Genomic DNA, 59,290 nt, shown 5'->3' with positions numbered 1-59,290 from the left:
GACAAGGTAGAAACTTTTCCCATCCTTGTCGCCATGGCCTGAGATATACTAACACCTCTGGTGTCAACTGTAGCATCAGAATCTGTTTTTAGTATAAGTGGATGCATGCTAGAGGATAGGTGATCTAATTTACACCCAAACATGGTCGAGATAATCATGTTTATAAAGGATTGAGTCAAAATTGATTATATTTAGAATATTGTCCTCGATTTTAATAATTGAAAATTAATTTATATGTAAATTTTTTAATTAAATTTGTTTAAATGGGTTGACCCGATTAAGGCCCAACCTTGCTTGACCCTATATATGGGGTTGGGTCTTAGACCTTAAAAATTCCATGGGTCGGCCTAGCTTAAAGGTCTATCATTGTGTTGGCCTAAAGTCTGACCCATGGACACCTCTACCCTAGGCGATTGGTACTCATTCTTCACTCAATCAAAGCACTCAAAAATAAAGGAAATATCAAGATTCAATCAACCATAATGAGAGATCATTCCTATGCTAGAATGTTTGCGATAGTCATTTTCTTTATTTCTCACTCACTAAAATCATTACGATGTCAAGAATCATTGTTATGTTGTCTAGACATTCCCCTTTTTTCAAAAATTATTTTTAACTCTCTGGGTGCGTTTGGTTACGGGTATGTAAGATTACCTTGGTAATCTATCTTTTATTCCTTTGTTTGGTTTATCAGTAATAAAATATTACAGTAATCTTCTATTACCAATGCTGACGTGGCAGGTAATATAGGTGGTAATCTAATTACCACCTTTACCTTAGGTATTTAAAGATTACTGGGGTAATCTTTAGTTTATTATAGAAAAATTATTATTTATTAATTTTTTAAGATAAAAATAAATTTATTTTTAATTAATATGACAAATAATATAAAAATAATTTAAAAATAATTATATTCAAGGGCATTTAAGTAAAATAATTTACTAGTAATCTTTTATTACATTTAACCAAACACAATAATTATTTATACCTATAAAATTTTATCAAACATAGTAATCATTTATACCCAGTAATCTTCTAAGTAATCTATCTTCAAGGTAATCTTTCTATTTTAGTAATCAAACATTACCCAAACCAAACGCCCCCTCTATGATATCCTAAGAAAAGAGCTAAGGCAATATACACAAACACACACACATGGATGTATGTTGTTTTGGTTCCTCCTTGACCGTTTGAATCCTCTAAAGGACTTTAACGAAAGGGTATCTACTTGTTTTGGAGCACTTTCACCTTTTTGTCTAGAATCTTCACTAGTCACTCCTCATACACATGGTCTTGGACAATTTCAACTCGTCAGTCCTTAAAACGTGGCTTAGATCTCCCATGTACTTACGAAACAATGAGACAGAATATATTATGAATGCAATTCATGCTCACCAGCAAGGCAAATCTATAGGCTACTTAATTGATCCTCTCCAAGATTTCAAATGGACTAATAAATCTGAGTCAACTTTCATTTCCTTATAAATCTCATCAGTTATCCATATATGGAGCTACTTTATGAAAACTATATTTCCCACGGTAAACTTTAATTAAAAATGAGAATTTTTTTAATATTTTAATTAGGATATTAATAATGATATTTATTATGTAATTATCTATTCTTTTGTACACAAACTGATATTTTTTACAAGTTCACATGGTTATATTTTTTTTCAGACAACAAATTCACAATATAAAATAACATATTCGGAATATTGAGATAAATATACCAAATATATTTTTATATTTCACAATTTTCAATCATTTTAATTATTTTTAAAATTATGAATGCACAAAATTCATTTAAAAAAAACTCTAAGGGGGTGTTTGGTTTGAATAATATTTTATTATCAAAATAAGGAAATTATCTTGAAGATAAATTATTTAGAAGATCACTGAGTATAAATAATTATTATATTTGATAAAATTTAATAGGTATAAATAATTATTGTATTTGGTTAAAAGTAATAAAAGAATACTAGTAAATTATTTTAATTAAATACTCTTGAATATAATTAATTTTTAAATATTTTTATATTATTTGTTATACTAATTAAAAATAAATTTATTTTTGTCTCAAAAAATTAATAAATAATAATATAATTATATTAAATTTAATATTACATTAGTAATTTTTTATTACCTAATGTGAATTTGGTAATTCAATTATCACCTATATTACCTGTCATGTCAACATTGGTAATAGTAGAGTATCTTAATATTTTATAACTGACAAACCAAATAAGGTAATGTAAATAATAAAATATAGATTATCAAGGTAATGTTTAAATTTTTGGAACCAAATAGTCCTAATTATCTTATAAGATATTTTATTTACAACATTAAATAGAATCCCAGTTACCAATACTAGGGCTGGACTCGAACCGAGCCAGCTCAAGCTCGGTCGAGCTCGAGCTACTCACCAGATTTTCTAATTAAAAATTTTAATACAAAACAACGTCGTTTTGATACGATGTCGTTTTAATAACGAAAAATAAGTTAAGCCGAATTCAATCCGAGTTTGAGTTTGGCTTTCACGAGCTCGAACTCAAACTCAACTATATATGAATCGAATCGAACTCAAATTTGATTCAGTTCGAATCTAACCCTAACCAATACGAAATATTATGTATCTCCTAATTCTTATAAAAGAATTTACATTACAATATTTTAAGCCCCAGACTAGAACTGACGCTTAACTTTTCTCTCAACAAATGATATTTTTCAGCTTTCAAATCATCTAATTATTGAAAATACTCTTAAATCTAGCAACATAAACCATTTTTTCCTACACTCATCCCTATGTTCACTATATCTTCACATTTTCCCATCATCTCTTGCTCTCTCCATCTCTACCCAATTTTTCTATCATGGGTTTATTTGAAGAGACCAAGATGACATGACATAAAATTAATGTTGATATGTGGAAATGTGGTTGAATGGCCCTTTAAGTGAAGATGGAGTTGACAGACTGCAAATTAGAGACAATATTCTAACATTATCTCAACTTGTCATCTCAGTGGCCTATTCCATGAAACAAAAATGTTGGTATGTTTCCATAAGTTTTGACATAGAAAAGTTTTCCTAATCCTATATTTCTGTTCGATACAACCAAAAAAGTTACTCAAATCCTCTGTTTTGACAAGATATGTTAACAAGAATATGATCAAAATCCAGACTTAATCCTATTTGGTCAAATAAGCAGAATTAACCAATAGGAAGAATGAAATACTTTTTTGGCTAAAAGGGATTTGTAATTTTATCTAAATAATATTTTTATTTAAAAAAAAATGTCTCCTAATTTTAATTGGTTGACCCTCTATTTTTCATATAAAATTACTTTATCCCCATCAAAAATTAATTAAATTCATCCCATTCATAGGCCTACGTATTGTAAAAATCATTAAAATCCATCAATTTTCAAAATCGTCGTCTAGAAGTTAATCTTAATAAGCTATGTTATCATTAATGCACATAAATATCATTAGAACTTGTATTTCTGGAGAATGAGTTGGATATGTTTCTAACTGTAGAGGTGATATAAGAGGTGATTTTGGTGTGTATGAAGATGAAGAAGATGAGACTGATACTGATACCGAAGAAGAAGAGTTGAAGGAGATAAGTGGATCATCTTCTGATTTGCCAGAGAGATGGGATGTTTTGGGACTCGGTCAAGCCATGGTAATTTCATTTCCTTATTTTGTTTTCTGTTTCATAGGGAGAAAAGCTTCAAACTTTGAGGTTTTGTTTGAAAAGATAAGAAAATTTGATCCATTCTATCTTTTGGTTAAGAGGTTACGTTTCGGAGATTTTATGTTATACGTGTGATTCTTCAGAAATTGTGGGAAAATGCTAGAAAATGTAGAGAACTCGAAACTTTTGTTCTAGTGTTGTATTTTGGATGTCATTTATTTTTCTGTCAGATAATCAGATTCCTTGAAGAAATTTTGGTGCAAAAGTTTTGAAATTGCTTAAAATTCTGTACGGCTATCACGTGTATTGTGTTCTGGAAATTTTTTTAAGCTAAGAATTGGGATATCCGAGGGCTTGGATGAAGAATATATGTAGGAAAAGAGCATGTTTTGTCATTATAATTTTATGATTTTTTTTTTTGTTTTATTAAGATGTCTTTAAATCTTTCAGTCATTTTGTGAATTAACTTGCTACTTTTGGAATTTAGCTTCAGTTTTCGTATATAGAGTAACTGGTATAAAATAACTTATGAATCTTGGTATTGCATCTTTATATTGGCGTTTTAGGTAGATTTTTCTGGTATGGTTGATGATGAATTTTTGGAGAGACTGGAATCAGAAAAGGGAACAAGGAAGGTTGTAAATCATGAAGAGAGAGCTAGGATTTTACGTGCAATGGATGGTTGCAGTTATAAGGCTGCTGCTGGTGGATCTCTTTCCAACAGCCTGGTGGCCTTGGCAAGGCTTGGTGGTAAGCCCATTGGAGACCCTGCTTTAAATGTAGCTATGGCAGGCAGTGTGGGAAGTGATCCGTCAGGTGGCTTCTACAGGTTGAGCTTGGTTTGACTATACTTAATTATTAAATTTTCTACTTGCTAGAGAGATTGTGAAATTTCATTGCTCATTTGGTTTAATTGAATTCATATTTGATATTTTAAGGGTTACCAAGTCACTATTATAATATCGTTTATAGGGCAAAACTGTGTCAGGCAAATTTGAGATTTTGCACTGCACCCATCAAGGATAGGACAACAGGAACAGTGATAGTTCTCACCACTCCTGTTGCCTAGCACACCATGTTTGCATATCAGGTCAGATATCTAGTCATGCTTGAAGGTTATAATATTTCAATATTATTTTACTGGGAGATAAAATTCTTGAATTTAGCTGTCTATTTAAGCTTTTCAGCTGTGAACTTGTGATTGTATGATTGGTTATAAGTTGCAGAGTCCTCAGCTTGATCCTTTGCGCAATTTTAAATTATTTTTAATTCTATCTGGATTATCTTTTTTGTTAATGCATATCCTTTTGAATCTTACATAGTTACATTTTTGTGGAATTATATTTATTGATTTAAGGTTTATGTTCACATCATTTCTAATGACAATAGAGTCAGACGCTTTTGCGCACAAAATATATAATTTTTCTTCCACGTTGCAGTTCTTGTAGTGAGTTTCCGTGTGGTCTATAAGCCAACATTTTTCCCATTGTTATATCATCAGGTGTAGAGACTATGCAACAAAAATCAAATCTAGTAATATCCGGACAGAGATGTTTCTTGCCTAACTTAATTGTAGACCTCACATAGTATTTGCTTTGTTATATATTGAGGACATCTTCATGGATACTATTTCACAAATTTTTCATAATCTTTGCTAACAGCATGGTGAACTGTACCTGTTAGGTACCTCATTACTGTCTTGCCAGAACTCACTCCTCCAGTTCCCTGCCTGAATTAGTTCCTGCACTTTCTACCAACTAAACAAACTCTCCACAGCAAACTGATTTCTAGTCCAACAACACACATCAATTTAATAGCATATATAAAAGGAGCTATCAGAAATATATAACTTGTATTGCATACTGAATATAACAGTCTGAAATTCATCAGAATCAGAATTAGAATTCATCCACCATCAATAAGATTCCAGTCACAGATTACATCAAAGTTCATAACATAAATTCTAGAGTTGTTTGGCTTTCGAGAGGTCAGCTCTCCCCTTCAGTCACTCCAACTTTTCTGAAATTACCGGCTGCCTTTCTCTTTTTCTATTCTCTGCTTTTATCTCCTATAACAGCCAAGCCTGCATTGCCATGTCCCTTCACCAATTCTGGTGGTCTTTGCACCTGTGGAGTTGCCATCTGTTCCAATCTGATGCTGTCTTGAGTCTTTAAGACAATTCCCTTCTTTTGGTCCTTCTTGCAGGAAATATATATGTGAGTTCTAACAGTACCAAATCTCAGTCATTTGAAATTTCTGGGGGCATTTGAATAAGAAGACAAGCAGGCTTGGAGAGTTTCTTACCCTATGAGGATAGTGCAACAATCAGTCAGTGATTAAATAAGTCATCTTTATTTGGCTACCCACTATTCAAGAGTTGAGGATCCAAGTTCAAATTGGAAACGGAAGTATTATCTAACTTGGCCATAATGCTATGTTGAAAATTTTATTAAAATCTCTGAGTTGCTATTTTTTCAAGTTGTTAATAATTTAAACAACAGTGTCAACAAGGAAATAATAAATTTTGGCAGCGTTTGAAAGTTGTTAATTGTTTTGTCCTGTGCTAAGGCACTTAATTTTTCTGTTTAAGTTCTATTCTGGAGAAAATTTTCTGTAGCCTCATTTTATGTAGCTAAGCGAATAAAAATTTGGTTAGTCAAATAAAATCCTCATATTTTACCTTCTCTATTTCAGGGTGCATCATCAACTGTCAATTATGATCCTTCCTTGGCTAGTGTAATTTCCAAGACAAATATTCTTCTTGTTGAAGGCTATTTATTTGAACTTCCTGATACTGTCAAAACAATCACAAAAGCTTGTGAAGAGGCTCACAGGATGGGTGCTCTTGTTGCAGTAACAGCATCAGAAGTGACTGCATTGAGAGACACTATGATGATTTCTGGTTAGACTTTTATACCATTTGTTAATTATCTGTATGTCTTTTATGGTGTTTGACAGTTTGTTTACTTCTCAAGATTCATTAGGGAATAAATTTGGAGTTCATCTCTAGGTGGAAGTGGAAACAATTTTTTATTCTTACCATGCTATCAGATAGACAATGAGATTAATTATGAATAAAGTGCAAACATTTCAATTAATATGTTTCTCATATATTGGATGAGAATGTAGAACTTTATTTATAACTTTAAAAGGGTAAAGCCTTGATAAATAATATTAGAATAATAGAAAATCTGGAAATGTTAGAAACATTCCAAATTTGGTTATTATTTATTTAACTTTGGCTGTGAGTATAGAGTTATGTTGTAATTAATATATGGGTAGAGGTTGTGTTCCTACGACGAAGCTGCTTTCTCTTGGATTCAAATTAGTAGCTTTAGTCCTGTTTTTCTTCTCTTTGCTCAGGGAAATAGTTGGAAACTATGCAGATATCATATTTGCTAACAATGACGAAGCAAGAGCTTTCTGCCATTTTTCCTCAAAAGAAAGCCCTGACTCAGCTGCCAGGCATCTAAGCCACTTTGTTCCCCTAGTTTCAGTTACAGATGGGGCAACAGGCTTCTACATTGATGTGAAAGGAGAAGTTGTATATATTCCTCCTTCACCATGTGTTCCGGTCAACACTTGTGGTGCCAGCAATGCATATGCATCTGGTATTTTATATAGTATGTTACGAGGCGTTTCAGACTAATGGGTACATTAGCAGCTAGAATTGCAGCCACAGTTGTAGGGCAACAAGGGACTCTGACTTAGTGTCGGACATGCAAGTGAGCTTGTAGAGACATATGCATACCATCTTGAGTGTTCTTCTGTAACATCAGACGTTAGTTCTGATCACATTTCCAGCTTGTAATGGGGAGCTTCTTCCTGTCAAGTTGAATTCTCTATTCTTTTTGTAGGCAGTATATTCATTTGTTCATAGCTCTCTAACAGTGTATATTAATCATATCTGTATACATTTGCTTAATGGCTAAAATTTTGCCACGTCTTACAATAATATAAGGTTATTAATTAAAACTATTCATATTTTGGGGGGTGAACAAAAATAATCAAGTACGTAGGGACTAAACTGTCATGGCCAAACAATTTAATTAAACAAAAAAAAATTGCTGTTATCTTAACTTTTCAATAAAACCCTAAAATCTCTCAATTTTAACTGTCTTTTTTTTTTCAAATTCGCAAGTTTATATATAAATCTCACACAAACAATATGAATCCAAGTAAGGAAGATTGTTAAATCTATGCAAGTGTGTGCATGGTTTGATTTGAAAAAGTTTTCAAGTCAAACAGATAAAATGGTTTTTTTTATAATGAGAAATCTTATTAGAACCGAAAATACCCTGTATTAAGACTATTACACTAAGTAAATTAAGTGTTTTATATTTATGTTTTCATGTTTGACATTCTTCTCTTTTGTTCTTGAAACTAGATGACAAAATGGTTTAATAAAATTTCAAACAAAATCAAACTATTTTGTGTTTCAAACAAAATTAAATTGAATTAAAAAATTATAATTTGATTCATCTTAGATTATAGTTTTGACATATAATTTTTTTTATCAAAACAAACAAAATTTAAAAAAAAAAAACACCTGGATAATAGTATAGTATTAATTAACCAGGTCACTGTAAAACCAATAATAGGAGAGGTAGGGAGTGGCAATAGGAATGTTCATGTTCCTCCAAATCGTCATTTGATTGAAATTTAACCCTCTGGAATCTCTTATACAAATTTTTTAAAAAATGGTATAAGATTTAGTTTGGTTTGTGAACTGCCCAAATGATAAACTATTGTAAAATATATTTTTAACCTATCACAACAACCGCGCCCCCACACCACAACCAACCCACACCACCCCCACCACCCCCACCCCCCCCCCCCCCCCCCCCCCCCCCCCCCCCCTTTCGCCAACCAACCAAAATCCATGTAATAAGATCAATACTTCTTTTTTGGTCTTAAGTTGATGTAGAATTTTTTTGTTTTTTCTTCAAAAATTTCCTTGTATAAACCCCCCTCTTAAAATTTATATCCACTCGGGCTCTCAATCTCTTATTTTTTTCAATCTCTCATTCTAAAATTCTTTAAATTCACAAACAATATTTCCCTGTATTTATAATTTAGTTTGCATTTTAATTTTGTCAATCAATTATTATTTTTCATAATTTTATTTATCAAAATATCTTACAAATTGATTTAGGGTTAAATGATTTTAATCCATTAGGATATTATCATATTAGCGTTGATAATATTATTGATAATCAATGTGGAACAAGAGGAGCACCAACTATTGAAAATGGGACAACCACAAATTCGATAAGAGGAAAAAGAAAGCAAAAGTTTATGGTGTGAGATCAATTCGATCAAGTACAAGAAATGATTGAAGGTAGAGTAATTTGTTGAGCAATGTGCAAACATAGCAGTTCATGTTTAATGTGTGCAAATTCAGGTGGCACGGGACATCTTCGTTAACATATAACAAATTATTGTGAAAAAATTCCACATAAGCTCAAAGAGTAACAACAAATTGTCTTCACCAGATCATGATTCATTGGTTCTAATAATAGTGTAGTAAGAGGTCTGAACTGTTTCGTGCACATGAGAGAAATGTCTACTTTTACATACAATTAATAAAAATGCAAGAGTACATGACTAGGTATGTTGTCACTTTTGACCAATTTTTTTTCTTACATTGAAGATGAAATATTGGAATCAATCATGCAGAATAGCGTTCGACCTATATTTATAGAATTTATAAGTTTACTCTTAGGCCAAATATTCCTAGAAATTATAAATTAATGAAATGAAAAGTTATTGGAAAGCTTTGTAATTTGAATGGTGTTATTTTAATAATTTCTAACTTATAGACAACCACAAATTAAGACACATGGTATTTACACGAAATTGCCCATTACATAAATTCTTATTAACAGTTGTGCAAAAAAATAATTGCATTTAGAAATTTAGAATATTTGTATAGTAGTTTTACAATTTATCAAACATTAACAAATATTTTTTATGAGTATAAAATTAATAATTTTATTTTTACAATGACTTTTGATAATGTGAAAAATAATAACAAAAGTTATTGAATTAATATTGAATCATATATTTGTTCAATTTACTAGAAAATTATTTCATATTAGATGTACATATTATATTATTAATTTAATAGTTCAAGATGGTTTGAGCATAACTAAAGATGATATCTAGACATGTCATTATCCCCATCATGGATGTAAACATATTCTGAATTATGTAAGTCAATGGGGTTAAGACCAAAAAAATTAAAGACAAATGTTAAAACTAGGTGGAATGCAAAGGGTATAAAGTACCTATAACACAGTTCTTCTGGATAATGATCAATATTTCTGGTGGAAAGTAAAACAAAAAAGTTTTTTTGTGTTTGTCGTCTTGACTCGAGATCCACTAACCCCTTCGATGTCGATAGTAACATTGAAATTCGCTTGTAATGCAGGTGAATGCATGTTGGATGATAGACAATCTAATTTATACCAAAACATGGTTAAAACGATTATATATATGAAGGATTAGGTGAAAGTTAACTTCAAATTATAAAATTGAGTCACAAAAGATATTTTCAAAGAATTCAAGAATCTGGACATCAAGGACAAGTAGATGATGGTATATATATCATAATTACATTTGTAATTGTATATTATATAAATGAATTTATTTGTAATATATTATAATATTTTTCATTATATAATCACGATATTTCTTCTTTATAAGTAAAAGACTATTAATAAAATATTTGAGATACTATCTCGGTTTTAGTAATTAGAAAATAAATTTTGTTTAATTTTTAGTACAAAGAAATTTTTAATTTGTTTTAACAGGGCAAACCCTATGTTAGCATGTTTAGGGCCTAACACGACATGACTTTATATAAATAGGGTCATGTTATGGGCCTTGAGTTTTTTGTGGCTTAGCCCTTCTCGAAGGCCTACAACTATATGAGTCTTGGGCTTGATACACATTGTTGTCTCTAAGTTGATGGATTATTGTATTGTAAGAATAATAGGCAAAACTGTGAGATTTTCATGAGTTTTAGGCATTTTCTAGAAGTTTAGTGAACTTCAAATTGAAATGCTAAACTTTAATATTAAAGAAAGTGCAACATTTTAAACAAAGTCAAGTTTGTAAAAAAATTCATTATCACCTTCAAGGGTGTAGCAACAATATATAGAAGTTGACAATTTTTTAAAAGTCTAGTATTTCTGTTAAACTTTATACTAGAACACTAAACTTTGTTATAGGGCGAAGTGAAAATTTTAAATTAAAGGGCATTTAGAAAATTTTCATTAGCATCTTTAGGTGTCTATATACAAAATATAAAAGCTAAAGATTTTTCTAGAAGTCTAGCATTCTCGCAAAACTTCATATAAGAACTCTAAACTTCAAGTCTGGGGGTTAATTATATGAATTTAAAGCTAGTTGGTGAAGGCGGATTCAAGTTGAACTAGATTGAGTCCAATTTTGGTCTTTGTATAGGTGACTATTGGATTATAGATTTGATATGAATTTGTTCATTAATAACATTGCGAAAATTATATCTTAGGCTATTCAAGGTGAATTAGGTCTACTATTTGAACTATCGGTTCAAATTCTATAAAATAACTTGACATATAGTATGGCTATTTATACTTGAAGGACTAAAATGGGTCAGAATAGAATCATAAAGAGTTAACTTTATTCAAACTAGATAAAAATATGTTGAAAATTGAATAAATATTATGTCAGATAAACAACCGTTCATGGCCTATGAATGATGATCTTATTGTCTATTTAAAAATCCAAATAATCACATATTTCAAGTGATATGATAAGGTTAAGATGAACGATTGTGCATTGTACATGAATGACCATTCGTTATCTTTTGTATAAACAAAAAAAATTTAATTACAAAGTTAATTTTAATTATGGCAAAATTTTACCTTGATAAATTTAGTTTAACACATTAAAGGGATATTTGGTTCAATGTAATAAAAAATTACTTCAGTATCTTTACGTTACTAATATTATCTTATTTAGTTTGTCAAATAATAAAATATTTCAATATTCTTTTATTATCAATGGTAATGTGATAAGTAATAACGGGGTAATCAGATTACCATCTACACTATAGGTGTGTTTTATTTGAGTATTATTTTATTATCAAAATTGAAATATTACTTTAACAATAGATTATTTAGAAAATTACTAGATATAAATTATTATTGTATTTAAAATATTGATATGTATAAATAATTATTATGTTTGGTTAGAAGTAATAAAAAAATACTAAGATATTATTTTACTTAAATATACTTAACTATAATTATTCTAAAATATTTTTTATGTTACTTGTTATATTAATTGAAAATGAAGTTATTTTTTGTCCAAAAAAATTAATAAATAAAGATATAATTATAATAAAAGTAAGATTACTTTGATAACATTTTAATATATAAAGTGTAAATGATAATAAAATTACTCCTTATATTATATGTCACATCAACATTGAAAATATATAATTACCCAAATTTTTTATTAATTATAAGCCAAATAAAACAATATAAATAATAAAAAATGAATTACCAGAGTAATCTTTATCTTTCCCTAACTAGACGCTCCTTTTAGGTATTAAAATGTTACTAATGTACTCTTGATTTTGTTATAATTTTACCCTTATTTATTAAAATTTTTAAGACAAAAATACTTTTATTTTTAATTAATATAACAAGTAATATGAAAAATATTTTAGAATAATTATACCTAGTAATCTTTAGGATATTTAAGTAAAACAATATCTTAGTATGTTTTGATTGTATCTTAACCAAACACAATAATTATTTATGTCTATTATTTTTTATTAAATATAGTAATAATTTATACTCAATACTCTTCTAAGTACTCTATCTACATGATAATATTTTATTTTTTATGATAAAAAATTATCCGAATCAAATATATACTAAAGACATTTAAACAAAATAATATCATAATATTCTTTAACTACTATAATTATTTATATATTCTAATTTAATCACATATATTATTAAGTTTTAACTATTAATCATTAAGATAATTTACCCTCATTATAATTTTCTAGGTTTGATGATCCCAACGATCACGCCTTAAAAATTGAAGTAAATATATGGCCAAAGGACTATTTCCCATCCAAGGTATGCTGTTTTCCCAATATTTCTTCCGTTAACTTTGAAAATCTCATTTACCCATCTGTGAACGGTTAAAACTAACGATTTCAAGGGTAAAATCGTCATTTTATCTGTATTATAAAAAATATACTTAAATTTGATTTAATTTCCCCCCCTAAACCCTAAAAACTAACAATTTTCCTAACTCAAGCTTTAAAAAGCAGCATTTTCCTCCCTAGGGTTTTCAATTTTTCAGATTCAATTTTTCGACGCCTTTTTCTTCCTCTCCGGTGACCTCCAGGTGATGCCTCTTTCTCTCCGACGCAGTCTCCTTCCAATGGCTCTCCTAGGAGTGCTTATTGACGAAAATGAAACGTCTTTGTCGAAGTCCACTCCCAAGAGAGCCATCGGAAGCAGACCATGTCAGAGAGGAAGAGTTGTCACCTAGAGGTCACTGGAGAGGAAGAAATGACACCAAAAAATTGAATTTGAAAATTGAAAACCCTAAGGGGGAATGCCATTTTCTAAAACTTGGGTTGGGGTGAAATTATTAATTTTTAGGGTTTAGGGGGGAAAAAATATAAGTAATGAACTTAATTAATTTTAACAACCTATGAGTGGGTAAATGATATTTTTAAAGTTAACGGGGGAAAACTTGAGAAATGCGCATATTTTGGGTGGGAAATAGTCCTTTGGCCTAAATATATGTACAAACGACAATTGCTACAAAGCTTCTATATAAATAGGCCAAATTAATATGTTCCACCCAAGGTTTAATGAAATAACATATTTTAAACTTTCATATTTGAAAAAGTTAATTTCATATCCATCTATTAAATTCGTCAATAAAATTTGTTAAATTTTTATAAATTTAAAAAAAAAAACTAAAAACCCTTTAAGCTGTACAATACTTTATCCACAAATTTTTATTAAATTTGTGTACCCTAATGTATAATACTTTCAATTAAAAATAATAAAAAATTTTACTAATACAATTACGAATAGAAATATCAATGACATATAATCATGTATTTATGGTTAAACTATAATTTTCGAAAATATTAGAAAAGTTATTTAAGCAGTTTTTTTGAAAGTTTAAAAGAGTTTTTAAAATTTTAGAATATTCCTCATTAATTTAAAACTATTAGAGTTAATAATTATATTTTGAAATTAGATGAATATGACAGTTTTTTGAACAAGATAAGGAAAACTTGCATAAATTCAATGAGGATGTTATTGTAATAATTTTAAACTTTAGGGATAAATTAACGGTTTATCATCTCTCAACCATAATATTTAAAGTTTAAATCAATGATTAGCTTTGATAAATGGCAAGAAATTGTCTGTTTCAAACTCAGAAGATGAAATTTTATTTCACGGAACTTTGGGTGGACGTTCGTAATTTTGCGTATATTAGTAAGTATCGTTGGTTGAGGCGTCAGGCAAAGTACAAACAATCCTCCCTCATACGTATTTAAATCCCTTCGATCTCAAACTTTCTCCGTAACAAACATCTCCTCTCTTCTTTTTCTGTCAAAATCTTCACTCATGGTCATGGCCATGGGAATCGAAACCGCCCAAACTCCTTGTATAACTACCTTCATTTTCACCTACGGTACCCTCAAGCGCGGTTTCTCCAACCACACCCTGATCCAAGATCTAATGCGAACCGGAGACGCTGTCTTCAAGGGCACCTACACAACCGTAGACAAATTCCCCCTCGTTTGCGGTCCCTACAAGGTTCCTTTCCTCCTCAACTTCCCCGGCTCCGGCCTCCGCGTGACAGGGGAACTATACGGCGTCTCCGCCTGCGGCCTCGCCCGCATGGACGAGCTGGAAGGCACCACTCGTGGCCACTACCAGCGGTTACCGATTCGTGTGGTGGCTGCAGCGGCGGAAGATGAGAAGGAGAACGAAGAAAATTCGGTAGAGATAGAGTGCGTGGAGGCGTATTTTGCAGATAAAAGTTACGATAAAGAGCTTTGGAGAAGGAATGGGAATAAGGGATTTGGGATTTATTCAGAAAAAGAAGCAAAAGGGTATGTGAGAAGAAAGGATCGGCCGCAGAATTTGAGTTTTTTGGATCAAATTCGTATATTTATTGCTTCATCTTCAGAATGATAGATTAATTTTTGGATAAAAAGAGCAAATCCCTTAATTTGCTTTCTTGTTATTAATTTTCATATTTATCCGGCGCGGTAACATTACCGTCGTTCCTGGGTGATCTGGTGCGTAACACACAGTCAGGGTTTGTGATGATACTTTTGTTTTATCCAAAGTTTGTTGGAAAGATATTTTCTTCTTTCAGTTCTTAATTTTTGTTGTTGTCGTCTAATGTTAATTATTTGTATTTATTTTTCTTATTTAATAGTAAAATAATATTTATTATGAATATTTAAATTAATATTTGTTATAAGTATAAATAATTTTATTTTATATATATATATATATTTAAAGTTTAGAAATTGTTATTTTATTTGTCACCTCAATTATTTCTATATATAATTTTGTATAAAAAGATTAATTTAAAAGATATTTTTCTATGTTGTAGTTGCACAAAATCTTAATCATTGAGACTCTAGAAACTGTTTAAAATTAAATTATTATTTTTTTTGAAATATCTAATATATATGCAATCAATTGTATTTGGCAAAAGTCAATGTCAGCTAACTTAAAATGGAAATAAGGAAGATATTATTATTGTATTTGATAAATTTAATATTTATAAATAATTATTATTTTAGGTTTAATTGATTATAACAAAATATATTATTTTAATTAAATATTTTTAAAAGATTACTAGACAAAAATTAGGATTTTGTGCTATTAAATTATGCTTATTATGTTAAACTATTTGTTTTGTGTAGGGCTAGATTCAAACTCGAACTCGTAAAAGTCAAGTTCAAACTAGATTCAAATTTAATTCGATTCATTTTTCGTTATTAAAATGACGTCGTTTTAATATATATTGATCAAAATAATGTCGTTTTGTATCAAAATTTTTAATTAAAAAATTTGACGAATAACTCGAATTCAAGCTCAAGCTCAACCGAGCTTGTTCGAGCCAAGCTTGAACTTAAGCTCGAACAAACTCGGTTTGAGGTCAGCACTAGTTTTATGCATTGTAAAATATGTTTCATGTCAATAATATATTTATTTATTTTATGATGTGAAATTATAGATTATTTCGAGATTTTAAGAATTGGATTAAATCTTAAACCGTTTTAAACTCTGATTATGACTGAATTAGCTGTATCGTTTTGACAGTCAGACCAACTTTCCACTGAAAGCACAAAAAGCATAATCTCCCACAATCTAACCATGTGTTTCTAAGCAAATTCGGCCACATATTACTTCTCCAAAACTGTGTCGTTTTGTTGTTAACTGAAACAAAGGCCACCAATATATGCCTTCTCCATGTCATTTAAAGTTTAAAATCGCCTTCAGGTATTGCTTTCCATAGTCTTTTGATTCAAAAGAACAACAAAACAGAAGCACTAGCATGCGAGAAACATTAGATACACATTTTCCTCGAATTCCCATCCCTATTCAAACATTTAGCCAACTATAATGAACTTAATTTCTACATTACAAATCTCATCAAACAGGTAACATCTTTGCACATAAAGCAATAAAATCCTATGAATTTAGATACCAAGTCACCCCATCAATTCTATATGTACATTCAATGAAGACACTCCACTCAGGACGTACACCAAACACTTAATAAGCATAAACTCTTTCGCACACCAAACAACCTCGATCCAATATGATGGGAAAAGGGTAAGTAAATACTACACACACACACACACACACACACACATGTATATATATAGGCAAGCATGTACCTTAAAAAAAAAGGTTGTATGGTCAAATGGGTTGTCCTTCATTAACAGTCGCACAAATGCTCTGAAACCTCAACAAACCCACCACCAGCTCTTCTCTCTTCATCTTCATCCCACAATCAGACAAACCGTCTAATTAAAAGACGCTGAACCGCGTGGACTTCACAACCCCACCACTAGATCCTGTAGCAGAAGGGCTGGAGCAACGCCGACAACGCAAGGAAGGACTAAAAACGCCACGCCATTATTGCAGTCCTTCCTTGCGTTGTCGGCGTTGCGCTTTGGTTTTGTTCTGTTTCAAGAAATTTAAAATTTAAAGTGTATAAACTTATGGACCGGAGCTAATTTTAAACCGGACTGGACCGCAAACCGGAATCCAACCGCCGGCCCAGTCGCCATCCATCCAAATATTTGATGAAAACAACTATTTCAACTGCAAAACCACTGGAGGCATCAGTTCGTGCCCAGTCCGGTCCAGTTTTACAATCCTTGGATTAATTAATTAAATAATTTTTTTTGAAATTGTGATTTTATTATCACTATATTGAAAATTAAAATATTTTAATATATAAAACGAATAAAATATTCATATTATCTTAAACCAAATGCCCCTTAAAAAGCAAAACTACACACACTCATAATTAAAACAATTATTAATATATGATTGAGTATTACTTAATCTACAATTTAAAAACATATAGTTATATAATTAATATTTACTGTTAGCGCATATAATTTTATTGACCTCTAAATTGATAACTTTAGTTGGACTTATTTTTAGTGATATCATGTACAAAAAATAAAATATTAAGAAAGATTCCATCCTTCGAATCAATAAAGAATATTGTTATATGTGCTTATAACGAGTACCAGATTGAGTATCAATGTGAATGTGCTATGTGATTGGAAAAAGATTATATCTCACATAAGGTTTGATGAAATGACAAATTCTCATATTATAAGTTTAAAAACTAGATTCTCACTCATTATTCACTTCCGTTAGTAAGTTCCATTAAGTGAAAGGACAAGAAGACATTTCACATAGATTTTTCTATCATATTTTTCCTTTTCAAAATATTTATGCTTATGGATGAATTGTAATTTCTAAAAATTTAGTGATGTTAATAAATTTTTTAAGAGGTTTTAGAAATTTAAAACAATTTTGGGGTGTTTTTGACATTTTCAAATTTTTAATATACCTCTCAAAAGTTAAAAAAAAAATAATAGTTACATTTAAAAAAAATTGAATAAAACACACTATTTTAGGGTTGGTTAGAGTTTTAAGTATGTTTAGGGGTAACTTATAAATTTTGAAAATATTAGGAGTGTTGAGAAAATTTTAGAGGCTTTTTCAGAACTTCAAAAAAGTTTGGAGGCATTTTGAATTTTTTGAAATATACCCTTTGGTAATTTCAAAAATAATAATTATACATTAAAAGAATTGATCAAAACATAACATTGCAAGGTTAGTTGAAGTTTTGATATTTTTAAATGTTTAAATGTAAATTTTTAAAATGGTAAAAATATATTAATAATTTAATAGTTATATAATGTATTATTAACATATTGTAATTTCAATAAAAGAGAATAACGATTATTTCTTGAAAATTAAACAATATTTATTAATGAAAATTTATGATGGATGAGAATTTGATTTTTTAGAACTTAAAGAACAATATTTATTAATGAAAATTTATGATGGATGAGAATTTGATTTTTTAGAACTTAAAGAATAAGAATTTGTTGTTTCATCAAGCCTTGAATGGAAAACAGTTATTTGACCTTTTGAATTAAGATAAAGTAATATTTAATTATAAAATAATATATTATTATTGACACCAAAATATTAAATATGAGTGAATATAATATTACTAATTAATAAAATATAATTTTTGTTCAATTTAAGAAAATAAGACATTTAATATTACATATTTAAATTATCATACAAATAATTTTACATGCTTGATATGTATTCAAAGATTTTTTCTTCTCCAATATGATTGTTTAAAGTGGGATGTCTTGAACTTGATTGTACAAATAATTTGGAAGCACTTTTTTTAATAAAATTATATACATAAATAATAAATATTAAATTATATATCAATAATAATATATTATCAAATGAATAAATTATTTTAAATTAGAAATTAAACAATATATAATCAGATTATAATACATAATTATCAATACACAAATTAATACTTATTATTAGTATATATAAATTTTATGTACTTTAAATTAAATATAATTTATATCAATCAATAAAACTATATATATTTATTATAATATATGTTGATTTGTAAAGTCACTACCATGATTTACCAAACTATGTCTAATATAGTGCAGCATACCATGCCAAGGGGGCTTGACCCATAGCATGGTGGGTCATCCTTCCATAGACATTTTGGTGGGTTAAACCATGTGTTTTGTAGCTACCCACTAACAATTTAATTTTTAATTTTTTAAAATTATTAATTTTCAAAATTTTTTATAAATAAATAAAGATAAGAATTATGAAATTTTATTAAGAAGCCCTCAATTATAACTAAGGAAAATTGTGGTTACGTGATAAAGAAAATTAAGTCAATAAAATAAAATAAATCACAATTTATAAGTATAAAATTTTTTTACCTTTTTTATAAATCTTTAAATATATCCTTCAACAACGTAGTTTTGTAACTTAAAATCTGTCATCATCCACCCTTTTATGCACATAATAATTTCAATAACACTTGGATATAAAGTTAATCTCTTATCATCTAATACACATTTATATATACTAAAAGTCAATTTTGATGTTTCAATAACATCTAAAAACGATGATAAATCATGTGTCATAGTGAAAAGTACTTGATAATTTTTTTATGTACTTTTCACCATGCAAAAATATCATTATTTTCATTTATAATTTTAGACAAATTATCATTGTTTATAAAATTTGTAAATTCATTAAAAGAAGTGCTTGAATCTACTAGTTATTTAGATGTCCTTGAACGCGAACCGGTTGTGATATATTTGTATTGTTTTCATATTTTACTTTATAAATTGAATATATTTCAACTAAAAAAATTCTAATATCTTTTGTCGTTGTTAATAATAAAGATGTCTCTAGATTTTTTTTAATAACTTTTAACAAATTTTTTTACTCCAAATAATTTACCTTTTGATCTACTACAATAGATAAAGCAAACAATAAAGGTGTATCTTGTCAATATTTTTTGCTTCCATTGAACATGCAATAAGTTCAAAAACTTTATAATATCTATATTCTTTGAAAATAAAACTAATATTTATCATACAATATAAAACTAGACATGTAGAAAAATTAATTTCAAACATCAACCAGTAGAATTATTTAGAGGATCTAAAAATATTCATTAAAATAGTCCTAACTTCCCATTCATATTTAGCAAAGACTATAGGTTTCTTATGACCTTTAGGTTGTGTATTAAAATATTGAGTGATAATATTTTAATAACATTCACAAGATTTTTAACATTAAATATGGTGAGTTTTGACAAAATTTAATATCAAATTTCAATTTTTCTTTTAATCTCATTTGCTTACACATGTTGTAATATTGTTGAAAACATGAAAGAAATAATGAAATATTAGTAATTGTATGTCTACTTTTTCCTATTCCATTTTCTGCTAATTTTATTCCATCTTATGCAATTAAATTTAGGCCAAACGACTATTTCCCATCCAAGGTATGCTGCAATCTCAAGTTTTCACTATTTAACTATGAAAACACCAAACACTCACCCATGAATAGTTAAAATTAACGGTGGTAAGGGTAAAATCGTTATTTTCTCTATAATATTAAAAATAAACTAAAAGAGAATCTATTTTTTGCCCCTCTAAACTTTAAAATTTTGATACAAAACGACGTCGTTTTAATAATGAAAAACAAGTCGAATCGAATTCGAACTTGGCTATATATAAACCGAGCTGAGCTCAAGCTCAGCTCGAATCCAACCCTAGTCATTGCAATTGGTTTTTTGTTTTGCATTTCCTTTTAATAATTTACAAAGCCAGCCATGTTAGGTCAGGGTATGGGCTTTGCATGCAACCCCCAACATGACCCACCATAAATGCAGGCTTTGGTATGATTCGATAGTGCTTGCATTAGGTCGTGCCTACTTTTTACGCCTCATGCTAACCATTTTCATTAATTTAGAGATAAATGATAATATATTATTATTTAATTAGATAATAATTAAAAATAAAATAATATTTAATGATATAATAATAATTAATAATTAATACTTAAATTAATATTCATTATAAATGCTGAAGCGATTACTCATTCACGTGATGTAAAATCAAAATCCATTATTAATTTGACGATTAATTTTGTAGGGCCAACTGCTTAGACTTTTTGAAAGGTTGAAAGTGGTTTAAAACCTTTGAGGTCCATTCAAAAGCTTGCTTGAATTTATGACCTGAAAACGATATCAAGTATAATCATTAATTAATTTTATATAATTTAATGCAAATTTTGGGGTTGCAGTATAACTTATAAAGAATAAAAATGAAGGTACTTTACATAAAACCAAGTACAGTTATCGCTTATAAAACACTCATAGCACGGCCTGAAATTTGAACAAAAAATTTCATTTTTTTTTACATGCATGGTGCTCAACTTTCTTGACAAAGCATCAACTGCTACTGTCATTATAATGAGTTGCTGTCATATAACTGGGAATTTGCCACTTAAAACAATTTCTAAGGCAAAAAGTAAAAATCTGCTGAATTGAACCAACAAGAAGCAAGAACTTTTAAGATTAGTCGACAGATGATAGATGATTGAATTGAATCGAATGGGTAAATCGTATCTTTCACATATTCACATCTCAATATATCTCAGAGCCACATAAAATGAGCTTTCTTCTCGAAAGAATTATTTCCTAATTACTGATATGGATTGATACTGTATAAAATGTAACAGTACAAACATACTCAGGCCCATCTGCAGCTGCCTTGGCAATTCCATACAATCTACTCCTTCAATTCACACAGTAATTCTGAAATTCATGCGAATTGGAAATTTTCAATTGCAGAGATCTGAGTCGACAAGAGCAAGTTTAAGAGGTCTATCTCACCAACATTGTAATGAACAGATCTTATTTATCTGCAAAGTCATTGGTTTCTTTCAGTTGTGGCGTCCTGCAACAATACATAAAGTTGTTAATGCCATTACAAATCACGAGAGTCAGCAAATCTCCTATGATCCTTGCTTTATGTCACATTTGGTGATAAACTAAGTTGCCAGTTCAGATAACCTCAGTGCTGAAAGGAATACTATTGGCAGAATTATAAACATTCACATATAACAATTAAATTTAGACTACATCTTCCTGGGCTTGTGTTAGCCATCTAAAAGAAGTTGCTGTATCACTCATAAGCTCCTTTTCCATTTTATAAGCAAATTTGTCAAAAGTATTGACATATATAATTTCTTAATGACTTTAAATTTCTCCAAGTCAGTCCAAAGTTCATTCAAAATATAAAAAGCACATTAACTGAAGAATATTATGAAGCTTTCCCATCCTTTGAAATTTGCCAAATCACTCAGAGGCACATCAACCCGTATACTTTTTTGAGGCTATCATTTATGATACTAAGCCTTCTATACTTCTTTTTTGAGACTATCTGTTATAATCTTATATCTTCTATAATTCATCTTTGACAACAAGAATTTAAATATGACGAGCCAAAGGAAAAGTGCACAGAAAAGTTGCAGGAAAAATGTACTTCAGATATTGGTAAGGCTATCACTTTAGGCAGGAATTTTCCAGTAATTGATCTTAAATCAAATCAAACTTCTAGGTAGAGTAAATTTATCACCAGATCACCACAATATTTGAATGACACTAGCATACTATACAAGCCAAAGAATGTTTTTTAATAAAAAAATGAGTAAAAGTCGGAAAGTCCTAGTTTAGTTATGGAAAAAAGGCTAAAACATGGCAAACAGTGCTGGGGGGGCACACAGAGTGATTCTAAAAATATCAAAACTACTTTATATGAAATTCTTTTTAATTCTAGGAGAAAAAAAACATGTGTACCATAATAAAATTAGACATTTCTAGTTTATAGGATTATATGGTGGATCCAATATTAAAATCAGATATCTCCAGTCTATGGGCTTATGTAGTGCATCATATTGTAATTAGATATCTCCACTTATTTAATGCACTGTACCCACATAAGCCACATTGTGATTATAATTTCCAAAAGTATGCAATGCCATATCTTCTCATGTGTATACAGCAACACCTAAATGGTTAAGACTACACACTAGTTTTGATTAGGCATAATTTCATTTGTTAAAAGTCCATAAATGGCTGATTTGAAAGACATGTCATAACTTGTGTAAGATATAGAATGTATGATGTATCTTTATACTCTCATAATCAATTAATTCATTTATACATATAGGGGCAAGTTGAACAACAACTATTTTACAAAAGTTTCAAAACAAGTTCGTGACAATTAGACAACAATACATTGTATTCCTACAATCAAAGCTAACATGGAATCCTATTTTACATTCAAAAAACACATCTTGGCACAATGTCACAGCAATAAATGTATGTGTTTTGTCTCTAATATTCTATTTTGTCTATCCTTTATTCTCTCTAGCTAAAGGTCATACCATTGTTACATTATAAAAGTTTTGAAGATAATGGATTCTTATTTAGGTAAATGATTAAGCCCTTGAATCTACCAACAATGGAAAAGAAGACCACTCTTGGTAAAAGTTTCAGGCCAACTAAAATGTTATACAGTGTTTTAAACTTTTCATTCCTTAATTCCGACAAACTTTCTATAATCTTTTTTTCTTCTTTAAAGATCACATGCTTGAAAAATCGCAGAAAGAAAAAGAATTGCACACATTTAAATGGTAATACAATTTAACCAAAATTGTGAGTCACTTTGACAGGCTATTAAAGGTCTGAGTTGATCAATCTTCATGCTAATCACCAAAACTAAGACTTCTGTACATGATCTCACAAAATTTTCGGTAGTAGCAATTCAACAAGAATATCATAGCTATTTTAACCAGGTAAGTAACGTAATTGCAAAAGAATTACCATATAGATGGTTGACTAATGCCAAGCCCATTGCAGGTAAGAATCATTCCTTTAAATCTGGCAAGATATTCCTGCATCGCAATGGAAAATGTCACAGATAATCAATACAAAGATACAGCTAATTGTTCTTGAGGAATTATAAACAGCTGAAGAATCATAAGTTGACAATAACAGACCCAATGGGATTATATAAGTTCTATATTTAAAAAAACAAAGAAAAAGTTATTAAAGAAGTTATACCCGCAAAGTATACTTATCAATCTCATAAATCCCAGTGAAATCATATTCAAGGCGTTTGGCAGGATCACTCAACACTGCAGCAGAATAAATTTAAAAATATATCAAATCATATGAGCAAAAAACATCAACATGCACAATTAAATACCCAATTGAAGAAAGAACTCCAGTCAAGGACGCAGAGTATGCTTCTACAGAGAAGCAGCAGAGTCTTTAGTAGTTTAACATTCATAGTGGATACATCTAAGTCTGAAGCACCATGCACCATCATTTGCAGATACCTTTCATTTCAGAAGAAAATTATTTTATGATGTTCAAAAACACTTGAAAAAATTGTTTTCCCTTCAATTCTTTCAAATTTCATTGTTTAGTATGTCATGCCTTTGAAGATGCTCTGAGTAAAGACAGTTTCCACAAACTAAATTCCTAGGATTGATCATTGAGACATTGGAAGGCAACAGGGGATTACACGCCAAGAAAAATGCAGAATGTTGTGTTTTCTCTTGAATTACCTTTGTAGGCTTCATTTATCTCTTGGAATTTTGCAGTAACAGTACTATCACCATTGTGCTTATCAGGATGCCACTTCTACAAATGGGAAAAAAAATAATAATGAAAACATCCGGTCAACTCCATTGCATCCAAAGAAAGGACCATTAAAATATAAAAGTGTAGGAGTTCCCCAAATCCAAAGAGCTAACTAGAAGAGGAAGGGGATAAGAAGACAGAGAAAGATGAAAAAGTGCCACTAACCAGTGCAAGTCTTCGGTAATTTAACCTGATCTTCTCATCAGTTGCATCATAATCAACTTCTAAAATCTTGTAAAAGTCCTATAACAGAATGATAATTCCTTGTCAGACGTTCATCAAAGCAGAGTGGTGCACTGAATGGTGAAATGAAAAACTAAAATTGAAAGACTTTGGAAACTTAGGCTATAAGTTCATGTAAAAAATAATAGGCTTTTTGGGGTTGTCCAGGAATTAAAATTGGAAAGATCTGACCAGATTTTAAGTAATATAGTTGAGTAGATGACATATATAAATTATATTAGAAAAGTAATCCTTAAATTATGCAGTATGGAAAGAGATACAAAATTACACTGACTTTAATCTAAGTCACCAATTTGGTTTATATAATTTTGTTTTATTTCTGTCCAAGAACTTTGTGGTAGAACTCATTAAGAGAGGACTTCGACTACCCGGTAACTGTCCGGAATGACTCTACACACACTTGTAAAGCACGAACTTGGTCCACAAACTTCTAATTAAATATCATTAGCTAAATTTATAAATTATTATTCACTACATTTCACTCATGAATAGGTTTATCAAAAAGGGAAAAATGTCCACAAAATCTTGCAACAAAACCAAGGCTTTGGGACAACAATATTAAACAAACTGAAAATAGAGAACAATTCTCATACAGAATTCCCCAAATGGAACCTATTAATTCTAGGAGAATGGGAGCCCTAGATTTACAGTCCATATTTACAATGTCTTATCCTGTGCCTTCCCTATAAAATGGAATTTCTGAATTATAAATCTATTGTGCATCCTAATTATACATAAGCACAGAGTGATTGCAAAAAATTCAAAAAACAAATATATAACATTTCATATCATCTCAAATTCCATTGTTGATGTTATTCAAGGAGGTCTAAGGCATTCTTTCTACTTGTGCATATTGTCTCATTTAGTCACTGTTGATGTTATTCAATTAGATGTAAGACATTCTTTATAGTTTTGGATATTGTTAAAATGAATTTGTAAACTAACAAAGCTAATAACCATAAAGAAAACTTACAATAAGTCTTGCTTGTTTGCACATATTGTAAAAGTAATCAATTGAGCACTAAAAAGGGAAGAAGCATAGAAAAAGAATAAGTCCTGCTTATGTTGTCATTCTTATAACAAATTTCAAATTGCACAAATAACTAATCTAAAAAAGGGGGGAAAAGCAGAAGCCTAGTAATAATTGAAAAGTAGGGGTTTGGACTTCGCAATTATCATCTTCAATAATTAAAAGTAAATTTGCATTGAGAAAATATTTCTTAATACATAGAGATACAGATGAAAAAAATAGTGGCATAAGGAGGCAGAAATGTCTAAATGATTAGATACAAATCACGTACTACTTGCTCACGTAACATCTATTCACAACTAGAAGTAAAAAAAGAACATGACTCCAGCATAACTAGACGCTTATAAACTGCATGCTCTAAGAAGAATATAAAATCTCAGGCTACCATGTCAACTATAAAATGCAAATAAGCAGCCAAAACAGAAGAACATCTAGAGACAACATAAGAGTCATGCTTAAAGTTCACAATGAGGTACCATCCGTCCCTAATGGCTTTGAAGGAAAGATATGTGTCCGAAAGGACCTTGCGAATACCGTGGGAGAGAAATATGCAAGTGCAATAGTAAATGACATATGTCATAAAACTATACATTTCTAAAAAATGAATAAAATAATACAGAGACAAGCTTAGATTCAAAAGAACAAAAGGCACACCAAAATGTTTATATCCTATTCAACAGTTGCACAGGTCAAGGGACTTGGAAAAGCCTATAAGTAATTTTTTTAAGATACCAAACTGATCCAGTTACTTGCTTTCTTCTACAACTAATCATACCTTTTCTTGAGGATTAGTCTTCTGAAGTTGTTACTAATTAAGTAATTATACTGTTGCACAAACAATTGTCTTGATGTGGACTAAACTAATTGAATAAGAAGATGAAGATAAAAAGCACACAGAGAAAGGAAATCTAGAATCAAGGAGAAGGTAAGGACATAGAACAGATAGGGAGAGGAACAGAGAAACATGTTTTATTGTATTTTTTTCCCTTTATTTCATCTATACACTCAACAAGCCTTATATAGTGGTGTGCAACATACATTTTATATCAAATAATATGATATCGTTTCTAGGCTATTTTATGTTCACCTATTTATTTACTAAAAAACCAGTTTCAGGCCAAATCAATTCCCCCTTCAGAGAGATGATCCTCCATCATGGCCAAAGAAAAAGACCAAGGGTTTGAGCAGGAAATGTTACAGTATCTGCGGGAAGCATTGCAAGAATCGAAGATGCGTTTCAATAAGTTGCTAATGGAGTCCTTTGACACTTCTCATAGGTTGCTAATGGAATCCTTTGACAAGATCAACAAATTAATTAGAGGTTTGAATCTGCCACCTATTGAAATTTCTGAACAAAAATTTGACCTAGCGGAATCAAAACTAGTTGCTGAAATTTATGAACAAATAGATGTCATTTTTGATGATCCTGTTCAAACAGCTCTCTGTTCTGATTCTAATTCAATTGTTGAGTTCACTATTAATGATAACGATGAAAGGGAGAAGATCCTAGATTTGGTAGTTATGGCTATTGAGGGGGGTGCACATCAGGAGAATAAACTGTTGGAAGTCGTTGAGATTCCTGTGGCTGATCCTTTAGGCAAACTTAGCCTAGAAACAGCTTTTGGTCCTGTGGTTGATGCTTACTTGGAATCGCTAGTTGTTAGTGATCTTGCCATAGATGAAATACAACATGCTTAGGAGGAGACTATTATTGATGACTTGTGTTGTGACAATCAAGAAACAACCACAGTCAAACTGAATGATACTTATGAGATTGCTAACGGAGTCCTTCCTGGTGTTCCTGTCATTCTTAGTGAGACAACAACCAAACCTCCTACTATTGAGTTAGGAACTTCTACAATTGGTGAAAATTTTCCACCTGTAGAAACAGAAATGGAAACAGAAACGAGAAACCCAAAATTCTGTGATTCTCCTCCTATCAATAATAAAAAGTTAGACAATGAAGTTGAGAATGGTTTTCTTGGAACTGATGGCTCGACACCAGAAATGGTGATTGGATTTGCTACTATGGTGTCAAAAGAGAAAGCAACAACTTTGACAAGTGATGACTCCAACCTGAAATCCAAAGTTTGGGAAGGAGGCACCCAATGTGTTGACAACCAGATAATCATTGTTAACAATGCAGCTGTAGAACTTGGTATAAATGGCCCTAAAGAAGAGGGAAGAAACTTGCTTACATTTCGAGGTGCTAATATGATAGGTTGGTCTAAACTTGGAAACATATCCGCTGTGAGTTGTGCACAAACACCTCCAGGTGATGTTTCTAAATCTAAGGTTCTTATTGGATCTGCCATTAGCAGTGCAAGCTGTTATGTGGAAACTGTATGTCAAGGTGCTGATGTGGAAATTAGCAGAAATAGAGTTGTAGTGAGTTCCACTAACATGCCAATGGGCAATGTTGTTGTTTTTGAATCCGCAGTTTTGGACCTAGAAGTTGTACATGGTGGAAATGGGGGAATTCAACCCATTGGTAAAGTGGTAGAAGACAATCAGGATATGCTGTTTCCTTCTGTAGTAAGTGAAGAGATTGATGGTAAAGCATGTCAAGAAGCAGAGAATGATGATGACACATGCCAAGCAGAGGAAATGGGAAGTGCTGGACAACAATATGAAAAAGAGGAAGAACACCTATTGTTCTTGTTAGTGTAATTCCTACACTAAAGTGGGTTGCACCAGTTAAGAACGTTGCTCAACCAAACGTGGAATATTCTTACAAGGCTAAGTCATTTGGGAAAGCATTGTTTAACTCCACTGGTGCCTTGGGAGATAAGGTTTCTGCATATGCAAGTCATAATATGGTGTTTGAGATTCAAGCAACAATTCCCTATACATCTAAGAAGCCATCAAAGGGTCTTATGTGGAAAGAAATTGTTGGTCACATGGTTAATGTTGCCTTGTGCTACCATTTTGTTGTTCTAATGGGATGTTGGATTTTTGGCAATTATGTTGAAGATAATATCCTCATTTACTTGGAGAAACCTGCATGATGGCTCAAAGAGACTTCACCTCTTGGAACTCTTCCTTGAGGACAAGGAAGCTTGAAGAAGGGAGATTTGATACAGTTTGGAACTGGCTTTTACGTAAATAAATGGGTGAACATAAAATGAATTTTGCATGCCACTATATAAGGCTTGCTGAGTATATAGATGAAAGAAAGGAAAGAAATACAATAAAATGAGTTTCTTTGTTCCTCTCCCTATCTGTTCTATGTCCTTTCCTTCTCGGTGATTATAGATTTCCTTTCTCTGTGTGCTCTTTATCTTCATCTTCTTATTCAATTAGTTCAGTCCACATCATGTCTTCAACTATATTTGATAATAGTGACAATTCTTATCAATTAGATTGTTCCACAAAATCCCTTCACAAAATAAAAGATTAGTGTTAGGTAATTCTCCACTAATCTTAATTTCTCCTTTTACATAAACATAAACAACAAATTAACATAAAATCCAATTCATGATACTAATTGATTGAAAATTTCTTTTACTTTCACTTTGAAAGATCATAAAATCTTTCACTCAAACTCAAATTTCTCATCATGCCTAACATTTTCAGCACCCAGATGCGAACAAAACCCAGAAACCTCAAAAGCGTCAAAGAAATCTAAAATTTCCAGAAAAATTGCAGGTTATTGAAGAAAAGGAAACGAGTGTACCTTATTAGGGGAATTATCATTGGTTTCCATGTGTCACGGAAATGGGTTTGGTGGAGATGAACAGAGGTTTATTTACAACATAATTCATTTGATTAACAGAACCAGAAGTGCTTTTGGTATACGCAATCAGCAAATATTATATAGATTTTTTTCTGAATTTTGAAAAAATGACAAGTTTGAAAGATACTGTGTTGTTTTTGTGGTTGAATCAGAAGGAGATCAGCTGAGATAGAATCTGTATTGCTTATTTATTTATATTATTGTTTATTATTATTACTTTTGTACGAAAAGAACCAGGAAAGGAAAGAGAAACATGATAAATCTAAGTGCCCCCTAAGGTTCTATGAATCACGAAAGTTGTAAATCTGTAATTATAGAATTCCTAAGCCCTTCAAGATCATCATCTATCACTTCTCCGGTGAAAACCTTACACCTTAGGAGTCAAACCTTGTTACAAAAGCCATGAAAAATAAATGTTAAAACTAATGTTTTTAAAATTGGATTAATGATCGAATTGATTATCTCACTGATTTATGATTTGACTGGTTTAACTTATTACAAAATTATTATGTATTTCTTAAATAATATCAAACATTTATCATATTTTTTAAATATAATATATATAAAACATAATTTTAAATATATTAATTAAAGAATTAACATTTTATTATATAAATGAAGAAAAAAACCAATTAAAAATTTTATAATTAATTTAATTAAAATTTTACAAATTGTAACTCTTTTAATTTTAATAAGAAAAAAATTGTATAGTATTATATAAACCTAATTTTATTGGTTTTAAATAGTTTTTTTTTTTTGATTTAACAAATTTATTAAATTTAATCGAATTTCAAATAAGTCAATATTTATATATAAACTGAATCTGATAGTGAAATTAGACTGAATTATAAATTGATTTATAATTTAACAGACAATCTAATTTAAAAAACATTGGTTAAAACATAAAAAAAATTGATTGACATAACATTATACTTGTAATTGAAACCCAAAGCCAACGTTAAGTATTAGAGGTTACAGCTGGCCGTGTAGGATTAGGCATTTGGCACTGGTGCAACCTGTTGTGCTGATGGGTTAGGTCGTGCTTACGGTTATTATAGAGTGAGCCGAGCCAACCAACCAAGATTCGAAGGTCCACAGCATGACCCAACAGTCCTTGGGTCATTCTGTGATGGCCCTTCAGCAAGCCAGCTCGTAGGCTTTGCCGACTCGCTTAATTATATATTTTGTATTGTTTCTTTAACTTTTTTTGTTAATACATTTTGGATTCACCGTATCAATCTTTTAATTTTTCTCATAATATTAATAACAGATAATTAATAAGCTTGAATTCCCCATATTAATTTTTTGGTTTTCCTATAACATTAATAATAAACCATTGTCCGGTTTAAAATTTCCATAAAAATATATTATTACCTTTTTATTCTCTATAACATTAATAAATGCAATTGGGTTTCTCACCTTAATTCTTTGGCTCTATCGTATATTAATAAATAATTAATAATTTTTTAAAATTATGTCATGTCAAATTAGGTCAACACGTAAGTCAAACTTCATAGTTTGATATAGTTTGTGACTTATATACCTAACACAATTTGTTATAATAGCAAGTTACATCTCTGCAGAAAGAGATTTAGATTGTATTATGAGTTGACTTAACCCTTTAACATGTCAATTAAGAACACATCAAAACCTCCACTATAAGTGGATGAAGTCTACAACAAAGTGGACTTAGAGTTCTACTACTTGTAAATAAACACAAATTCTAAGAATAAGCAAGATATAACTTCCAGTATAAAACTAATGTCTAATAATTTCCCTGATTAATCTTCCTCTAATTTTGACTTGCCTAGAGTGAGTATTATGAGTTTTTTATTATTTGAACTCTCATAAAATGTCTAACTTTTTGCCTCCCAATGGAAAGTATCCACAAAAGAATCACCATACTCCCAAATAGGCATTCTTTGATTTGTATTCTCTAAGCAAATCTAGACATAAATAACTCACCTCTCCATATATCTTTGAAAAATTCAAGCAACAACATTTCATCATCTCATTACCATGTGTTTGCATGCTATATGAATGCTAGATAAGAATAAGTCTTTTTCGCAACACTTCTAAATTGAGTTTAAATTTTTTAAATTAAATTATATCAAAATTTAAACTTTGAGATTACCTTTATTTGAGTTTAAATTTTGATATTAGATTAAATTTTATCCTTAAAGTGTATGTATATAAATATGGGAAAAATCATTTGTAAATAGCACACAACAAATCATAAAGAAAATATACACAAAGTTTACTTGACCATTTTTCTCTTTCTTATTTTTTTTGTCAATTCATTTTTAATTGTGAAAATGACACGTGTAATAGTTTTAAAATTGAAAAAAAAAAACAATAATACAGAGCAATTCTTTTGTGGTTACTGGTTCTCCATATATCAGTGGTTATAGCAACCTTGCTCCCACATTTCTCCAATGAAGAGAATGTCTTACTCTTCCCAAGTCTATACATTCTAACACTTGCTTCTTTAATGAGGTTCTCAAGTCTCTTCTTTTAAACTCAAGATGTCACTCTAACCTAATGCTTATACTACAAATCATGCAATAAGCTACGCAAATTTAAAATTGATTCCACTCTATTTTCAACAATGGGTACACATCATTATCTCTTAAATGTAATCTATCATAGCAAGTTGGAGGTTTATACACTTGTTTATTATTGACTGGGGAAGTAGACATTTTTTATTATACAACATCAAACATATAAAATAAAAAAAATATTCAATTAAAAAATATAAAAAAAAGACATTAAGTGTTATTCAGTCAAAATTTCTCAATTAAATTTGTGGATACAATATTTGTGAAAAGGATTAACGAATAGTGGACAAATGTCATACTAGCCTATAAGTCGAGAGAAAACATGGAAAAAGTACGATCTAATCCAAAAACTATAAATAGGAAACATGGGTTACTATTTACCAAGACTTTTGTAATCTTCTCAATATTAAATAATAATTTCTTATTATCTTAAAATCATTTCCCACAATTTTAGCAATTGTAATCAAAGTGCAGTAACTCTTTTTATCATATTGGGATCATAACGTCGCCCATTAAATTACCTCTCCACATCTTATTTAAATAATTACACATGTAATCCTAGCCTCCACTAGTGTAATTTCAAAGTAGTGGTCAAGCTAGAGGAAATGCACTTCCAACATTCCATTTGCATATAGATGTTGTAGTACTTTCTTCATATTACTAATGTAGACATAGGCTCTTTGTATTTCATACCAAAGTTACAACCTAACTGTCTTTTTGTCTTTTTTGTCCATTTGTAATCTTTTATTGAATTCCACATCGGTTTAGCGCACTTCTCATTGGTGCAAATCTCATCACCAACAATTTCACACTAGAAAGAGAGCCTAAAAAAGCTCTTCTATATTTTAGCAATAACATTCTCTTCTCACTATAGCCAACCTTTTTCCAATGAAATCTTGTAAAACAAATACTACTAGATCTATGATTAATATTAATTGCATCAATGAAGGCAGCCCCAATCATAATTCCCCACCATAAGAAAAATTCCACCTTATTGGTGAAATAAAACCTAATCCGATGGCTTACAAGAAACCACTTATGGCCCCGAAGGTGGTACATAATTAGTTAGTTTGGCATGCACAATCCAAGTGCTCATCCAGTGACTTAATGATATTACCTTGACAACACCTATTGAGGCACAAATCCTTCTATAAATAATCATTGTGAGGTCTTGTGCCTATCATACAATATTTCACATCTCCCTAAGAGACAATGACAAACAACCCTAGCATGAAGGGTTTGTTCCTTATGCAACATTCAAAAGAGACATCAAGGAACAAATCTTTCGTGACTCGCCATGGCACCGACGTTCCATATGTAGACTTGAACACACGTGACAATGATGTTGACCTAAAGCATGCAACCTCTATCTCAAATCATGATAAGTGTTAGACCTCTAGCGTTTTAATGATGATAAACACATAAGTTAAAAGTGCTAACATATCCAAGGAATGTGTCAAAGCATTACAAAATAGACGAAGTATGAAATTTGCATAGTTAAACCCATGAACAACTTGGTCTCCATGCGACCCACTTGACTCTTGAACAAAATCAAGCCAAATGTCAAACTGTGCCAAAGTCATGCTGCCTTTTGGATTTTGTATTAAATGGAATTTACTTTGGTCTAGTCATGCCATCCTTGGTCGACCAATACAAGAGTAACTTCAACCTGTGCACAATTTAGTTACCTTGTACCAAGGAAAAATTCAAGCTATTCTAAGAAAAGACATAATGGAAAATTCAACAAAAAGATTGTCCACCTTGCCACCTCAAGATGCTAATTGTACAAAGAAGTCAGTAGTAGTTAAAGTGATCATAACTAACCATGCTTAAGAAGTTTAAGTCATGCCATGTTTAAAATTAAGTCAGTATGCATGTTGTGCTTCATGTCAACATGAACATTGTATGGGCTTTTGGAAAATTTTCAAAACCAAAGACTTGAAGTGGAAGTCGCCCGTGCCAAGTACATGTTGCTCGTTCCTTTTGTGACACAAGCATTTAAAGCTATTCATTAGGAACTCTGATCGAGGTTGACTTTAGCCATAAAACTCAGGGTCGAACCATGCCATTTGAACTTACCAATCGTGCCCAAGCTGTTTCAAGAGTAAAATGTTGTTTTTGGAAAACAAATGACTAGTTTTTCAACCCTATTAGAAATATTGCGTTTTCAACTACATCACCTCTATAAACTGAGCAAGTTTGAAGTGAAGAAGGGTTAAAAAAAACATATTGTGATAATAGCTAACATTCTTCATTGCTTTCATTTTTCTTTCTCTTGTTGACCTTAAACTCTAATTTTTGAGAGAAACCTTACACTTAATCTTGTGTAATCTATCTTTGAGAGACTTCAACATACAAAAATTCTTATTTTTAAACACTCTTGAGCTAAATCTTGATTCAACTATTATATTGGGTAAAATCCCAGACAAACGACTCGTGTGTATAAATTGTTTGTGCATTAAAATTTAGAAGAACTTGTTCACCTATTTCTAGGTTCATTTTATCCATTTAAAATGATTTTTCAATAGGAATAACTATTAATGTGTAGAGCATGTCATATGTTTGGATGGTGATAACCTCAATCGTATTAAAAATGAAGTACATTGAGTTGGCATCAATAAGTAGGGTACAAACTTACACTGTGATGAAGCTAACCAATAATATATGGAGCATGATCCATATTTTAATGGTGTCACATAACAACAGAAGAATAACCATTCCTACAATGAAGAAACTAATGCTTGACATGTAGAAGGAAACTCATAAAAATAGTGGTCATGCAATCACTTAAATGCCATCGAGCTCACCATAATAAAATGGTTAAACAAAATCTAATAGACATCCCACTAACAGTGTTATCATCTATACCCAAATTAAAATCCTAAATTCTTACAATAAAAATGTAGTAAAAGAAAGTATGGATCGTTCCTTGGAAGATTCTAATTAGTAAACCGTTACTTATCTCGTAAGACAATGAAATTGGGTGTTTCTGAATTGAATATGAATTGTAATTAAAAGCAGTGAATGAAGCTAGACAAAATAATTTAAAATAAATAAATAATTAAACAAACCTTGGTCTATGGTCACATCCACAATTAGATCTACGATTGATCATTGACATCTAAAAATATCAAATTAATTATTCAAATATTTGTTGTGGTTTTAATTACCTGTCTTTCCTTATGATTAGTTAATAAAAAACATGTATTCTAGTTAACCCTTATTGATTAACAACTCAGATACGATCTCAAATTTAATCTAACAATAGCATAAAGATTTAGAAAGACCAATGAAATAAGATAATGCCAGCGTACGACGTTGTATTTGATCTAGTTGAATATTTTCCCTAGGAATTACAAACCCTGACGCAACAAACAATAAATCCCAGTTGCCACTTCGATTAGATGGATTGAACAATTACAGATTCAACACTTAAATTAGCAATAGATTATATTAATCAATAAACTAATCGTGCGTCTTAACAATTGACCAATACAATTATAATAAATAATTCAAAAAAATAATCAATACTTGAATAATTAAGATGAGTTAAAGAATAAGAGTTTCAAAATTCTTTTAGTTCAATGGGTTCATATCCTTTCAACCAAGAGAAGAGAATTTAGCCACTATAAGCCATGATCTAATTTGCCTTCCTTTAGATAAGATGAATACTAAAAATTCGCCCTCCAAAAAGAAAAATATTTATATGTATCTCCCTTCATTCAGATACTCAAAAAAATAAATAATAAATCTTCTAACAAGAAAAATATATATACATATATATCCTCTTCAAATTCCCCTTCGTCTCTTGCTTGTATTTGTCGTATCTATAAAAAAATATTCCTATTTTTCAGCTAACAATCACTCCTTTTTCTAGGAGACAAATTTTTACTTTTCTAGAATATCTTAACTAATTCAAAATTTAAATTATGAAATCTGTTCTCGTTATTGTATGTACCCATGCCTAGTCAACATCACAAATATTATTGACTAGTAAGTTTGCTCCACTTTTAGCCTTTTTGGCCCAAATTTAGCTCTGGAAATGTTCAAAGCTTCCAAGTGCAAAAGACATATAATTTCTTTAGATTGAATTAAATTTTCACACAATATAAGAGAATTAGAAATCAACATAACGATAATTAACAACACTATCACCCACTTCAAGGCCTCATGCAAGCTTTAAGAGATTGGGTAGCTTGAGAAGACAAACTAGAGATTGAGATTAAAGAATCTCTATTCTTCCATCAAGTATGTCGTGCACCCTTTCACAATGGATTCAATGCACTATCAATTACTCCTTTTGATGGAAGGGGTGATCCCTAGATCATCGAGATGCCTTCTATGATTAAATGAAGCTTCACAACATATTCAAGCTTATTAGATACATTTGTCTAGCAGTCACACTCATAGGAGGAGCTAAAAGATGGTTCAAGAAATTATCAACTGGTTTAATTACTTCGTGGAAACAACTTATATATACAATTTTTATGCCAGTTCTAGGCAACTTAACATTTTATTGTCCCCATAAGCTACCTTGGGCATGGTAGTTAGTATTGTATGATACAAAACATGTATCATACGATATAATATGATACAGATAAAAAATAATATGTATCTTAAGGTGTATCAAAAATTGATTTGATATGGTGTGCGTATTGTATAATACGATACGTATCGATAAAATTAATGATACAAATTGATGTCTTTTTAGACTAAATTGGGCAGGTCAAATTTAAAAATAGGTCACCGAATCATATCCATATAAAATTGGTTTTAAAAATTATTTGATTTAATTTAAATTTTTTAACTTTTGAAATTCATTTTCACATAAATTCATAAGTGTGTCGAACCGTCAACAACACTCTGTAGTCATTTTCTTTAAACTTTCCAAATCCCTAATTCAAAAACTTTGTTGCAGCAAGCACCAACAAAACCCAACACCACAAAAGCATTAAAGATTCTACAAGTGATTAAATAGTGTAGTAAAGGTAAAATAATTCATCTTTTGCTTCATGTACATGTTATTTGCTTACAATACGACCATATATATATATATATATATGTATGTATGTATGCTAAGTTTCCAACAACCCAATCCAACACATGAGAAAAGAAATACTTACTTTTGTCTCATTCTTCATGCTTTTAATAAAAGGATGCAAGCTTTAATTGAAACATGAAAGAAATGGGATTGTTGGGTGGGTGAAGTGGTGGTCTCGTAGTAATAAAGTTATAATAAAAAATATAATTTTTAAAATTTTTTGAAATAGTCACTGCTACTAAGATTTGTAAATATGAATGAAAAATTTATCAATTTATAATTTATAAAATTTGTTAATATGAATGTTATACCTCACATGTTTACAATAGTTATGTATATTATGTAAAATTTAGTTGTGAGACTTTATTCATACTTTTATGATATAAATTATGTGTTTTACATTACTTAATACAATATTTCTTATTTTGAACCATATATGTTTTTGTTTCTTCTTTTGATTTATTGCAACTTGTTTTGGTCAATTAAATTAAGATTGAGAGTTGAATTATTAGACTAAAACATGGAAAATAATAAGAGAAAAATTGATAATTTTACATGGGAGCATTGTAAAAAAGTGAATGTGGAGAATATATTGCATCTTTTATATAACTATTGTGGTATATCATATTGGGGTGCTACAACAAGAATGAAAAATCATTTTGTTAGAACTCATGATCAAGTTAAGCCATGTAGTCAAGTTCCTAAAGATGTTAGGATGAAATTTCGAGAGATGCTAGAAGCAATGAAAAAAGTTAGTAATGATAATGATAATGATGATGATATATTTAAAGAGCAAGATGTTAGTCTAAGGGGTAAAATTGATAGTTTTTTCACTAAAGGAAAAAAAGGAGTTTTAAGCAATAACTTTAAATGAAGTTGTAAAAGATAGGGATAGTGTAATTCAAGGTATATGTAGATGTCTTTATGACAATGCATTACCATTTACTTTGGTGAGAAGTCCTCTTTTTGTTGACATGTTAAAGTTAGTGGGTGATTCTGAGAAGAGATTGAAACCTCCTACTTATCATGAAGTGCAAGTTTCTTGTTTGAAGAAAAAAGGTGATCTTGTGGCAAATAAACTAGAAAAATATAAAAATGAGTGGAAAAGAAATGGTTGCACATTAATGTCGGATGGATGAACGAATGGAAAGGGTAGATCACTCACTAATTTTCTTGTTAATAGTCCAAGTGGAACAATATTTTTAAAATCCATTAATACTTCCAAATTTGTAAAAAATGCACAAAAAATGTTTTGAGTTACTTGATAGTATAGTGGAGGAGATAAGGGAAAAGCATGAAGTACAAGTGATAACTGATGGAACATCCAACCGTGTAACCCTTGGTAGAATGTTAGAAACAAAAAGGAAAAAAGTTATTTTGGTCTCCTTGTGCAACTCATTGCCTTGACTTGATTCTTGAGGATATTGGAAAGATTCAACTATTCGATGATACCACTGCAAAAGCTAAACAAGTCAGAAATTTCATTTATAGGCATACATGAGTGCTTAATTTATATTGAAAATTTGCAAAGAATAAAGAGCTAGCAAGACCTACAGTAATAATATTGCAACCTCTTTTCTTACATCGAGTTACATCATGGATAGAAAAATAGCTCCTAGATCTATGTTTGCATCGGAAGTATGGGTAAAAGGCATATATGCTATTATAGTTAAGGGAAAAAAAAAGGTGGATATTATCTTGAATGCTCGAAGATTTTGGAAATCTATCCAATTTGGCTTGAAATGTGTGAATCCACTTGTAGATATTTTGAGACTTATAGATGGTGATGTGAAATTGGCCATGAGATACATATATGAAACTATGAGTAAAGCAAAAAATCAAACTGCGAAGAATTTCAACAATGTTGAGCATCGATATTCACATATATGGAAGATCATTAACACTAGTTGGGATTTTCAACTCCATAGGCCATTTCATGCAGCGACATACCATCTTAATCCTAAATGTTGATTTTTTTTAATCCATAAAAGAATTGTTTAAAATTTGAAATATATATTATATTTCATTATATATTAGGTACCATTATGATCCAAACTTTAATCCAGACAAAGAATTTAAAATTGGATTGTACAAGGTTATTAAGAAAATGTATCCCAATGTGGTGTTAGAATTGAAGCTGATGTTCAACTTGATAAGTTTAAACAAGCGGTCAGATTATTTGGAATGGATATGACCATACTAACAAGAGATAAAAAACAACCAAATATGTTTGCTTATATGGCTTTTTTTTTTTAATTTTAACATACTAAGATACTTACATGTTTTCAACTTTTTTATTTTTAAATAGCTTTATGGTGGGACAGTTATGATGAAGACTATAAAGAGTTGTAAATACTTGCTATAAAGATATTAAGTCTTACATGTAGTGCCACGAGTTGTGAAAGAAATTGGAGCATGTTTGAACATGTGCATTCTAAAAAAAAAAAAAAATCTTTTGGAGCAACAAAGATTGAATGTCCTCATCATTGTCAAATATAACTTGTAATTGGAAATGAGGCAAAACCTTAGGGAGGAGAAATGAGAGGTTTATGATCTAATATGTTTATTGGAATTAGAATCTGATGATGAGTGGATTATGGAAAAGGAAAATCCTTGCTTGTCAGATGATAATTTATGGATGGATGTTCAAGAATGCTTCAACATTAATGAAGGTGTTCCTAGCAACAAAAGAGCTAGAGGTATATTTTACCTTAATATTAACTTAACTATCCTTTTAATATAAAATTAAATGTACTATGTATATTGATGGCTTGATGATTTCTTTATAGGACCAAGGAATTTGAATGCTAGCAACAAAAAAGGTAAAGAAAAAGTGGTTGAACATAATAAAATGGAAATCATGCCTAAAGAAGATAGAGAAATTAAAGAGGAAGATGAGTTACCTATCTTGCATGATAGTGATAACAATAATGAAGATATAGATATTAATTTTGATTTTAATGATATAAATGATTGAGAATAAGATATTATGATTTTCACTTGATATATATCTAGTATTTCCTTTTTACTCTTGAATGATTGAGAGCAAAAGTTGATTTCATTCAAGAGTAAAAAGTTGAATATAGAATATTTTGGTTATTTTGATTTCGTTAATGGATGTAATATTTAAGAATATGGTAAAGTTTGAAGTAAGAATGATTTTCTTATGGTAAAATTGGATATTTAATATATAACTTTATATTTCTATTTATTTTTTTTATTGCATTACTATTTTACATGAGGAAATTTAATTCTATATTATTTTCCTATACTTTTTTTTGACTGAGTTAGTTACAATTTGATGAGACAATTTTAGTTTTTCATTTATATTTGGATTGGAAACAATGGTTATATTGAATTGACGTGGAATACAAAAAGAAAAATATAAAAAAATCTTAAATTTTTTTGAAATTTATTATTAGTTTATTTAAAAAGGTGTATTATATGATACAATACATGATACGAAAAATTAATATTTTGATATATGATACGATATACAATTCAACTACCATGGAAATAAAATGACAAGAGAGGGATAAAACCCTTAAGGCCTACCTAGAAATTTCAAAACTAAACTATCCAAGGCATGAAACTACTCTAAAGGTGTCTATCTTTACACTTATTATTGGAGGACTTTGCCCACATACATAGTTTTGGACATGTTGAGAAGTCCGCATCCTTGGCCAAATTTAGTAAAATGTACGATATACACTTACGAATAAAAAGCTCCATATAAGCTCTAAAGCTTGCTAGTCTAAAAGCCTTAACCAACACCCCTTTAAAGGGAAAAAAAAAAGGAAAGTGAAGGCAATCACAAAACCTTCAAAAAGTAACAAAGAGGTGATCTAAGGAGAAATTCTCTTCTTGCATGATTCAAAGAGTGCACCTCTCTAGTCATTCTTTCGACCATATCTATGCAATGTCTTAAAATATGGGCATATTCCCACAACTAATTACTTAAAAAGAGAATACCTCAAATTAGACTATAAAAAGTTTTGTTGTTATCATAATAATAACAGACAAGACATAGATGAGTGTCACACACTCTAATGAATGCCATGGAGGATCTTATCGGATGTGGGTATTTGAGAGAACTCCTAAATCAATTATGTCCTACTAGACAACAAACTTGCCATATCAAAGAATGGGTAGCTCTTTTCAAGAAAATTAATATCATTAGAATAATAATACGAAGACCATAAATTAGAGGCTTTTTTAGATGTGCTTGAGACATATACACCCACGTAGCAAAAGTGCAACCTCCTCTATCTATTCATAACCTCGATGATTAGCTAATTAGTTGCTTCAAGAGTTCATATGCCCTAATTGTAATTGCCAAGATAAAAAATAACGAGGTCCATTAGATACTTGTTGATAATGGAAGTGTTGTGGACACCATCCTTCAAGGAATGATTTGAAGGTTTTGATCTCGTTAGTCACCCTTTTATATGGTTGCGATTGATAGTCGTCTTTGTCAATTTGGAAATTAGTATAATAGTTTCTTCTTATAGTGAGTTCCTCTTAGTAAGAAAGCATACTTAGTCCTTTTTATATTCTTAAGGATATTCTTATCAATTGTCCAATGATGTTCATTTAGATTTGATTGATATTTACTACATACACTCAATGCATATGAAACAGTAACTCGAGTGCATAACATGACGCATATGATGGATCCAATTACGAATGCATATAGGATCCTACATATCTTCTTTCTTTCTGCTTGTGTCTAAAGGCATATCTCTTTAAAGAGGTCTATGCCATGTGGCATAGAAAGGAATCCTCTCTTGAATTCTTCCATGCCAAATATCTTTAGCACTAGTCCATAGATTTGCTCTAACTTCGGCCAAGCAACATACATGATCTATCATGTTAGATCTTTATTGTAAAGAGGTAATCTCCTTCTCCTAAGTTTTTCATAGAGAAACATTTAGATAATTAATCTTTAACTGACCATAAGTTTGGTATATCATTTTTTATAATTCATATGATATTGACATACAATACCATAAATGTCGTTGTACTCTCACTAACCTTCTTGTACATATGGTTTAGTCCGATGGTTAGAAAACCTACTTCTACAATGTGTTATTAGTTAGTGTTATAGTTTGAAATATTTTAAAAAGGATGTGAATGAGGATAGTAGCACAATATCATGTGTGAGTTCTCTTATTTTCTATGTCTCTATGTCTCCAATTTATCCTTATATATCTCTCCCTCCCTTTGGCCCTCTTTTGGAGTTGGTCCTTTATATTCATATGATAGAAAGGATTGATCAATTAAGTTCGATAATGCTTTGTAGGTACAACATACAATACTCTAATTGGAATGAGCCCATATTATAGGTTTGTTTTTTGGGAAAACATGTCACTTGCGGCATCGAGCATATTGAACGATTTAGTGGCTGAATTTTCATATGAATAAGGTCATAAATGCTAACAAGTGGCAATTTAATGAATTGGAAGCTTCAAATGAGGCGTATGAGAATGCAAACATTTAAAAAGAAAAAACCAAGCTATATCATGACAAGTCAATACAGTGGCAGGAGTTTACACAAGGTATGAAAGTTTTGCTTTATGACTCACGCCTACATCTTTTTCTAAGGAAATTGAATTCTAGGTGGCTGGTCCATTCAAAGTGTGATATGTATTCTCTCATTGCGCTATTGAGACCGAGAACATGAAAATAGGGGTTAGTTTCAAGGTGAATGGGCAACAATTGAAACTGACTATCCATCGTGCCTAGACATTAAATAAAAGCGCCTGTTGGGAGGAAACCAACTAGGTATGGTCGTTCTTTTTCATAGTAACTATTTTTTGGAAGTTTTTTTTTTGGGTTTGTTGTACATTCTCGCATTTTCCCAAGCATTTATATTTGCTTTTACAGTTTGAAAACAAAGTTTCATTTATGTTTGGAGGTTTGGGATTGCGTAAATTACTTGTTTAGTTATCTTACTTTTATAAAATGGCCAAAACACGTATTCCCACCAAAGGTTTAGTTTATTAACAAAGTCTCACCTACTAACTTTTAAAAATTTAAATATCTATCGTCATCTGTTACTTTTAATCAAATCCGTTAATATTAAATATATAATCATCATTTAACCAAAAATATTAAAAATAAAATAAAATAAAATTTTATCCTCTTTCTCCAATTTGGTTTTGAAAACTTATCTTTTTCTTTTAATAGGGTTTTATTTTATTGCATTTTTTGGCAAATCTAAGTTTCTTCTTAGTTAAAGATTCTTGTAGTTTTCTTTGGTGTTATTTTTTGGTGATTTCGACCATTTGGTATCTGTTTCACTGATAAAAAATACAAGAACAACTTATGGGCACTTTTTTTTTTTTTTTTTTTGAGTCTGAGGGAGAGAAAGAGAGAGTTTTGATGATCTAGCTGTTATTGATTGCCAAGTTTGGAGGCATTATTAGAGGATTAAATGCAGAGGCAGAGAGACGAAAAGGATTGAAAATAGAGTTTCCTATTCTTGGAATAATTTCTTTGTTATAGTTAGGAACTTGGGAGAGAAGTTTAAAGATCAAGCTTTATTTAGGCCATGGTTGTGAGAACCAGACCAGATCAACCAGACCAGATCAACCAGACCGTGAATCGATCATTCAAGCAAAAAGTTAAGTAGAAAACACCCTCTTTAACAAATTTCGAAATAGACCATGGCTGGACCGACAATTTAACTTTGGTTTGTGGTTTAAGGTAGTTATAAACTAATCCGGTTCAATGAATCATATATATTAAATTAAAAAAAATTGTAAAAAGGGTAAAACCTAATTCATTGGACTGTCCGTTTTTGGCCAAACACACCCAGCCAACCAAAAACTTACAGAATTTGATGATATTTTATTGTTTTATGTGTTTGTGCCGTTCAGCCCAAGTTTGCTTCTTCAAACTCGACTCTTTCTGCCGAAAATTTACTATAGATATTGACGCTTCTTCATCAACTCTACTGCTACGGTTAAGTCTCTCTCCAAACTCATTATGTTGACTATCGTTTTTTAATATTGTAGAATCAGAAATCTTGGCAAGGATAGTTTTCCCAACTTCCCAAGCAATATTATTAAATAATATATTATTTACAGTTGTAGTTTAAACTTTTAATTATTATATAATATATTATAATATTATTATATAATGTATTGCAGTATTCCCAATCTATGATTTGTGTTTTATTCAATTTGTTCTTATGTTTTGTTTAATGTAATAGGTTGGGTTTTTGCTTTGATTTGTTGTAATGATTATGATATATAATTAATTTGTAATAGTATTTCAACTCTTGTTTTGTAGACTTTTAATTAAAAATTATGCATCGATTAGAATTTAATGTGTAAAGAATATATATTCAGATGTAATTTTTTCAAGTTTTTATATAAAACTAAAGTTTCGATTGGACTGACTGATTCAATCAAAACTAATATTTAAAATGGTTTATATTTCGATTCGATCCTTAAAACCTTGATTTAAATTGCTTTCGGCTGAAAAAAAGGAACAATTTTCTTATTTCTAGGTCTTAAAGGTTGGTCCTGATTTTTTTTCCTGATTTCTTGCTTTCTTTCACTCTTACTCGGTGAGTGGAAGAAAAAGGCGATTTCTTTCACCTCTCTAAATTTTGTTCTTTTCCTCTGCAATCAGAATTCTTTTATTAATCTTCATCTCTTGTTTCTCTGAAAAATGAGTTGGGTTGAAGGTGGATCAATCTTGAGCAAAGAAGGTGGTTGGAGACGGAGATAGGACATTGAAAAATGTAGAAAAAAAATAAAACTCTTATAAAGGAAAAAGTAAGTTTTCAAAACTACGTTTAAGAAAATTATCAGTTTTCAAAATTAAGATAAAAAAAAACGATAATTTTTTTTAATATGATTAGTTAAATAATAATTATGCTCTTATCACTAACATATTTTTTTAGTAGTAATAATTAATAGTTAGATATTTAGATTTTCTAAAATTAATAGGTGAAATTTTGTCATTGGACTAAACCTTGGGTGGGAGTAAGTCTTTTGGGCTTATAAACTTTAATCTTTATGAACCCATGCTCAGATCACCATAAAAAATTAGCAGGGACTACTCTAGTAAAAGTGTTGAGTCGTGCTATTTTTATTGAGAAATAGGTCTTTTGCTCTTAAACACCTTTCGAATCTGTGTTGATGTAGGACGGTGTCAATAGGCATTTGTACTTGGTATGAGAGAATTTTGTCCTCAAATTAAAACCTTAATCCAACACTGTTATATGTGCCACTTATAATGTTTGAGGCCAAACACTTAACTTTTTCTCCCATTACCTACAATAATCTTCAATCATTTTTGCCCCGTTTTTTAAGCCATGCCCTATATCATGGGAGATGTCAAAGTAAGAAGACGAATGAAAAAAGCTAAATTTGCATCATACATGTATATGGCTAGTACCAAGGTTGTTGGTGAAGGTATGTTTAATGCTACGAATTGTAATGAAAGTCAAAAAGTGAAAAAAGAAGGAACAAAGCAGAGAGTAATCATATAAATATTTCTCTCTTCTCCAATAATCCACTTGCATAAAAAGCTTTGATATGTTCCAAGTTCTTGTATATCCCCTCTTAACCTCTTTCTTTCTTAGCCCAATCCTGCCTTTTGTTACAACCCAAGTAAAAACCTGATTAATCTTCTGTGAAATCTTTATGGGAGGTAAGGTGCCTCTACTTTCATGAGACTTATACCCAAGAATGTACATATGTTCAGACGGAGTGTTACCTACTGATTATTAGAGCCGAGGTGAAATCCTTTTATGTCGATTGAGTTGGTTTTTGTTAAGAAATGATATTGTGGTGAAATAAAAAAATTATCTGTATCTATTTTTGATACACAATTCGTATATACATATGATGTGTCATCATATAATTCAGTGATTTTAAATTAAAGATAAAGTAATACCCAATTATATAATAAAACATCATCTGTATATATGAACTATGTACCAAAAGTAGGTACACATAGGATTGCTCTTTATTTAGTAGTTTCGTTACCAATTTTCATTCTTTTAAAGTATTATATAATTAGGTTTAGTTGTATAAACTTGGACAATCCTTTAGTATGACTCTTGTATTTGCTTACTCTATTACAATTTATTCGTTGACTTGCTTAATCTCAACTTTTGATTGTCAGTGCTCTACAAATCTAGCTTACACATTGTTCTACAAATGAATCATCAATAGACGCAGCAAATGATCATGCAGTCGTTATTTATATGCACATGATGAGAAAAAAAAACATCACATGAGGTCTTATCAAAGCAACACAGCAATATCAAAATGAGACATAACGTCATCCCTTTGAAAAACTATTGGGGGCTTGTGGATTTACATTGTTATCACTCAAAAGCATTTGTCCTCGTATTGCTTTTCAAAGCTTTATCTCTTATGAACTTCGAGTTTGAAAAACACCTTCATCTATTATTTTTCTTCAAACATATTTTACCTTTGGAGTTTCGAGTAAAGCATGATTTTCATCAATTCTGAACAATTCCTACTGTAAAGTGCTACAAGCTTTCCAAGAGGCAACCTCTAGATTAATAGTTCACAAGTTATAGAAGCTTATGTGAGTCGCTCCCTTAGAAAGGCAATTGATCCCTGCTCTTATGTTCTTTACTTGATGGTCAAGTCGTGCTCTTATGCAAGCAGTCCAGTTGTGCTCCTATGTTCTTACTTAGTGATTGAGTTGCGCTCTCGCGAACATAATTGAGCGATGTTCTTATGTTTCTATTCTCATGGTTGAGTTGTGCTCACACTCACCGTCGAGTCGTGCTTCTATTTTCTAACCAAAAGATTGATCGGTACTCTCCGACAAACATAATTGAGTCGTGCTCTTATTTTGCGTACTTCGTGATTGAGTTGTACTGTCAGAAACATTTAGAGTTGTGCTTGTGTATGCCTACTTAGCAACTAAACAATGCTTTCACAAACATATTTGAGTTGGGATAATATATTCTTACCTAGTGATATCTCAAACATGATTGAGTCATGCCTTAGTGTTCTTAAACTATGCTCCTATCAACTACATAATATAACCTTCAAACTTTTCCTTTTCCTGAAGTTTTTTCCCACTGAGTTTTTCCTTTGCAAAGCAAAATGGAATCATGGTCAAGTGCCGAAAATGAGGTCATTTCACTTCTTAATCTTTTTATCTGGGCTTTATAACATAGGTAAAGTTTATTATATACTTGCATTAATATTTGTCATAATGAGTTTTATATTGGTATGACTAGTTCCTTGGCAAAGTCTCGGTCCTTAGAGTGTGATTATATGGTCTGTTTAGGGTTCCTTTCATTGCACACATAATCAGGGGGCTTAATGTCGATGCCCACTTTCATCCAAGAAATTAATAGGTATAACTGAAGTCTGAAGAAACAACTTAAAAAAAAAAGAGCTTGAAAATCATTCGTCACTTTAGCGAATACCATAGAGCTATATCAAAAGGTTTATTTCTCTTAAAACCTTTATAAAGACTGGTGGCCCCAAACCACTTCAATGGGGGCATTATTTGGAGAGTTCGATTTATGCAAGCAAGAAAGTCTAATAGGCTTATTAGGTTCCTTAATGATCCTTTAAAACCATTAGAAGTCAGAAGGCTGATTATGAAGCATAAGTTGCTTCTGAGGGGGATTTTAGAGACGAGGGTTAAGCTAGAATGTAGGGTGTGGAAGAACGTGAAGTTGAAATATTGGAAATTTTTTACTAATCATAATTGTGCTTGGCTTGGGAGAATATTGGTGGTGTATGCTTCTCACGTCCAGGTAGATGTAGCTGAAGAGACGACTCAGCGGATGCATTGCTTTGTAGGCTGTTTGATTTCTATTGATCAATAATATATGGGTCCAATGATCACACAGGGAGGAGGGATTTGTAGGCTTCCATTGTAAGGATTGCTAGGAATTATAGGTATCCTTGATTTGTTAAATAATATTTAATTTCTCATTCGGTCAGATTTTGATTAAATTTAATTCTGATTAATTTGATTAGATCTAATTCTAATTTGATATTATTATGATTTGGTGTATATTATTTTTTCTATTTTGCAATATTAGATTTCCTTTTCAAATTACTTTGTAATACTATAAATTGTATAATATTTTATCAATAATATTCATTTAGTTTATAACCCAATTTATAATTCCTTCATGGTATCAAAGCGGGTAACATCATCTTGATTTTTTCCAATTAAAAAAATTGTCTTTTCTCCCAAAAACCCTAATTTTCTCAATTTTGGCAAACTACCATTTGCCCCTAATTTTTTTAGGGTTTTCTTTGACTTGGCAAATTATAGCTACCTCCCATATATTTTTCTTGCTTGCCATCACCACCCCCAACTTTTGAAAGTTTTTTCATAGCTAGTCGTTCACTATCTAGCACTCCCTTTCCTTTGTCTCCAACCCCTCATTTGCTCAAAACTGAGTCGACGTTAGCCTCGATCCTCTTTCCAATAGACAAACCGAGTGCAATGTTCTCCTCTCCTCTCAAGGCGTCATGACGATCTTTTCTCCCTCTCATCATGCCACGTTCCTTTGTCTTTGATGCATCTCTTCCTTTGCTTTCTTCGTTAGCACTAACTTCTACTTCTGTTGCGCTCTGATCCACCTGTTCTCTATATCGCGAGTGTTATTCTCTGCCTCGCACTCCCTAGGCTATGATTTCTTCACGGACCATTCCTCACAAAAATCCAATCGTTGTTCTCCACAGCTACTTTATATATATCTTTGATTCTTATGCCTCCCAGTAGTCCTCCCTCTGGTTTCTCACTATCAGTACTTTCTTCCCTTATTACTCTTGGCTTTCCAATGATAGCCACTTCTTTGCCCTCGTACCTTCCTCCAGTCACTATTGGCTTTGTTGCTAATGGCTTGATGGCCTCACTACCTACATTAGTTAACATTGGCAACTACTTTTCCTCTATTATGGTACGCGATATGTATCATATGTGGAAATCATAATTTCTTGATATTTTTGCTATTCACGATCTATAAAATTTCATTGTTCGTGATGCATGACCTCTACCACCTTTCCTTTTTGATAGTGCTCATAATCTGACTCACTCTTATTGGTTGTATGCTTATAAATTAGTTTTGACTTGGATTAAATCTACAGTCTTGCCTTTGATTGTTTAGTCTTTATTACTACCCTGTGTTACTATTGTTGAAGTATGGTTTTTGCTTGATCAACATCTCAATATAGTTTTTGGGATTCATCTTCAATCCATTTGTGACAAGTTACACACTCTCTAAAAAGCTTTCAATCAAACTATGACTGACTATCTCATTAATGCCAAGTCTATATTTCACTCACTTGTTACGATTGGGTTTCCTATTTCTGGATGTTGATTTTGTAAAGTATGTTGTTGATGGCTTAGGTCTTGAATACCAATATTTTATTATTTCACTGCATTTTCATCCATCCATCACTTTTAATGAACTGTACGATCTTCTCTTTCGTGAAGAGCACCTTGAAAAAAAAACACTTTGGTATGCCTACTCCAATTGTTGTTATGACTACTGTTTGATCCTCTCAAAAATCTTCAGGCTTCTTTAGATCTTTCGAAAAGCACCACGTTTGTGGTAAATATAAAATTGGGCATGGTCGTGGTTGAAGTGATGACTCTACTCCCTACTGATAATCACAACCCTCTTATAAGCCTTTTTGGCTTCCAACTCCAACTGGTGCTCTTCCTTAAGGTGCTTGTCATATTTGTGATAAACAAAGGCACTCCACTCATGTTTGTCCATAGTGAGAGAATTTGGCCCATATAACAAATTCAATGATTACTCATTTTATTGCTATGTTCGTGTGTGATTCCTTTGATTCAAATTGGGTTTTGGACTTTAGTGCTACACATCATATGACACCTAACGTTTTGGTCTTATCCTTTCCTTAACCTCATATTGGTATATCTTATGTGATTGTTGGTAATGGTCATTCCTTGTCAATTTCACATTAACAGTCAACTTTTCTGTCTAAATCTCCTTATTCTCTAATTATCTTATCTTATATGTTGTGTGTCCCATTATTGCGTAAAAATTTGTCATTTATTCATAAATTCACCTTTGATACTGATTCTGTTTGTCTCATTGACTCTTCTAATTTTGTGATTAAGGACAAAAAGACAAGATAAATTCTTCTCTTTGGTTGCATTAGTAACGGTCTTTATCAAATGACTTATTCAGTCAATGTAGCCTATTCATCTATTCATGTTTTGTCTGATGTTTGACGTCATCATCTTGGTCATCCATTATCTACAATGATTAAGACTATACTTGTCTTTATGTCTGGTCTATTTAATCATTCGTAGGATCTTTCTTTTGTCTATTTCATATGTCCTCTTGGTAAAAGTCATTACCTTTCTTTTACTAAATAGACTTACATAACTTGTTGACCTTTTGAGCTTCTTCACCCTGATGTTTGGGGTCTTGCTTCTATTTTGTTAACTTAATAGACATAGTTATATTTCATGTCAAAAAACTATGACATTACTATTGTCTTTGATAAATTTAAGTTAATGATAAAAACCTTTTTTCTTATTCTATTCAAACAATCTATTTTAATGGTGGTGATGAATTTGATAATAAAATGTTTCATTTTTAGTGCACTTAGACGCCTCCCAAAATGGTGTTGTTGAGAGGAAACACTATGATATAATAGAAAAAGCATGTTGCCTTATATTACAAGCTAACTTGCCCTTACCTTTTAAGTGAAGGCATTTTCTACTATTGTGTTTTTTATTAACAAGTTACTCATACCACTACTCAAGAATAAGAGTTCTTTTGAAGTTCTTTAGCCCTTATCAGACTATAATGTTTTATGGACCAGTGGTTGTGTTTGTTATCCCCTGTTTACTCTGATTGCAACACATAAACTGGTTCTTTGGTCTATTCTTTGTTTATTCTTGGGGTATGATGTTTCACATCGTGGGTATCAGTGTCTCCATGTGCCCATTGGTTGTGTTTATATCTCTCATTATGTCTTGTTTCATAAGATTACATTCCTTGGCTATGTTATTGATCCTCCCTTCTTGAAGTCTTCTTCAAGGTTTCACCTGTTGTCGATTCTTTCTGCCACTCTTCAGATGTCTAATATGATGGGCCTATATCTCTCTCATCTGTCTATTATGCCATTTGAGTCTATGTAGCCTAATAACAACTCTTAACAAGTTATTGAGACTATTGGTTTTCTTGATTCTCCTCAATTGCTCCCACTTCTTTGGACACATTTATATTTGATCGATATAAGACACCACCTCTTAGGCCTAACTTTCACAGTATCAATGAGATCATGACATCCTTTTCTCATTTGATTCTTTGAGCTCTTACTATCGAAGCACTTAATCTTGCATTCCATTAGCCTACCACACTTAAACAAGTTTAGTCTTTTCCACATTGGCATCAGGCTATGAGTAAGGAATATGATACCTTTATTAGAAATAACACTTGAGCCATCTTCTCAACAAAATTTGATTGTCAGTGTGTTTACAAGGTCAAATGTTGAGTTGACGGGTCATTTGAGTAGTATAAGGTTTGTTTGGTTGTCAAGGGTTTTCATTAGTAGACTAGTATGGATTTTACATAAATGTTCAATCTTGTTATCAAGCCAACCACTATCAATACAATTCTTGCACTAGCCACCATGTATAATTGGCCACTATATCAACTTGACTTAAGAATGCCTTTCGTTAAAGATATCTTACTGAAGAAAATATTCATGAAGTAACCTCCTAGTTTTATAGACCTTGGTTGCCCATCTCAAATTTGTCTCCTTATTAAGGCTAACTATGGCTTTAAATAGGCACCTCAAGTATGGTATCATCAATTGTACTCATTTCTACTTAATTATGGGTTTATCAATAACTAGTCTAATATTTCACTGTTCATTTGGCGTACATCTACCTCAGTTTTGCTTCTACTTGATTATATGGATGATTTGGTTATTATTGGTTCTGATGTCTAGGTTGTTACAGACTGTGTCTCAATATTATGTTCTGTATTTGCTTGTCAAGATTTAAATATCTTTGATCTCTTATTTGGTATGAAAGTTGTTTGACAGTCAACCACCTTACATCTATCTGAACATCATTACATGGTAAATTTGCTTGGACGTTTTCAACTTGACTCATGCGCTCCATGTGCTACCTCTATTTTTAGTTCCAAGATTTCACCATCTAATGAAGATATCCCTTTTCTAGATGCTACACTCTATCGTAGCATGTTAGGTGGCCTCTAGTTTCTTATGCTCACCTGGCTTGATATTGCTTTTGTTGTGAATCAAGTCACTCAGTGCTTATCTACTTTTACTTATAGAGAAATTTGTGTAGTTAAACACATTTGTCCTTATATTAAAAGTACCTTGTTTCATGGCCTCACATTTTATCATAACTTTAGTTTTCATCTCCTTATCTATTCAGATGTTGATTGGGTTGTTAATGTTTTAATACAACAATCTATCACTAGTGATTAAGTTTTCCTAGGTCGCAATCTTGTTTATTAGACTGTAAAAAGATAAATTGTTGTGTCCCACTCTAGTGTAGTATTCTTGTACTGGACACTTATACATGTGATTGTTGATGTTCGGTGGTTTTGTTATCTTTTATGGGAGCTTGGCATACCGCTACACTCATGTCCACTTGTGTATTGTAACAATCAATCTGCTTTACACATGTTTACTAATCTGGTGTTTCATGCTTGCACTTAGTATATCAACATCGATTTGCACTTCATTCATGAGTTAGTTGCTTATAGGGTTATTCAATTCTGACATGTCCCTTCCATTTTTTAGATTGTTGATATCTTTAATAAGAGATTGTTTCATGAGTGTTTTTACTTTTTGTGTCTTCAATTGTAGCTTCGTGAGCTCCCGCTATCGGGGAAGTGTTCAATAATATTTACTTTCCTATTTAGATCTGATCATGATTGATTTGATTCGATATTATTCTAATTTGGTGTATATGATTTTTTCTATTTCATAGGATTAGATTTCCTTTTCAGATTACTCTATAATACTATAAATTATACAATAGTTTATCAATAATATTCATTTAATTTATAACCTAATTTGTAATTCCTTCAAGATTATCTAAAGGAATTTCAATGTAATTCTCTCTATTGGTGATAGAATGGGTAATGTGGATGCAATTGAGATTGCTTTTAGAGATTTTAAAATTTTTTTAATGTAGGCTAAGGATTGTTGTTTTTTCACTTGATCTAACAATCAAGCTAATGAAAGCAAAAGTTGTAGGGAAATAAATAGAGTCTTTGTGAATGAGGATTGGACAGATAAGTTGAATCATTTTGAAGTTATGGCTCTTTGCCTTAGTATTTCTTATCATTCTCCTATAATTATAAGTGTGGTAGGTGGTGGATCAAAGGAAGAAGCCCTTTAGGTTCTTCAATATATAAGTGACTCATATTGAGTTTTTACGTTTTGTAAATAGGGTATGAAAAAAATCCAGTTTTTGACATTAGAATGTTTGCATTGTAAAGGATTGAAGATGTTGAAACATGAACTACAAGTTTTTAGTAAGAAGAGTTTTTTCAATAAATATCAATAACTTATCAGATATAAGAGCTTGCTAAATAACGTTCAAAGAGGACTTTAAATGGATCTTGTGGATGTGATGTTCATTGAAAAAGAGAAGTTTATGTTTTGTCACTTAAAGAAACTAATGCATTATGGAGAGTTTTTATAAACAAAAGCCAAAGGTTATATGGGTTCAACTTCGTGTGTCAAACACAATGTTTTTCTACCAAAACATCTAATAAAGAATAGTTAGAAGTAAGATGTATAGTCTAAAGATTAGATTTGGTGAAGTTGTTATTGACCAGAGGTTAATAACTAAGGCCATTATTAAGTATCATAAGAATTTATTAGGCTTTTCAAATAGTGAAGAACGCATGTTAAAGGTAAGATTTTTAATGTTGGATTAGTGTTCAATGATAAGATACGACTATGTTATATAGAATTATTAGTGAGTATGAAGTTAAAGAGACTATGGTAGCAATTGGGGAGGACAAGTTAATTGGACTAGATAGGCTTAGAAGTTACTTTTATAGGAAAAGTTCGAAACATTGTAGGGGCTAATATGGTACAAGATTTCTTTTCAAATGGAAGACTATTAAAGTAGATACATTAACTATAATAATTATTCCAAAAGTTGTTTGCCCTTATGGCTTAGGGGATTACATACCTATTTCTTGTTATCTTGTGTCGTACAAAGGCATTAGCAAGATCATTTTAATGTGGTTGAATCTATGTTTTCCCAAACTCATTACTCCTGATTAATTTGCATTGTTCCCAAGTAGGAAAATTACAAATAATATACTTTTGGCACATGAATTGGTTTATAACTACCATAGAACTTCTACCCCTACAAATTGTGCTCTCAAAATTGATCTTAGGAAGGCATATGATTAAGTGCAATGGGAATTTATATAGGAAATGTTAGGGCTATGATTTTCTTGGAAATTCGTTAAGTGGGTTATAGTTTGTGTTAGAACTATTCATTTCTCTATGGTTATCAATGGTTCTATGAAGGGATATCTTCTTGGTTTTAAAAAGTCAAGGCAAGGTGATCCAGTGTCCCCTTTGTTGTTTGTTTTGGTCATGGATCATCTATCTTATTTACTTTATATGGATTAAAGGTCTAGCTTTTAATATTATATCGGTTGCAAGAAAGTGAAATTGAATCATATGTGTTTTGTTGATGATATTTACCTACTTTGTATTGGTGAGATAAATTTTGTGAAGTAGTTTTGTTTATTGTAAAGCAATTTTATAAGGTTTTAAGTCTACGACTTAATATGGTATAGAGTTGTGTGCACTTTTTAGACATCAACTAAGGGCAGAGAATTCAAATCATACATTTGTTAGGATTTAAAAAAGGGTAGCCTTAGTAGTAGATAAAGCAAAAGCGAAAAGTGACACTATCTTATTTTGTTTTATCTATTACTCCACTTATATATGAGAATGAGAGGTTTGATTTCACTATTACTTGTTCCAACAAGGTATCTCTTATAATGTTTACACTAAACTCTTTCGTTCCTATTTGAGCCTATAAAAATGAATTTGTCTCAATCATTTGATCACTTTTTTCATTTAAAATATGATGAAATTGATTGGGAAGGAGATGTGGAAGATGAACAAAAAATTATCACATATTAATGTTAAGACGTTTTAAATTTTATTATTCAAATTATTTTTATGTTTGATTTGTGTTATTTTTTTTATCATGTAACAATGACTTATTGTCTCCATAAGTAAGGTCATTTCAACAAAATTTTAGAGTTTTGTTGAATTTGAGTACAAATATAAGTAACATAAATACACAATTAATTTTACATAATTTGAAAATAAATAAAAAAATTATTTTGCGAGTCAGCCTATTAAAGGCTTAGCACAACAAAACCCAATATGTTTGGGTTAGGTCGTAGGCCTAAGTCATGCCAGAGCTAATACAACATAACCCATTGCCATGTTTAATTATGATGTCTTGTTAGATGTCAATCTTATTCTGTGTCCAGATGGTTGACAAATTGTAGATTCAACACAAATCCATTCGCTAACAACATGACAAAGAGCCTATGAGTTACACATAATTAAATTATATATTGGTATTAGAAGACTTAAGTCGTACAAGATGAATTGTCTCAAAAATTTATAATGTTGGTTTAAAGTTATATAGAATAATTGGGCTAAAAGTATTATTATGTCTACTTGAAAGGCCAAAATGTAATAACTAAAAAATGTTTAGAGTATAATTGAATTAAGAGGTGTTTACTTTATCCATAAAAAAATTGAATGAAAAATTGAATAAGTGTTAGATTAATTGAATAGTTGTTCATGGTCTATGAACGCTCGCTCGTTATCTTGAGTTCCTCTTGTCCAATGATCTTATCACATATCCAAAAATCCAAATAATTACAAATTTTGGCCGATATGATTTGATTCGAACGAAAAATCATTCATGCACTATGAATGGTTATTTCTTATCTTTTATATAAATGAATTGTATTATAACATTTCACAACTTTTTAACACTTTTCATGTAACACCACATTCCAATCTCATTCATTAGAGGTTCTAGTAGACCTTAGAGCTCTTATATGGCATCTCAATCTCAAGTGCAACAAATGGATACAGAAGTTCTATCCTTTGCTTGGATTAGAAGCAATTTGCACGCCTACGCTTGTAAAAGATGAAAGAGTCTTCAACAGGAGTATGTTTTTCTTAAACCCTTACTATGTATGGTTTTGTCATGTGATTATAGTCATGTATATGTATATTGATTGTATAATGATTCCTATAAACAATTATTGTGGGATTCGTGGCATAACATAGTTTTTTACTTATTATTAAAAAATTTTAATATTGTTTTTGTTGCCATTGCATGTTTTTACACCATAAACACTTACAACATACTCTTTGATGTAATTAAAAAAACTAAACCTAGCGTACTTACTAAAGCATAATTTAAACATGTTGGTACATGGTCTAACTATAATTGAGTCCCTTAAGTCCGAAAGGTTGGTAGGTCAACCTAATGGGTTATGCTCTTTAGAATCCTACGAATGTAAGAATACTTAGACTTCCTTTGTTCTGTCTTATAGTGCATTATAATATTTTACTTACAATTTTGTTACAATAATAATAAAATTCATATGCTAACTTTACAACAACAAAACCAAAAATCTCGAGTTACATATAAGAGAAGTAAAGTGAAAAAAGAATGTATATTAAGAAAAAAGAGGGAGGTCGAACATGGAAGTCATATTTTAAATATTACAACATTTTTTCCAAAAATAATGAAAAACAAACATCCATGACTCAAAACATGACTAGAGATCTCACTACTTACATGTTTCTTCAAAGCTAGTAGATTCATGGTCATTCAAATCCTCTTCTTCTTTCTTCTTTCATCATTTCAACTTCGTAAAAAACCATTTCTAATCATTGTAGCAATCACCTTTTTAATGAATTTGTGCCTTTTAAAGATTTTTTTTTTTGTGATGGGCTACATGGACGTGTATGCTTGATGTGCACGGTCGTGCACCTATTTTAAAATTCCATCATGGCAAGTTATCTACTTGGATGACATGGCATTAATGTGTAATTTTATGTGTGCATAATTTACACACATTCTAGTCATTAGGTTTCTAGGAAAACTTTAATTAGGTTTTGTTAAGTTTTGATTGATTTTATGTTTAATGCATGATATTTTAATTATGTGCTTTATTTTTTGTTTGTAGGTAATCTAGTAAAGTTTGAAGGCAATTAGAATCAATTTAGAACAAATTAAAAAACCCGTGAATGAGTGAGACACACTCCTTCCTAGGAAACTAATATAGATGTCTAATACAGTTGTATTCAATAGAATCACACAAAATCTAGAAAACCAAATTTTATGCATAGTTGTCAACCCTAAGTATTTAACGAGAGCTTCATGAATTTTAGGGGCATTCTCTTTGTGCCTCAAAACTTATCAGTCGTCTAGGATTCATTGAAGATCGAGAATTTAACACAAGAACATTAGCAAAGATGTATAAGGTACATAGTATTATTGAATCATGCCTAAAGAGTGCACTTACATATTAAGGCATGAGAGAGAACCAAGTCAAGGTGAAAGCTAGTTATGAGCCTAAGTTAAGTTAATGGCTCAAGTAGTTGCACATTTTACATGGAAACATATCTTAGTTAATAGTTGATGGTTTTTATGAGGATCAGTACAAGATAATGTCTATGATATTCTCTCTACACAAACTTGTAGTGAGGCATAGTAGCCCCTAATAGGACATAGTAGTCCACAATAGAACACATTAGCTTGCAATATGACCTAGTTATGTTATGACATTTTAATATAGTGTGTGGGAATAGGACTACAAAATATGTAACTCAGTTGGCCAAGATGCCAAACCCTTATCTCAACCTAAACTGATTAACATAGATGTAAAAGTTTATTAGAAAATGTTTCAAGTGCTTTCACTCGAGTTTAAATGTGTTTTAATTTAGACAATCATCTTAGTATAGGTCTCAAGTGTATTCTAGCTAACCAAGAAAAAATCAACTAGACATGGAACCTAAGTGTTTCCCAAGGTGATTGCATGGTGTAGGTGTTTCCGAGGCAAGTTAAGTGAGGTTTTCCATATCATCAAGTTTAGAGGCCAATAGTGTACTCTTGATAACAAAGTTAGAATGAAATAAGCTAAGGTTAAAATAGGGATTAAGTATAAGTTGTAAGTAAAGTTTTTCTACTTACTTGATGTTTTATCACTCATTCTTTTATTTTCCATTTTTTTTAGGTGACAAGTTATCATGGTAGTTGCAGTGCAAGGTCAGGATATATGGAACTATCATGAGGAGGCATATCAATCATTTTACTATTAATGTTCATGATTTTAGTTTGGATTGTATTTTAGGCAAATTTGGCTTATGTTTTATTTATTGCTACACATATGTTATCAACCAAAATAAAATTTTCAGTCTTGGTTAAATAGCAATATTTCAATTTGACCATTATAGTTTGTATTATCTAATTTACAAACCTTATAGTTCCAAAATGACAATGTTGGAACTAACCATAACAACGTGATTTCTAACAAACCGTCATACAACCACATGCCACAACGCATAGAAAACATATTAAAATATACAAGTAAACATATATCAAGTAGTCCTATCATGCATCAACATGAAAAATAAAAAATATCTATTTGACTAAAATTCAATCAATTAGTTTAAGTGAAGTGGTTAACTGGATTAGTTGACCACAAGAGTCTTTGGCTCTTGTTTCAACTGATTGATTTGTTTTTGGATCGATCGATCAAATTTTGGAAATTCTAAAATTCATTTTTATGTTAGTTTAGGAATTTTAGCTAGGTTATTCTTATTTGTTGGGTTTGTAAATGCATGAAACGTCTTCCCATAGATTTTGCCCATGGATATGCGAAAAATTGCATAATAATATGATATCTTGAAAAATACCCTTTAACCTATCAATCAATCAAATCAATATATTTTAAATAAATTGATCACATAAAAAACTAATCTATCAAATTTAAAAAAATCACTAAAACACGTTATCATAATCATACA

General features: G+C 30.8%; 2 protein-coding genes, 1 long non-coding RNA gene and 1 pseudogene across 5 annotated transcripts; 2 read left to right on the top strand and 2 right to left on the bottom strand.

Annotated features, from left to right (window-relative positions):
• Positions 1–2,929: 2,929 nt before the first annotated feature.
• Positions 2,930–7,627, top strand: LOC123221445 (annotated as a pseudogene).
• A 6,618-nt stretch (positions 7,628–14,245) lies between these two features.
• On the top strand, positions 14,246–15,100 carry LOC123220423 (putative gamma-glutamylcyclotransferase At3g02910). Its single transcript, XM_044642642.1, has one exon. The coding sequence runs from the start codon at positions 14,358–14,360 to the stop codon at positions 14,928–14,930; it is 573 nt and encodes a 190-aa protein (XP_044498577.1). The 5' UTR covers positions 14,246–14,357; the 3' UTR covers positions 14,931–15,100.
• A 1,207-nt stretch (positions 15,101–16,307) lies between these two features.
• Positions 16,308–16,931, bottom strand: LOC123221673. Its single transcript, XR_006503277.1, has 2 exons — positions 16,658–16,931; positions 16,308–16,354 (listed from the first exon to the last, which is right to left on the bottom strand). It is a non-coding gene; the product is annotated as an uncharacterized LOC123221673 (long non-coding RNA).
• A 4,510-nt stretch (positions 16,932–21,441) lies between these two features.
• On the bottom strand, positions 21,442–29,870 carry LOC123221192 (chaperone protein DnaJ). Of its 3 annotated transcripts, XM_044643951.1 has the most exons (8): positions 29,529–29,870; positions 25,796–25,843; positions 24,745–24,822; positions 24,504–24,579; positions 23,995–24,068; positions 23,755–23,825; positions 21,760–21,823; positions 21,442–21,681 (listed from the first exon to the last, which is right to left on the bottom strand). In XM_044643951.1, the coding sequence occupies exons 1-7, from the start codon at positions 29,556–29,558 to the stop codon at positions 21,781–21,783; spliced, it is 420 nt and encodes a 139-aa protein (XP_044499886.1). In that variant the 5' UTR covers positions 29,559–29,870; the 3' UTR covers positions 21,442–21,681; positions 21,760–21,780. The 3 variants fall into 3 exon arrangements, with proteins under 3 accessions (XP_044499886.1, XP_044499885.1, XP_044499887.1); XM_044643950.1 differs by having other exon boundaries at positions 21,442–21,823; positions 29,529–29,867; XM_044643952.1 differs by lacking the exon at positions 25,796–25,843 and having other exon boundaries at positions 21,442–21,823; positions 29,529–29,858.
• Between the last annotated feature and the right edge of the window lie 29,420 nt (positions 29,871–59,290).

Source organism: Mangifera indica, chromosome 7 (assembly GCF_011075055.1).
Source record: "Mangifera indica cultivar Alphonso chromosome 7, CATAS_Mindica_2.1, whole genome shotgun sequence".
In the NCBI taxonomy this organism is placed as follows: Eukaryota; Viridiplantae; Streptophyta; class Magnoliopsida; order Sapindales; family Anacardiaceae; genus Mangifera; species Mangifera indica.
The sequence above is the reverse complement of the archived record's forward strand: the minus strand, read 5'-3'. Positions and strand labels throughout refer to the sequence as shown.

Bases quoted from the DNA above. Each gene is read 5' to 3' on its own strand.
- LOC123220423 (XM_044642642.1), top strand. From the start codon at position 14,358: ATGGTCATGGCCATGGGAATCGAAACCGCCCAAACTCCTTGTATAACT.
- LOC123221192 (XM_044643951.1), bottom strand. From the start codon at position 29,558: ATGGAAACCAATGATAATTCCCCTAATAAG. The intron at 24,580-24,744 runs GTTAGTGGCACT...TCCCATTTGTAG, and splicing joins ATTACCGAAGACTTGCACTG to AAGTGGCATCCTGATAAGCA. The intron at 23,826-23,994 runs GTATAACTTCTT...ATTGCGATGCAG, and splicing joins TTGATAAGTATACTTTGCGG to GAATATCTTGCCAGATTTAA.